At 34.8% G+C, this 72,089-nt stretch overlaps 1 protein-coding gene across 1 annotated transcript; it reads right to left on the bottom strand.

The window, feature by feature from the left end:
* Positions 1-16,806: 16,806 nt before the first annotated feature.
* LOC142224393 (uncharacterized) lies at positions 16,807-39,600 on the bottom strand. The gene is made up of 3 exons (XM_075294171.1): positions 39,395-39,600; positions 39,115-39,344; positions 16,807-26,518 (listed from the first exon to the last, which is right to left on the bottom strand). The coding sequence occupies exons 2-3, from the start codon at positions 39,323-39,325 to the stop codon at positions 17,001-17,003; spliced, it is 9,729 nt and encodes a 3,242-aa protein (XP_075150286.1). The 5' UTR covers positions 39,326-39,344; positions 39,395-39,600; the 3' UTR covers positions 16,807-17,000.
* Positions 39,601-72,089: the final 32,489 nt, after the last annotated feature.

Genomic DNA, 72,089 nt, shown 5'->3' with positions numbered 1-72,089 from the left:
GGATGACGTAAATTACATAGAAATTGCCTTCATACCACATTACTTTTCATTTTTATAAATTAACATATTATGTTACAACGTTGTTGTTACACAATATTTCACTCAATGGTTTTAATGAATCATGACCTCAATAACCTTTAAATTTTTAATAATAAACAACACCTTGGTGTGCCCAATCGCATTGTATTTGGCCTTCTAAATCTAAAAGGACTCAGAGTACAGTGATTTCAAAATTTTAATTGTCTACACTTAGAGTGCGGCATTAGCCAAAAACAATCATTTTATTTTCCAAATTAACACATAAATAAACAAATGCTTTTCACCTCTCACATGTTTGTTTAGCACACACACACACACATAATAACATCAACTACGGCTGCCACTACAAACAAACACAGAAGTTCCCAGTGATACGCTCACATATTCGAATTTACACAAGTCCACCCGGTGAAAGTAAACAGTACGAGTCTTTTTGTAAAGGCTCCTTCCTTTACAGCCCCAAGACTTCGGTAATAAAATAATTACCTTTAAAATAATTTTATTGTTTGCCGTTTGTTGTCGCCCGTGTTGGAATCCTGGGTTTGTTATCCTTGTTGTGTAGTTGTCGCGGTGGTGGAGATGATGGTGTTGTTGTTATTGTTGTGTAAATTTACCTTATTGTGTCCTTAATAAAATTATTATAATTGCTGTTTATTTTACATAAAAATTTATATAAGGGAAGAAGGCGCCAGCCTTACATCCTCCATAACCATAACCCATACCCTACAACGTTTATACTTCATCCCCATTTTCGCTTCATACCTTCGTCTTGGATTTTCGTTAATATATTTAAGATATTTTGAAACATAATAGTGTATATCGACACACAATATATACCCATACACATACACTGGGATATACACTGCGGTGCAAAATTATAGCCACACTTAATATTTTGCGGTTTTCCTATTTAGTAATGTGCTGCTGAATAATCCGATGATTATAAATTTTAGACAATACTAAAACAACGAAAATAAAATACGTTTTCTAAACAAGTATATACGGCCAAAGGATTGTATGAATGGGGTGTAATTCTCCCAGAACCATCTTATTTACGTCAGAATATCATACACGGTAGCTATGGCCACTTCGTACCATGATCGTATTCCTGAAGTTGCCATAGCTGCCGAGTGTGACATTTGGGAGAATGACACCCCAGAACAGATACCAGAGGAAAATAACTGATACACCGAAGGATGTAAGATTGGCGAGTGGAGGGGACTGGGCATATATGTGGAGAACCCAGACAACTATATTCTATTCCACTTAACGGAATGTAATAGCAGACATTACGGTTCGATTGCGAACTGTATTGTTTATTGTAATGCAAAAGCATGATCAACGATTATTCACAAAAAAAAGAAAAACATTTTCTGATTCAATCACGAAATTAATTGACCAAAATCACAAACAGTTTTAATTAGGCATAAAAAATACCTGATTAAAATTTATTTGATTTCATTAGCAAATTTCAATTAATTTTTAAATTGATTCAATTGATATTGTTTGTAAAACTCATTAATTTTTTTATTAAAAACATAACTATTTACAATTAATTTATTAATTTATTTTTATTCGACCTTTATCAACATATTATGAAATGATTAATCAGGTCTGGAGACCTCGAGCTTGATTAATCATTTCATTATATTTTCAATTACTTTCTTAGATTTTTTAGTTTGATTAAAAAATTATTGTTTGAAACAACTTTTTAATTAAAAACTTAAACATTTTCAATTACTGACTAAATTAACTTAATGCTTCCATTTTGATTAAAAAGTTAATAGTATCAATTAATTTATTAATTGAAAAATTTTTTCAATTTCAATTAACTTTTTAATTGGAAACATTTTGGTGATATTTGTTTCTGTCGGAACATGATGGAATATGCGGAAATGTAAAGGTAAATAGACAGTCGATAAAAGTTAGGAAACATACGACACATAGGTTGCTTAGAGAACGCAAAGTCAATAGAGTCAATGCGGGCTGAGTTAGATGAATGGACACGGGAGACACATAAAGCAATGTGAACTAACATAATGTAACTGCCGTAAAGGCGAAGAAAATACAGTGGGGTTCCCCAGACAAGAAAAAGACTCGGGCACCAAAAACTGAGAGCCCATTTGCGCCAAATAGGAGCAGAAGAGGATGGTTCATAAAGGGTGTATTTTGAGGACGATAAAATATTGGAACATTACATTTGACACTGCCGTGCCTTAACTAGGTAAAGAGTTAACAATATCGGTGAAAAAGCAATTCATGATACAGCTTGTTGCACCGAAAGGAAATGCACCGAAAGAATTCTCTTCGTTAATTTTACGAAGAATTCTTCATTAACTATTCTTCGTCAATTCTTCATTAAAAAAAAACGAAATTTTCATACATTTTCGTAAATTTTTCGAAGAACATTTTACGAATATACGAAACGTCTACGAAATATTCTACATTAATTTTTCTTCGTAAAAGTTTCGTACTTTTAATAAAACTTTCTTCAAATTCCATGATTTTTGTGAAGAAGTTTTTACAAATTTATGAATATATTACGAAACATTTTGCGTTAAAATTTCTTCATAAAAAGTATGAAACATTTTCTTTAAAATAAAGAAGAAGTTTCATTGAAGTTGTAAAATTTCCGTTCGCGACATAAAATTGCCTCTGATAATGTGGTTGAGTGTATTCCTTGTTACACTTGTTACTACAACCAAATTCACTTTCGACTATAAGTGCACTTTCGAACATTTTTGAAAAAAGTACGAAAATTGTTCATAAAAAGTACGAAACAATTTCATAAAATAAAATAAATTGTTTCGTAAAAATTATGAAGATTTTTCATAAAAAGTACGAAGATTCTTCATAAAAAGTACGAATTTTTTTTATACAAACTAAGAAAAATTTGGAAGAATTTTTCTTCGTAAAAAGTACGAAATATTTCGTACTTTAATAAAAAGTTTCTTTGTAAAACAATGAAAAATTTCGTACTTTTAACGAAATTTTTCGTTCTTTTTACGAAGAAAATTCTTTCGGTGTAGGGACTCATACTAGTAATCGTGGTGCAGTTTCTGACGTCGAATGACTGTAAGCTTTTTTAACACTTTATTTTCAGTCCAAAGAAAAATATTAAAACCCAAATCGTGAGCTATTTGGTTAGAAATTTAGTCATGATTTCTTTTCGTTTTTACCACATTCAAATTTTTTTTATATAAATTTCCGGATCGATTTATTCTTGGACACTTTCTCGACAATCCAAACCTTCTTCCGGAAAGGGAACCATTTTTCCAATTTTGATTTCTGCTAATTAAACACGTACGTGCCTTTCGTAATTAAAAGGTGAGTTTTAAGAGCTATATATGCAAAAAACAAAAAAAAATACTTAAAAACAAGTCTATACGACCGGACCGAATCCCACCACCATGAAGAAAAAAATATAACTGTTTCCTTAGAAAACACTTCGTCAGGTTATTTCAAAATACATATATAGAATTTCGGCTGGATTTGATGACAGATACTGTGCCAAGCAAACATATATACCAATACCTATAAATTTTGAATTTCAGGCACAATGGGGTGTCTCGAAGCCCAAGAAGTCAAATCGGGAAATCGGTCTATATAGGGAGTATATCAAAATCGATAGATATGCCCCATATTCTTTTTTATTTATTTGTATTTTTGTGAAAATAATTACAAAACTTAGCTCTACTTCGTCTCTGCGCCATTAGGCATTATGGAGACTGACTTAGTAATATATGTATCTAATAAATAATATCAAAGAATATAATTCATTTATAAAAATTCATTATATCAAACTGAGATATTTTATAATACATGTATATTATAAAATTATTTATGTATATTTATACTCGACTCCACGTTCTTCTTTTGTTAGAGTTTTTGAATTCCTTCCAAATTTTAAAGTTTTGTACCAAAAACAGTTTTTTTACAAAATTGTTATTTTTGCAATAAATAAATAATATCTTATCCAAAAGCTCAGTCCATTTCGTTTCTATCAAGCACTCTTTCTGACTGTTTAATAACCCACATTTCAAAGTTTCATTACAAATGTTTGTTTCTGTTAAATAATGTTATGTTTGCAAGGGCTGCAAACTATGCTATATAAATGTAACTTATAACGATAATTGTCTACTGATGACTGTAACAGCTACGTAGCCCAGTGGATAGTGTGTTGGCTTACAAACAATATAGTCCTCGGTTCGATTCTCTGTCCAGGCGAAAGGTAAAATTTTAAAAATTCATAAAATTGCATAATTTCTTCAACATTATTTGTATTACAGAAAAAGGTGCCAAGAACTAAAAAAAATCGTGGAAGTGAAAATTATGTGAGGGAATGGTCACAATCTTCTTTGGGGAAAATTCTTCCAAGCTCATAATATTTTTGGGCTCAAAATTCTTCCAAACATATAATATGTTCACATAAAACAAACATAAGGGTGGTTAACATTTCAAGGGCCGATGTTGATTTTGAATAAAACACAAACTATTTAGCAAATTATTGTAATTTTATTTTATTGTGATATATTGGTATTACTCAATTATGTATGGAACAAAATATCGGCCAAATGGACGCCGCGACCTCGGTGGCACACCTTCATCCGATGGTCCAAATTTTCGATGACGCTGATGCATAATGGAGGTTCTATGCCGTTAATGTGCCGAATTATCTCATCCTTTAGCTCTTGAATTGTTGCTAGCTTATCGACGTACACCTTTTCTTTCAAATAACCCCAAAGAAAAAAGTCCAACGGTGTCAAATCACATGATGTTGGCGGCCAATTGACATCGCCATTACATGAGATAACACGGCCATTGAATTTGTTGCGCAAAAGAGCCATTGTTTCGTTAGCTGTGTGGCAAGTGGCACCGTCCCGCTGAAACCACATATCGTCCACATCCATATCTTCCAATTCGGGCCATAAAAAGTTCGTTATCATCTCACGATAGCGAACACCATTCACAGTAACTGCCTAACGTGCCTCATTTTGGAAAAAATACGGCCCGATGATGCCGCACTGAAAAAAAGCGTACTCGGTTCCAAAGATTTTGTCTTTACTTTAAAAAATTTGGTATTGATTCCGAGCCAAAGAAGCGGAGAATACAAGTAAGGATACTTTTAAGACACAATTCTCTTTTAAATTTAGGTTTTGTGTACTTGCTTCTAGGAAGCAAATTTTAATTTTTCGCTTTCTCAGCTTTATTTCTTCATATGCTATCAAAGTCCTTTAAAAACGAGTTAACGGCAACTTTATTTTCCAAATTAGGACTCGACTTCCAGTAGAAATTATACTATGTATGAAGTAAAAAACTTCTTTAAAATAAAGTTTTGAAAAACACGTCCTATATTTGAACGATTTTTTGCTTTGTAGTCAAGATGCAAAAAGACAACAAATTTAAAGACAATTTCATTAAATTTAAAGAATTTTTCTGAATTATTAAAGTCAAGTTGACCTTAGCCTATAAATTTTTTCTTTCATGTTAAGATACCCATTTTTAAGTCAAATCACTTAAATATAAGGACAATACGACTTCATTGAAAAGTTTATCGACTTTTGGACAAGGAAAGTAACTTTATTTTAGAGAAATGCGTCTTCTATGCTAAGCAAAATTTGTATTCGTATTTTAAAGACATGAAATCTTTGACCTCACGACAATATTTTTTCAGTGTGCCAGCCCATAAACCGCACCAAACAGTCACTCTTTGTGGGTGCATTGGTTTTTCGACAATCACTCTTGGATTCTCATTCGCCCATATGAGGCAATTCTGTTTATTGACGAATCCACTGAGGTGAAAATGTGCTTCAACACTGAAGATGATTTTCTTCGAAAATTGATCATCCACTGTTGCCATTTCTTGGAACCATTTAATACGTAGTTGGATTGTGTATCTCTCCATGATTCAAATTGAGTAAGTCTGAAATAGAGAAATGTCAAATAAAATTCGGAAAAAACTTGGCGTTTAGGTGTGGTTCACATTCAACATCGGCCCTTACAATTTAACCACCCTTTATTAATGTTTCGGCAGTATCCAATAATATATGTGCTTCCTGCAAAATATGCTAGAGAAGTGCCTGGACGGAGAATCGGACCATGCGCTTTGTAAGCCAACACACTAACCACTGAGCTATGTACCTGTTATGGTCATCAATAGATAATTATCCATATAAGTCATATTTATATAGTATAGCTTGCGGCGCCCACGAACCCAATAAACAAAGTTTATTTAAAAGAAACAAACATTTAGTTTGGCACCGTGGAGCAGTGGTTGCTACGCCCGACTTGCATGCCAAGGGTCGTGGGTTCGATCCCTGCTTCGACCAAAGTTTTTTTGTTTTTTTTTACATATATTCCAGATATGTACGGAAGATTCCGAAAAAATGTTCAACATAACATTGTACTATATTCAATTTTGTACTATAAAATGTGTCTTATTAAAGACCTAAAGTCAGAAAAGAACAGTGTTTGATATAAACGAAATGGACTGTGTTGTTGTTTCAAAAATAACTTTTTTTATTGAAAAAATAAAAATTTTGTAACAAACGAATTTTTTTGGTGATAAAAGTTTTAAATTTTCGAAGCAATTCAAAAAACTCTAACATAAGAAAAACGTTTTCGGTACACGTTTTCCAAACGTTTTTTTTTCTTTGCGTGTATAATTATACACCAGCAAATTGGCTTATTGGTGTAACAGCACTTCGAAGATACATGGCTTATTACTTCTTAAAACTCTTTTATATGAATACAAGGAAATAAAGAGCTTTCGGCTATAATTTTGCACCGTTGTGTATACAGCAATCCCTTGATTTACATCGCCTCGGTTTACGTTGTTTCGATTTACGTCATAAAATTTTTTGTTCCACCCAACTTCGATTTACGTTGTCGATTTTGTTTTCCAAATTTATCGGAAATGTCCTCCATACCAACCAGTACCAGTACCAGCATCGAAACATTTATTTCTGAATTTCTTTTCGAAAATTCGTCAAATTCTTACTGATATTGCGCAATTGTCGAAGTGGCGATGTTTTTTATATGTATACAACGTAACGGGTTTTCATTTGTTTATGAACTTAATTTTTAAACCCATTTTTTTAAAATGAATTGTTATTTGTTTGTTTATATATTAGCTTTATGTTTATATTTCTTTATTTATTTTTTATGAATAAAAGACTGAATTACATTTATTTTTTAAGTTTTTTATTATGTACACGCACACCCATACATAACTAAATGGACTTAGGAGTAGGTATGAGCAATTTTTTTAGACATCTGTTGTTGCTTTTGGGCTTTTAAGGTTAGGTATTTTTATGCGAATAGATTAGTTTATTCCATTTTTTTCATCCAACGTTTCGCTGGGCGATTCCAGCTTCATCAGGGATGGTATCTTTATTGAATATTAAATCTTTAGTCAGGTTATTTTCTATTGCACTTTTAAAGTTTTCTTATTTGCTAACATATAACATGAGACAAACAAAAAACTTTAAACATTAGCTGAAAATAATCAGATTTAAAACTAAATATCACAGAGCTTTCCTATTATCTAGATAACAGTTGAATATCGACTCTTGTTGATACTAAACTTTTCCTTCTGATCATTTTTATAGGTTCTTTTGTGAGTAAGGATTCTATTTGCTATCTTTGTTCTAGCTAAGTCCTTTTCCCTATCATCGGTTAGAGTTTGCACCCATTGCTCAAGATCGGCTACACAGAAAAAAAAGTGTCTTGTAAATTTAAGGACCATTTTGACTTCCACATAGTTCAACAAATTTACTGTAATATAGTTCATTTTTCGTAACCACAACGAAAATTAACTTAGCTAAAGCAAAACTTATAAAAATTCTGTAAATGTTTTTTAGTTCACTAACTACGAAATGGGAAGGATTTTTCCTTAAATAAATTTCCAACACAGTAGTTAATGCATCGTTGATTCTATTATAAAAATACATGGGCAATATAAAAATCTTACTACGAAATATGGACAATTTACTAAGAAAAAATTTTGTATGGAAAAAAATTTTTGTAGTAAAAATTAACTTAACGACATTACCGATTCGTACGATGACTACCTACAGATTATTTCCCTTTTTATTATATGTTGGAGTGTTTTTACTCACATTGAACATTTTAGTTAAAATAGAATAAAAATTAGTTAATATAATCCTTGACAGGTTTATATAATTTTTATAGATTCCTCATAGATTTGGTATATATTTTACCTTAACTTATTGATAGAATTCCAACTAATCAATAAACGTGCTACTGGAAAATGTGAGTGCATCATGCGAGGGAGTTTTTAGAGACATTTTGTGTATATCTCGTATGATTGTTTGTGTTTGTTATTGCGTCATTTATGCTGTTGTTGGTTGTTTTGATTCTAGAGACAATGGAATGTTCCTTGTGTGTTGTTGGTATCTTTTGTGGTGAGAGTTGTTTTTTTGCAATAGCAAGATCAGAAAGGGATCGTGTGTGTGTTGAGTGGTTTTTCTTTACGGCAGGTATGTATCCCTTACGCAGTGTTGCCAACTCCCCAAGGCCAAAAAGCACCAAAAAAAATATTATAAATTCTAACATACCACCTTCCACCACAAAATCGAAAATTAAATGCATAATTTTATGCCCATTTTTACTGATATAGTTTTCACTTTAGCGCAAAACTCAAATTTAGTACTCACCATTATGAACCGCTATTCAAGTATACACCTTCATCAGTTTTAATGCTTTCGTCCAATTCATTTTGATCAGTGATGTTTTTCAACTTTCAAAATATTAATATATGGAAGGAGTCTATTGCTTATTTCAGTTGTGCGTGCTTATGTGGATTTAATACTAACGTTTTTAATGGCATCTTTACCAAATTCAAAAATTCGACACTCATCGCTCGACTTTCCTACAGAATACCCTAAATGACAATATTAATTAAAAAATAATAAATAACTTCATAACAATCAAATTCTATATTTGGCAATAAATTTGAGTTTCTTCGGCTCTTGAAAGTCTAATCAAAATTTTTGTATCTATTAAACTTAATACTGTTCAAAATAAAAAAGCACCAAAAGCACTAAATGAAAATGCCAGAAAGCACCAAGTTGGTGCTTTTTTTGAAAAGGTCCCAAAAAGGCAATTTGGTGCTTTTTAGAAATCAAAAGGCACTAAATTTGGTGCTAAAAGCACCAAATTGGCAACACTGCCCTTACGACTATTTGTGGCTTTGAGTTTTATTGTTGCATTCAGTTATGTTGATGCATTTATGAAGTGCACACGTGGATTTAATTTTGCAAAATTTACTAATGAAAATACATTTATTTCGAAACATTTTAGAAACTGAGAAGTGAATGATGTGATGTTAGAGGAATCAAAACCGCTTTTTATTGATAAAAAACAAATAACAGATTAAGGAACTGTATAATTCTGTTAATATGTTAGTTTAAAATTAGTGCGGATTTTAAATTGATTTACATAAAAAATATACAACATGAGTGGTAATAGGATGATTTATATTTATTCTACATCTGGATCACAGGTTGAGAATCATAAATTTTTTTGAATCTATATTTTTTATGTTACAGCAATTCCTACAGGTGAGTACTAAGTTCGAGTTTAGCCGCTAAAATTAAAAATAAATCACTAAGCAAAGTATAAAATTATACGTCTTCGATACAAATTTAAATATAACTTGATGGAGAATAGCCCAAATAAGTTTTTATAAAGATTATTTTTTATAATGGATTATTAAAGAAAACTTATCATGGAAATTGCAATTTTAGCCGCTAAACTCGAACTTAATATCCACCTTAAATAGTAAATGCTATACTGACAAGTGGAAATTATGTTTAATTTTATAATATTTTTTATTTCAAATATATTCTGAGAATAATTTCAATAACGTCCCATTTGTCCATGGATATTATTCCAATAATGTACCTACTGGATGGATTTTTCAATGTGGTAAGTTTTTCTATATACGGTATTTTGTCCGTTTTTAATAAAACCCAAATTTCAATTTATTAAAAATTATTTTTTTCACTTGCAGGTAGACAGGTCTCGTAATGGTAATGTTTTGAATATTCTTACTGTTTAATACTAATTAAGCTGATATCCTTATTGGCTCTAGGAAATACTCTTGAAAACCGTAAGTTAAAGATCAATATGAACGACAGAATTAATTAATTAATAATATTTTTCTTATATTTCGTATAACTTTGCAATTTCAGATGCTTATAAGCCAAATCCGCCCAACAAAAGTTAGCCAAAATCGATGAAATTGGACAATTCAATTGAATATAGCAACTTATGCCACATACAGTATGTCAAGAAAGTCTTTTGACATTGCCAAATATTTAAAATTCCAGAAATAATTGAAGTAAAAATCGAGTTGTTAATTCGTTTTGAGAAAAATAAAATATGTATACTTTGCAAAATACATAATAAAATATTTTTTAAAATTAAATTATATTTAATTTTGGAACAAAACATAAGTTTTATCCTATTGTCAAAACACTTTCTTGACATATTGTATATCTTTCATATGGATAGAAAACATGGAAATTTAAATTAATTAGTTTAGTCCTAATAACATAGAATATTACTCTTTTGAAGAAGCAATTTCTAACTACCGACAAGTAAATGCGTCCAACGTACTAATAAAAATATCTCCTTTATTGTATATCATAAGCCATAGTTTTGTGTAATATAATAATAATTTTTTGAACTAAAATACTGGTGGTTATAGAAAATTGACTTGTTTTGTACGAAAAATTTCTTAGTTGTATACAGGCTTGTTGTACCTTTGATTCCTCAATTTCTCTAATTTTGAAAATTATACCGACAAACAGTTTATTTCAAACCAATTTCTTAATACAGGTTTCCCAAAAAATTGTTAATTTTTCCGGATAGCAGGAATATTTTGAATGAGTTTAACTACATTCTTCCCACAGCATAGTAATAATGAACTAAAATACGATGTAATACATGAACTAATTTATAAGAAAATCATGAACTTATCTAGATGAAAAAAATCTTTGGCGCCAAATCATGGTTATTCTTACTATGGGTTAGTTCATTTTTCATAAAAAAATAGTAATCTTTTTTTTCGGTGTATTAAATTTATTGTTGAAAATTTACTCCCATTTATTGGTATGGCGAATTTTGGTTCCAGGGACAGTAGCCATTTACTTCCATCAGAAAAAGTGATGTTTGTATTGTTGATAAACCAAGTTGGATTAATTTTGAAGTTGTATTCTTCAAGTTTCTTCTCCTATAGTCCTTGTATCTTTGTGGAATGTGTCTGTTGTGAAGTGATATAATATGTCTATATATCTGTTAGTCTGAATTTTAATGAAATCTTCATATTCCTTGTCATTGAGTTTCGATCTCAACTGCTGTTTTTTATTGGTGATTCCTATTTTTATGGTCTTGATGATGGAGTTTGTCTCTTTTATTTCTAGGTTTAAAAGCTTACTGTGAAATTTATATTCAATTATATGAAATTCCTGTGTTATTTGTATAGTTTTAAAAAGTTGACTTGAAATTTTTGTTGAGTATGTGTGTGGGAGTTATTCCAATTTTTCTGCATTGAAGTAAAAATTTTTAATTTGGTTTACGTCGTTTCAATTAACGTCGTCAAATTCCGGAACCAATCACGACGTAAATCGAGGGATTACTGTATAGGTTTGTGTTTGTAGAGAATATCAATGAATGAATCTCATTTATAGACCTTCTCAACCTTACATATTCGTATATCCTTACTGTTGTTGTTCTTGTTCTATATTCTGATATTTGTACACTCCTGAATTGCATTTTGTCGTTTGTCATATTCTTTGTTAGACCGGAAATCAGTGTGGAAATTACAATCGGATATACTATTTATGTCAATTTCAAATGCTAAACATTTGAGTATTTGTGAATTTCAACAATAGCCTCAGTAATGATTCACATATCAATGAGAAAAGTACTATGGATTTCTAATTATAGACTATCGATGTACAACAATGATACAAAGCAAGTAATGAAATATGAAAATTGCACTCTATTGATAATTAATGCGATATTTTGTACGATTTATGATAGGTATAACGGAGTGTATGAATTGATACATTCAATATCATATCGCAATTTCAGACCATATAATATCGCAGCAAAAATGAACTTCCAAAAAAAAATTGTTTGGATCTCCAATTTGTGATCCGGAAGTAGTGCAAGCTTGGATCATTTCCAAATTAAAAAAAAAAAACTCCAAAATTTCTCCAATTTCAATTTTTATTTTTACGAGTAATTTTTGTTACATTTTTATTTTCTTATTATGTAATTGTTACAAATTGAAAAACTTCTTCGCTTCCTCCGGGGTTTGAACCTGTATCTGTTGGCACCATAACAACGCTTTAGCACACTCAGCAACAAACGCCATTGAACACGATTCATCAAAATGTCTATTCAAACTTTTATGAAATGAATCTACTATGACACTACGGCATGACATTTTACCTGAGATGTTCTTTTTCATTATGAATAAGAAAGTAAATAACGCTGGCTCAAATCTCGCCAAAGCATTTTTTTATCAAATATTTTTCTAAAAATTATTTTTTATGGTATACATAATTTTTATTTTGTTATTTTCGGCATATAGTTTTGTATAAATATATTTTTGCCATTAAAAAATCAACAAAAAATTAAAAATTCTAGTAATTTGCAAAATCTTCTCAACAGAACTTCCATGGAAGTAAAAAAAAATCAAACGGCGCCAGTTCATACACCAGCGGCGATGAAATTTCCCATACATTTTGGCCACAGATAAACTAACTCTGTAGAAAAAGAAACAACTTATAAAGTTGGGTTAGGTTAGGAGGCAGCCCGATGTATCAGACTCAGACTATTCAGTCCATTGTGATACCACATTGGTGAACTTCTCTCTTATCACTGAGTGCTGCCCGATTCCATGTTAAGTTCAATGACAAGGGACCTCCTTTTTATAGCCGAGTCCGAACGGCGTTCCACATTGCAGTGAAACCACTTAGAGAAGCTTTAAAACCCTCAGAAATGTCACCAGCATTACTGAGGTGGGATAATCCACCGTTACATACAAATGCACAAACTTATTATACCCTGTACCACAGTAGTGGTGAAGGGTATAAAAATCACCTTTATAATGTACAACGAGGCTTTTCACATTTTTTTCTGCTTCAACAGTTCTTCTGATCATACGGGATGAACCTTGTGGCAAGCAAAAAAAACGCAATCACATTTACTCCAGAACGTTGCTACAGTTGGGCATTCTAGGTGGGTAAAGTTTATTATGAAGATTTGTTTGATTGTGTTTTGCTAGCCAGAGTTCTTGCCCCACAGCAGCTTATATGGCCCCAGAGGTCAAAATTTCACTCCGATTTACTTGAAGTTTTGCACACAGATTAGGACTGACATTCTTGCTACACATGCCAAATTGGGTCAAAATCGGTTCAGATTTAGATATAACTCTCATATATATTCGCCCGACTTAGATTCATATGACCACGGAGACTAATGTTTCATTTCGAAAATTTTGAAGTTTTGCAGTGAGAGTTAAATTAAAATTTTAGCAATGTGTGTCAAATTTTATCAAAATCGGCTCAGAATTAGAGAAAGCCCCCATATATATGTTCTTCCGATTTTACCCAATATGGTCAAAGTACCCCCATGTTCCTTGTAAAATCGTCACTGTTAAGTTGAAAACACGCAAAAATGATTAAAATTTACCTATACTCTAATTCGTATATATCGACCTATAAATCATAAATGCAGATTTGCGAAATTTTATGCAATTTAAATATTTCCAATATTTTTGACTAACATTGTGGTCCTTGAGATTTCCAACTAGAATTCGGTACTAAAAAGTGGATTTAGAGCTAAATGTGAATGGGTCATAAGTTTAATTTAAGGATGTATTTTCTTTTAATTTTAGTTTTGTTCGGCTTGAAACAATAAAATAAAGAGAAACAAAAAATTGTGCTTTATCTAAGTACTTATTTGCAATATTTCGGTTAATGTCACTAACCATTTCCATTTCCTGGTCAACAATACACAAACAAACAGAACGTAATTTCTTTGAAATCAAAAGTGAATTAAAGTTTCAGTTTATATATTTTTAGACCCTAAACCATACTGTGCAATTGATTATTATAAGAACTCACTCTAAAACAAGTATATACGGCCGTAAGTTCGGCCAGGCCGAATCTTATGTACCCTCCACCATGGATTGCATAGAAACTTGTACTAAAGACTGTCATCCATAAATCGAATTACATAGGTTGAGGTAACACTTGCCGATGGCAAGATATCTTAAAACTTCTTAACACCGTGTTCTCAATTGTAAGTTAGTTCATACGGGGTATATATTAAACAAAAAAGGCCGATTAAATACTTAAATAATTCAGTTTGACAAAATTTTCTATAGAAATAAAATTTTGATAAAATTTTCTATAGAAATAAAATCTTAACAAAATTTTGTATAGCAATAAAATTTTGACCAAATTTTTTATAGAATAAAATTTTTACAAAATTTTCTATAGTAATACAATTTTTACAAAATTTTCTATAGAAAAAAATTTTGGTAGATTATTTTTGGGGATCGGCTACATATAACTATAGACCGATATGGACCAATTTTGGCATAGTTGTTAGCGGCCATATACTAGCGCAATGTATCAAATTTCACCACGTATCAAATTTCAACCAGTTTGGATGAATTTTGTCCTCCCATAGCTCCGGAGATCAAATCTGGGGATCGGTTTAAATGGGGGTTATATATAATTAAGACCGGTATGGACCAATTTTTGCATGGTTGTTAGAGACCATATACTAACATCACGTACCAAATTTTTCTCTTCCAAGGGGCTCCGGAGGTCAAATCTGGGGATCGGTTTATATGGGGGCTACATATAATTATGGACCGATATGGATCAATTCCTGCATGATTGGTAGAGACCATATACTAACACCATGTACCAAATTTCAGCCGGATCGGATGAAATTTGCTTCTCTTCGAGGCTCCACAAGCCAAATCGGGGGATCGGTTTATATGGGGGCTATATATAATTATGGACCGATGTTGATCAATTTTTGCATAGTTGTTAAAGACCATATACTTACACCATGTACCAAATTTCGGATGAAATTTGTTTCTCTTAGCGGCTCCGAAAGCCAAATCTGGGGATCGGTTTATATGGGGGCTATATATGATTATGGACCGATGTGGACCAATTTCTACATGTTTGTTAAAGACCATATACTAACAATATGAACTAAATTTCAGCCAATCGGATGAAATTTGCTTCTCTTAGAGGCTCCTCAAGCCAAATCGGGGGATCGGTTTATATGGGGGCTATAATAAGTATGGACCGATGTTGATCAATTTTTGCATAGTTGTTAGAGACCATATACATACACCATGTACCAAATTTCGGATGAAATTTGTTTCTCTTAGAGGCTCCGAAAGCCAAATCTGGGGATCGGTTAATATGGGGGCTATATATAATTATGGACCGATGTGAACCAATTTTTGCATGTTTATGATATACCATATAATAACATCATGTACCAAATTTCAACCGCAACGGATGAAGTTTGCTCGTCCAAGAGGCTCCGCAAGCCAAATCTGAGCGTCGGTTTATATGGGGGCTATATGTGAAAGTAGTCCGATATGGCCCATTTGCAATGCCATCTGACCTACATCAATAACAACTACTTGTGCCAAGTTTCAAGTCGATAGCTTGCTTCGTTCCGAAGTTAGCGTGACATCAACAGACGGACGGACGGATCGATCCAGAATTTCACCATGTCTTTAAAATACGAATGCAAAATTTTGCTTAGCATAGACGACGCCTTTCTCTAATATAAAGTTTTTTCCTTGTCCAAAAGTCGATAAACTTTTCAATGAGGTCGTATTGTCCTTATAAATAAGTGATTTCACTTAAAAATGGGTATCATAGTATGAAAGAAAAAATGTTTGGGCTAAAGTCAACTTGACTTTAATAATTCAGAAAAAATCTTTAAATTTAACGAAAATGTCTTTAAATTTGTTGTATTTTTGCATCTTGTCTACAAAGCAAAAAATCGTTCAAATATAGGACATGTTTTTCAACACTTTATTTTAAAGACGTTTTTTACTTGAAACATAGCATAATTTCTACTGGAAGTCGAGTCTTAATTTGGAAAATAAAGTTGTCGTTATCTCGTTTTTAAAGGACTTTGATAGCATATGAAGAAAAAAAGATGAAAAATCAAAAAATTAAAATTTGCTTCCTAGAAGCAAATACACAAAACCAAAATTTAAAAGAGAATTGTTTCTTAAATGTATCCTTATTTGTATTCTGCGCTTCTTTGGCTCGGAATCAATACCAAAATATTTAAAGTAAAGACAAAATCTTTGGAACCGGGCATGCTTTTTTTCAGTGTAACCATGTTCATTTGTCCGTCCGTCTATCTGTCTCTGAACACATTTTTGTGATCGCAGCTTTAGGCCAATCGTAGTTTTAGACCAATTGAACTCAAATTTGACAAGTATCTGTAACATTCTAACTATGCATTCTAAATTTAATTTAATTTTTCTGAACTTTTTTCCTTTTTTTAATTTTCCTATGGCTCTTAAAAATCACCCTTTGAGTGGAAGCATTTTCCACTACAAAATATGTATGCTTACCTTTAAAATATGCCATATTTTTTATTCTTATATTATGATGACTGTAACCATGTGTCTCCTTGTTGGGTCAAAATTATAATACAAACGGAAGAAAGTTTACATTATACATATACCGATATTGTTTTATTAATTAAAAGTTAATTATTGAAATATATATGTGAGTAAACTAATTAAAACTATTTTATTTCATAAATATTTTTTCTATTACTTTAAATTTTTATAATTCCTAAATTGCTTTTGTTTTAATATATTTCAGTGGTCCATTCGCATTACTAGCGGTTAGAGAATATTAACGTCTATGTTGAATTCTAGACATTCCTCTATGTGCTTCAACCGATTGGACTGCACTAAATCCTCCCGATGTCAATTTTCCATGAGGAGAAGTACTTCTGTGTGGAGTTCGAGTAGGTGCTGATTCCGCTTGTGTCATATTTGCCATTTGTCTCTCAAGAGCTTCAAATTCGTCCAGTGAATCATCGGCTAAAGCACAAGCAGCTCTAATAGATCTCGATAGTGCTTTCTTTGGCGAGATATTTTCGGTATATTTTTCAAATGCTTCAAATTCATCCAGGGAATCGTCTGGTAATACACACACCGAACTATATGGTTTTGATGTAATTTTTGATTGTTCCATCTTTTCCAAAGCTTGTAACTCCAAGGCTTCAAATTCATCTAGAGAATCTGTGCGTAATTCTATACCAGTAAGTGGAGAAAACTTATTCACCATTGTAGTTTCCACTTCAGTTCGAGGACACATTGCTATGTTCTGTGGTGATTGCAATTCTAATGGCATTGAAATATCTGAAATATTATCATCAGAGAGATGCGGGTATTGCTCATACAATTCAAAAGGCATGGAAATATCTCCCAACTCTTGCTCTGATAGATCCTCCAAAAATGGACATCTTGGAGAGGGAGGCATTAGTATTGGTGAATAGTCGTATTGTAGTTCATCTAATTGAGGGGTCTTGGGAGGGCTGTAAGGTATGTGGGATGTTTTAGGAGTATCCTTAGGTATTCTTGACCTGAGGGCTCGATAACGATCCTGAGGTGGAATTGGAGTTTTCAAAACCTGCTTGTCTTCTTGCGACTGCTTGACTTCACTTTTAGCTCTTTCTTTTAACTGGGGACGTTTTATGAATCCCTTAGTCGCTTCCAACTCTTCATCCGTTGGTTCTGTTTGTCCCACCTGAGCCCTCATAGCTTGTATTCTTTTCATTATTGTGGCATAATCCTGAGGTGGCTTAGGTGGATTCAATACATCGGCGGTGGTTTTAAGTCCTGCCATTCTTCGAGCTCTGGCCACGGCTAAAACATAATCATATGGCAATTGTGGCGGTTCTGCTGGATGTTCTTCTTCAACTTGAGGGGGTGGCGTTTCTTTGGGTTTCTTTGGGATTTTGATAGTTTTAGATGGCAGTGGTCTTCTTGTGGTGGCCAATTTATTATCTTTTCGCTTTGCTGTTTCTGGTACTCTCACAGCTTTTGTTTGTTTCTTCTTCATTTCTTTAGCTTCTTGCTTAGCTTTTATTTTTTGTATAAGTTGAGCCCTTTGTATCATGGCCACATAGTCCTTAGTATCTTTAGGATGAGGCGGGATTTGCACATTTGTACCTTGAGGCGTTTTAACTCGTAGGCCTGGATGTACACCTAATAAAGGCGGTGATGTATGTTCTTCCGGTTCTTCTCCAGAAGCTGGTGTTTTCAATCGATCAGGACTTGCTGCTTTGGGGGTGCGGCGCTCTGGACTTTTTGGCGAAGGTGGTAAATCGAAATATTGCGGTATGGAGACATTTGGTGATCGTATGGGAGACACTGCGCGTTTTGGAGTTTGAGGAAAATCAATGGCACTTATTTCAAATAAATCTTCATCGTCTATATCTTGTGGAAGACTTTGCATTGGTGGAGGTGGAGAAGGAGCAGCAGTTTGCAAGGGGGATGGAGCAGAAATCAGTTTCTCTGTTCTCATTTTTTCAAACACCTGTTCTCGTATTTTCTCAATTAGCCGAGAAGGAGTTGGTTGGGGCGTCCTTGGTGATGGTATCTCACTAGACTGAACTGTTGGCTTTTCTAAGTCACTCATATCTACTAAGCTTGGCTCTTCCAGACCTTCAATTTCTTCGAAAGCTGTTAAGTCTTTAAATCTATCCGAGTCAAATTTCCATGCTTCGGCCATTTGATGCCGTTGGGGGCTTTCCAGCATTATGGGAGTGTATGAAAAATCTGCAGTTTTTGAGCTATCTGGCATATTCTCATCCTCAACTACTGGAGCAGTACCAACGGTGGCTGCTGACTCTAGCAACCGTTTGTAACGTGTTTTCGGAGATTCAGTTGTAGTTTTAGGTGCCAAAGCTGCCTCCATACCAACTTTCATGGCATTTATATAAGCAGCAGCTGCTAAGGGTGGTCCCTCTTTTAGTTTCAATCCTTTAGCTTTCATTTCTTCAACTCTCGACATTATAGATCCATAGTCAAGTGGTTGGGGAGGATGAAGAGGAGGAGGTTGATCACTGACAGCTTCTTCTTGTTTAGTTGTAGCAGCCTCCTTGGCAGCTTCTTTTTCAGCTAATTTTGGATTAAATATAGGAGCAAGGTTTTTAAGGCCCGCTAATTCTCTGGCTCGAGCCACTTGTTCTATATATTCTGCAGGTAATGGTGGAGGCTCCTTTGGACATTCCAAAACCTTAGCTGCTGGTTCCAAAACTTTGCGCTTCTTTAAGACTAGCCTAGGTCTTTTTCCACCTCTTCGGCTAAGAGGTAAACGTTGGTTTTTCTTTTTAGCCTCCTCAGCAGCTGCGGCAGCAGCAGCTTCTGCCTCAGCTGCAGCTCTTTCAGCCTCTTGCTGTGCCATAAATTGTTGAATTTTTCTCGCCCTCCTTACCATTGCAGCATAATCGTTTGGATCTTTGGGATGAGGTGGTATTATAATGGGGCCTTCTGGCGAAGGAACACGACGTCTAAGGGGAGATACTGGAGGTAAAGGTGGAGTTGGAGGTGGTGGAGTTGCTACAAATACTTCAGGTAAGGACATGTCATGAGGAGACGCCTTATCTGGAGAACTTATTGGTGGCGATCGCGATGGTGGTGTTCTGGAGATGGGAGTGGCAGGAAGTGCTGGACAGGTCATTGCGTATAATTCCTCGTCAACGCTAATATCTTGTGGCAGTGGCAATTGCTTAGGAGGGGTCCTTAATTCAATCAATTGACCCATGGGTACATCTGGTTTGGGTTGCCTACTGCGCACTTCCTTTTGAATTCGTTCAATAATATCCCTGGGTCTAGGAGCTCCGGTTGGTGACACTGGTGTAACATCCAAGAAACTAGGCTCCTCAACATTTTCCAAAGCCATCGACTCATCATTAGAATCCAAATGCTGAACTTGCTTATTTTCCTCAGTGTGGGTGGTAACGTTCCCCATTGAATCCGTGGTTGTGGTAACGCGTTTAGTCACAATTTCCAGATCGCCATTTATTATTTCAGATTTTTCGGTGACTTCTTCCCTAATGGTACTATCGCCACTTTTCTTCATATGGGTAGAAGTTTTAATAGAACGTTTTTTCGTGTCAGGAGACTTTGGGCTTACTGCGAATGATATTGGGGTATAGTGCACATCTGGAGTTTTTATGGGACTAGGGATCTGAGGTGTTTTTGGTGTAGCTTGTCTTTGAGCCAGTAGTTGCTTATATCTTTCTTCAGGCTTCATGGGAGGAGGTGTATCCAAAAGTTGTTGCTCTAAATTGGCGATCATTTGACTCATATCTAAGGCTTTACCGATTTCTGATGGATGAATCGGGGACTGTGGTTGTATACCTTCCATATTTTCCAATCTTTCAAATTCAGCCAATTCTTTGAGATAACTTTCATCGGCATCAGAAGTGGCCCTTGGGGAAAGTGATAAACGTTGGGGATAAGCTGAATCGGCAAACTGTGTTCTTGGTATTGGTGACTCTGGTCGATATGCCTCTTTCAGGTGTTGCAGAAATGCCATTTGTTCAGTGGTTGGTTTGAAACGGCGGCTTCTACCTCGTTTCGATTTCAGTTTTTCCAGACGAATCTTCAGTTTTTCATGTTCGGGTAATGCATCATAAGCTGCTGCTTCAGCTTCTTCGGCAGCCTTCTTTTGGGCTATTTTAGCAGCTATAGCTGGATTTAATAAAGCGGTTCTATTTTTATATCCAGCCAATAGACGTGCTCTAGCAACTGCAGCTACATACTCGGCGGGAAGTGGAGGCGGTTCCAGAGGACATTCTACGTCTTCGTGTTTTTCGTTTTGGTCCTTTGGTTCAGGTGGTACTTTTTTCTTCATCACCAATTTTTTCCGCAATTTTGTTTGTTTTGGTGGTGGTTTCACCCATTTCGATATCGGTACACGTTCTTTACCTCTGACTTGTACAGTGGCGGATGTGACTGGGGCAGAAGAACCTGCAACAGCCATTTCAGCTTCTTTTTTCTGTAGCAAAAGTTTTTGTATAGCTTGAGCTCTTTTCACCATTGCCCTATAATCTTTGGGATCTTTGGGATGTGGTGGTATAACTATGGGACGTTCCGACGAAGGTACTTTGGGGAGTTGGGAATGAATTTCTTCAGGCATTTTCGGTGGACTAGCTGCTTGTGACGTCTTAGCAGGACTTTGTTGACGTTTTGGTGTAGCATGAGGACTTGGTAGTGGTTTTTCTTCCCAGATAGATGGTAATGAAACACGTGGTGTTTGAGGTTTAATCGATGGAGATTTTTGTGGTGTACGAGCAAACGGTGGTGCTGTAACTTCCCACAATTCTTCCTCTGGAATATCCTCAGGAAACTTAAGAATTTGTGGTGATTGAATAATGCTATGATCTGGTATCACTTCCCTTAATCGCTTATGAACCTGTATTTTGATTCTTTCTATCAACTCAGAGGGTTGTGGGGGAGGTGACATAGGTTTATCAAAAGATATATCCGCAAATTCTGGTACATCCTCATATTCTAAATCTTCTAAAGGCATATCTTCTAGTTCGGCAAATTGCTTGACACGTTTGACTTTTTGGTGGGGAGTATGAAGGTCGACCAATACATCATCATCTCGAGCGATGGTAGAAATAGGTGTAGTTTTGGGAACTGCTTTAGTATAGGGTTTGCCACTAGGACTCGATAAAATGATGGGACTGTAAGCAGGTGATTGCGTTGTGTTGTCCATAGCGTATATGTCAGCTTCTTTACGAGGACTGGATCTGCGTTGAGCTTCTTTAATTTTTCTCAAACGTTCATTAATACTTTCAGGGGTTGAAGGCATTAAGCTTTCTATGGGTTTAGCTTTGAGGTCTTGTGGACTTCTTTTGACCATTTCAAATTCTGCTATCAATTTCTTGTGAAATTCTTCTTTGTCCTCGTCCGGTTGGGCCGAAGCGATTTCTTGTAGAAGATTTCTCCCTCTCCGTCCGGGTGCAGTAGCTCGAGGAGTTTCATAGCCTTTTTCTTCGATTTCCATTTGTTTTTCTAGATATTCAAATTCGTCCAGAGATGACCTTGCTTCTCTACTATGTTTAATTTGATCCATTTGTCTTTCTAAATCTTCAAATTCTTCCAAGGAAGATCTGGTAGGAAAAACAGGTTTCCGTTTTGTCATTTCTTCTTCATCCATTAAAGCTTTTTCAAGGTCTTCAAATTCATCCAATGATGTCCTTACAGGTCCTATATCCTGCATTTCATCTGGCATCAATTGTTTCTCCAGATCTTCAAACTCTTCTAAAGAGGTTCTAGCAGGACATACAATAGCTGATTTTTTCTCTTCTGTCATGATTTGCGCGTCAAGAGCTTCAAATTTATCTAGAGAAGATCTTGGTTGACAAACTGCTGGTGACTTTCCTTGAGCTGCGGCTATTTTCTGTTCAATGGCTTCAAATTCCTGCAATGATTTATTGATCTGTTCCGGAGACAATTTTTCCTTGGGCTTTTGTGGACAAACGGGAGTTAGCTTTCTCTCTTCTTCAACTGTTGGTATGGTTGAGCGTATTGCCTCAATTACACCCAAAACATCAGCTGATACCTGAATTGGTTGTTTCTTGACCAAACCTCTTAACTTTTCCATTCTCTTCATTATTTTTTCATAGGGTGGTAGTTGTTCAAATGCAGCCCTTTCAGCTTCCTCTGCAGCCTTTTGTGCTGCTATTTTTGCAGCAAGTTCTGGATTCAAAAGTGCCGTTGTATTTTTATAACCTGCCAGGGCTCTTGCCCTAGCAACGGCTGCTGCATATTCTGGAGGAATTGGTGGTGGTTCTGCGGGACATTCCTCGGGTGCGATTTGTACAGGTTTTGAAGGTTTCTTCTTCAGTTTTTGGATCTTTTTTCTTTGCTCCCTTAGAACTAAACTTGGACGTTTGGACAATGCTACTCTTTTGTCTTTTTCCAGTTTTACAGCGACTGACTTAGGTGGGGCAAGGGCTGCTGCTTCGGCTTCTCTTTGTTTTCTTAGTTTTTCGATAGCTTGAGCCCTCTTTACCATTGCTACATAATCTTTAGGATCTTTTGGATGAGGTGGAATTACTATAGGTTTTGGACACGAATCGGATTCTGCTATTTTTGTAGGAGCTACTTCCTCAATAGGTTCCACCGGTTTCAGTGGACTTTTTGGACGTTCTGGAGAGGGATGAGGTGGTGGCGTTAATGGGGCTGTTTCTCCAAAACAATAGGGAAGAGAAACATTTGGAGATCTTTCTTGGATCGATCGCGATAAAGGCGTCCTCACTTGAGGCGATAAAGGCATTTCAGGCATGTCAACACCAGAAAGTTCTTCTTCCGGCAAATCTTCCGGAAATCGAAGGAAAATTGGACTTTTCGGCACGGTAGGTTCTTGGGGTAAAATCTGTTGCATCTTCTGTTGAACTTGGTGACGTATTTTATCAATCAGTTCTGCAGGAGTTGGTATGGAGCTATCCTTTGGTTGTGGTGATACATCAGATATATCCATGAAATCGGGTTCTTCAATACCTTCAATATCCTCATCTAATATTGCCAGCTCTCTTTGACCAGAATCAGTTCCCTTCTCTTCAACATGATACTCGACAACATTACCAAATTCATCTGTTGTGGTTGTTATTTTTTTAGCACTCGTATGGACTTCTCCATTTTCTTGTATTTGAGAAAGTTTTGTACTCTCCTCATGGATGGTCTCTTGTAGACCCACTTCATTATAAGTTGTGGTAACAGTTTCCTTTCGTACTTCTTTAGTTCTCGAAGGGGTTTTTGGACTTTCCAAAGTAATTGGTGTATATTGAGGAGACTTTGGAGTCCTAGGACTTTCCGTTAATATAGGAGTCCTAGGGCATTCTTGACCTTCTGCTTGCCTTCTTTCGGCCAATTCTTTAAGATATTTTAGTCGTAATTTACCTTCGTGTGGTCTTAGAGGAGAAAAGTCTATAAGATCGTCTTGAACGTTGATTTCTTCGGCTATTGGAGTCATAGGTTTGTATTGGTCCATTGGTCTCCGATAACTTTTCGTGAAAACTGTATCGCTTCTCTTACCCCCACTTGGTAGGGAAACTCGTTTAGTTTTTGGCTGATATGGCACCGAAGGCTTTGGAAGATTTTCCCGTATAGCCTCTAATGTGCCTAGAGTTTCAATGGATGGACGAACACATATTGGTCGACCCGTTTTACTTTGAATTCTTGCCATTCGTTTACGCATTCTCTCCACGGGTGGTAGAGCCTCTTCAGCTGCCAATTCAGCCTCCTTCTGGGCTTTTAAAGCTGCTATTTTAGCCGCTAGTTCTGGATTAAGAAGAGCTGTTCGATTTTTATAACCCGCCAGAGCTCTGGCCCTGGCAACAGCAGCCACATAACTAGGAGAGTATTCACCAGGTGGATATACTTTCTGAACAGGTTCGGCTTTCGATTTGGTTTTAGCCACAACCTTTTTGGGAACTCTTTTTGGTATGGTTGACTTTACTTCAGCTTTTTTTCGCACTCTGTATTCTGCAGCAACTGGAGTGGCCTCAGCCTTAGCTGCTTCTAATTCCCTAGCTTTAAGTTTTTGAATAAGTTGTGCCCTCTTCACCATTGCCCGGTAATCTTTAGGGTCTTTTGGATGTGGGGGTATTACTATAGGACTAAGCGCCCCTGAAACTTTTCCTAAATCCTGATGTGGAATGGGTTTTTCAGATGGTTTAGGTGAAGGCAATTGTTTTGGCTTCTCTGGAGCAGTAGTTTCAAATAAATTGGGCAATGACGAATCAAGGTCAAAAGAACGTTCATCGTCAATAGCTTCATTTTCTTCCCTGGGTGACCCACTGAAAATATTTTTAAATTTATCAACAACAGCACTTACAACTGATGTCAAGAAACCAGGTGTTTTATCCTGATCTTCATCATCTCCAGGGGCTATGGCTTCATCGGATAACTCAATGGGATAGTCGGGTTCCAATGCTTCAGGCAATGAAATCGATAAATCATCTAATTCGGGTGATGTAATATCTTCCAAGTCATATTCCTGAAGGGACTCTGGTTGGTCCCAGTCTTCGGAAGGCATTGATATATCGCCGATATCTACATATAGGTTCATTTCATCGAAGTTTATGTCATCCAAATTTATATCGGCCATTTCCCAATCTCGTGTTGTTTGTTTAAGTTGAGATGGAGGTGTGGGACAAACTGCTTGTGGTGGAGTTCGAGATAGATTCCTCTCTACTTCCTTTCCGATTTGCGGAGGAGTAGGAGTTCTAGCTCCAGGAATAAACATTTCTTCTTGCCTTTTCATCGTATCATAATAGCGTACAGAGGGCGATAATTCCATAGCTTCATATGCTAGAGCTCTTTGCGGTGATCTCTCCAGTAGTTGATCCTCTAAATTTTTAATACGATCGAAGATCTCATTTTCTCGTATAGAGAGTGGAGTACATTGTTGAGAGGGCTGTGCATCGTAAAGTTGTTCGAGAACTTCGAATTCTTCCAATTGATCCTGGTCATCCACACTTATAGATGGTTTTTTAAGTTCTCCCACATCAGTGGCATACGTTTTAGCTCGAATACCAGCGGCACGCTTTATAATATCCTCATATGTAGGTGTTCTAGTAGCCGTTGGAGGTACTATCTGTGGCACAGGAGATTTGGGGCAGGCTTTGGGTGGTTCTGGTCGAGGTTTGGCTTCCTGTGGAAGTTGTGGAAGAAGCTTTGGGTTTCTGGTTTTTATACCAGCAACTTTTCTGGCATGTAAAATGGCAGCAGCATAATCTGGAGGAATATAATCCGGAGGATGTTCTACTGCTGTTGTTGATCCTTTCTTCTTAGGTTTTTCCATCGGTGGAGCTTTCCTCTTCACTTGTGTGGTTTGTGTAGCAGGAACTTTCCTAGCTGTTTTCATTTTTTGATCCCCCAACTTCGCCTTTTCCGTGGGCTTAGTTTTAACCTTCTTCTCTTTTTGCTGTTCTGCTTCCTGCATTGCTTTCAGCCGTTGAATAGCTCGAGCTCTTCGAATCATGGCAGCATAATCCTTTGGATCCTTGGGATGTGGGGGAATTATATTTGGATCATCTGGCAATGGCTCTATTTTTTTTGGAGTCAAGGGCTTTTGTTTGTATCCATCTTCATTTGGCTTACGCTTTTCTTCAACAGCAGCTGCTGTTCCCACAGGTGATTTTTGCATTTGTGGGACCTGTGGACTTCCATAGGCGCACATTACTTCCTCGAATGAATCATGCTCATAGAATGAAGGTTCAACATAATCTTCAAGAATATCCTCTGAAAAATCGTTAATTTCGAAAGCTCTAACATTATGGGCTGTCTGCGGTCGCTCTTGTAAGTCCTCCTCGTGGGGATCCACAATATGAGAAGTCTCTGGATACAGGACGGTAATAGCATAAACTCAAATTTATTCACAATGAATGTAAATTAGAAATGGAGTAAATCGATTAAATTGAACCCTGCACTACCAGTATACGAGTATCAATATATATATATATACAAATTTCTCAGATTTGTTTAATCTGACATGAAAACTTTTTTATAAAAAAATTTAAATTAGAATTGTTTACAACCAATTTGATTGAAATATTGACCGCCTTCAAGCTAATTATACATTATACATTTTTATGGACCATCCCAATGGTGGATATTAAGAATTTTAAGTATATTTGATGAAACAGGCATCGATTCAAATTGTACGATTCCAGAATTTAAATTTGCAATTTCGCTCGGAGGCTATGTCTGATTCTTGATTTATTCCAAACATTTGTTTATGAATCTTAGTTTTTAGGTCAAAATATTGAGGAAAATCTTATGCAAATTAGGTCTTTCTATTATCTAACTTCTATTATTAATTACCGAACTTCTGTAGAATTGTGCAAGGTCCGGTTAAAATACTCGCAAGAGGGAGACTACATCAAAATAAAACCAATGACAATCACGCTGAAAAACTTGCCCGGTTCCAAAGATTTTGTCTTTACACAAATTTTTGTAGTATTGAAGTAAGGATACAAGACCGAATTCTCTTTTAAATTTGAGTTTTGTGTACTTCACTTTATTTTATTTTATTTTACTTTATTTTGACCTCATGTCCACTACCTTGGTCATTACACTAAAAAAAAGCATGCCCGTATCCAAAGATTTTATCTTATTAACCCTAGAAAGCTTAACCTACTGAAAGTCACGGATAAGCTAAACATACGTCTGTGGGACGTATCATACTTTGTCATCATGTGGACAAAATTTGTGGATTTTTGTTTTAAATTTATGTTCTTACACGGATCCTATATACAAACCCTTTCATTTAAATATGTTTTTGGCCAAACTTTTATTTATTGTGTAACAAAAACATCACATTTTCGGTACACTGAAAAAAATATTTACGTGATATTAAAGATTACGCAACCTTAATTTTAGGATGCGAAAATTACAAAATATTAAGTACAAATTTCTTTAAAATAATGAAATTTTAATTAAAATAAAGTTTATAATCTTCAAAAATTCTTTTCAACTAATTTACGACACAAATTTTGTAAATTGGCGTCCCTTCGTTAAAGTCGCATGTCTTTGAACTAAGGCTAATTTTCCTTAAAGTAAAGAAACACATTTTTGATTTAATGAAATTGTCCCTAAATTAACTGAAATATTAAATCTTTAGATTTATGATAAAAACGCTTCAAATATAGGCTAAGATTTATTTTGAAGATTTAGCGTCTTTGGTTTAAAGTTGTTTTGGAATTATGAAAACATTTTTTACTTTGACGTATCCGTTATAATTTGGATTTTTAAACTGGCATTTGTTTGTACGTGAGTACCTGTATAAAAAAAACCGCGAAAAGAGAATGAAAATTTGACAAATGAGATCTGTATGCTAATTTTATTGGTTCCATATCTAAACCCAGATAAGTCGCTAAAAAATTTCTTTATTTTAAAGAAGCCGAATCTTTGGCTCGGAATCAATACCAAAATCCTTAAGAGAAGGTCAAAATCTTTGGATCCAAGTAAACTTTTTTTGAGTGCGGTAATTAGAGAGCCAGAATTGAAATATAGGAGTCGATTTATATGGGGCTATATACAATTATGAACCGATATGGACCAATTTTTGTGTAATTGGGGATAGATTTATCTGGGGCTATATATAACTATAGACCAATATGGACCAAGTCTGGGGCTATATATAACTATAGACCAATATGGACCAAGTCTGGCAAATTTCAACCGAATCGGATGAATTTTTGCACTTCCAATAGGCTCCAGAGGACAAATCTGGAGATCGATTTATATGGGGCCTACATATAATTATGAACCGATATGGACTAATTTTTGCATGGTTGTTAGTGTCCACATATTTACACAAATTACAAACTCTTAACTGAATCGGATAAAATTTGCTCCTGTAAGGGGCTCCGGAGGTCAAATCTGGGGATCGGTTTATATGGGGGCTATATATATTTATGGACCACTATAGACCAATTTTTGCATGCTTGTTAAAGACCCTATACTAACACCACATACCAAATTTCAACCGGGTCGGGTGAATTTTGCTCCTCCAAGAGGCTCCGCAAGCCAAATCTGGGGGCCGGTTTATATGGGGGCTATACGTAAAAGTGGTCCGATATGACCCATTTGCAATACCATCCGACCTACATCAATAACAACTACTTATGCCAAGTTTCAAGTCGATAGCTTGTTTCGTTCGGAAATTAGCGTGATTTCAAAAGACGGACGGACATGCGTAGATCGACTCAGAATTTCATCACGACCCAGAATATATATACTTTATGGGGTCTTAGCAAAAGTCCATATCGATTCGTAATTATTTGTAGACTTACCTACACATAGCTGTTTGGTCTAATATATACCACGTATGGACTAACTAACAATTTAGAAAACGATTTAAGATACCACAACCCAAGTAATTCGATTCTGGATGACAGTCTTTACGGCCATATATACTTGTTCCTAATAACCTTTTTATGATTTTTAATGCATTCTAATGCTTGTCTGAAGCATTTGGCCTCAAATATTTTCAAAAATTCCCAATCTTTTGGATTTACCTTTTTTCGACAAATTTCAAGTTATTTGTACCAAATATTAATTCCAATACGAAACAAAAAAAGTAAAAATTACCCATTAAAAATATTAAAAAGGCAAGTTATAAAATTAATTTAAAAAACTTTCTGTGTAGTTAAAATAAAGAACATCGTTGGTAAGACATTTTTGGAAGCACCTTTAAAGTTTTGCCTTTAGAAGAACCAAAACAAAAAACAATTGGAAGTTTGGAAGTTCTTCCAAAGGCACAACTATAAAATCACTTCCAGAAGATGCACTCCCAATGATGTTTTTTATTTGAACTACCCAAGAAGTTCTTTTAATTCAATTTTTTAACTTGGTTTTTTTCATACTTTTAATGGGTAATTTTAACTTTTTTGTTTCAAATAGGTTAAAAACAGAGTAAGAATTCATAAAATGGTAAAGGGTGATTCTTTTGAGGTTAGGATTTTCATGCATTAGTATTTGACAGATCACGTGGGATTTCAGACATGGTGTCAAAGAGAAAGATGCTCAGTATGCTTTGACATTTCATCATGAATAGACTTACTAACGAGCCACAACGTCGAATTTTCAGTGAATGGGCCCTAGAAAAGTTGGCAGAAAATCCGCTTTTTTATCGACAAATTTTGTTCAGCGATGAGGCTCATTTCTGGTTGAATGGCTACGTAAATAAGCAAAATTGCCGCATTTGGAGTGAAGAGCAACCAGAAGCCGTTCAAGAACTGCCCATGCATCCCGAAAAATGCACTGTTTGGTGTGGTTTGTACGCTGGTGGAATCATTGGACCGTATTTTTTCAAAGATGCTGTTGGACGCAACGTTACGGTGAATGGCGATCGCTATCGTTCGATGCTAACAAACTTTTTGTTGCCAAAAATGGAAGAACTGAACTTGGTTGACATGTGGTTTCAACAAGATGGCGCTACATGCCACACAGCTCGCGATTCTATGGCCATTTTGAGGGAAAACTTCGGAGAACAATTCATCTCAAGAAATGGACCGGTAAGTTGGCCACCAAGATCATGCGATTTGACGCCTTTAGACTATTTTTTGTGGGGCTACGTCAAGTCTAAAGTCTACAGAAATAAGCCAGCAACTATTCCAGCTTTGGAAGACAACATTTCCGAAGAAATTCGGGCTATTCCGGCCGAAATGCTCGAAAAAGTTGCCCAAAATTGGACTTTCCGAATGGACCACCTAAGACGCAGCCGCGGTCAACATTTAAATGAAATTATCTTCAAAAAGTAAATGTCATGGACCAATCTAACGTTTCAAATAAAGAACCGATGAGATTTTGCAAATTTTATGCGTTTGAAAAAAAAAAAAAGTTATCAAGCTCTTAACAAATCACCCTTTACAAATCATTTAAATTTTGTCGAAAAAAAAATGCTAAATCCAATCTGTGAATTTTTTAAAATAATTGAGGACAAACGTTTCCGACAAGCGTTAGAATCCATTAAAATTATAAAAATTATTTATTTGACAAAATATCACAGAATTTGTTAATTTACATCCAAAACATAGAATTCGGATCACACCTAAAGAAGTGATGCAAATTCAGTGACAAGCCCATGTTAAATTCATCGCTTCTGAGTCAAATTTGCACCACTTCCGGATCCAAAAAGAACATTTTCATTATTTTTTTAGCGACGCCTTTTTTTGCTGGGTAGAGTATACCCTTATGGTAATATGAATGAAAATATATGGGGAATATATGTATATCAGAATATCAACCGATACACACCGTTTTTAACACATCTCTTTGTAGACCCAAAAGAACTATTGCTATGCTATACAGAAATCAACTCGGGAGTTCGTTATATATGTGGGCTATACCAAAACATGAGCCGATATATGCTAAATTTTATTCCTTTTATCATTTTCTTTGAACACACATGTCCAAATTGGTTCATATCGGACCGTAATTATATATAGCCTCCATATAAACCGATCCCCAGATTTAGCTTGCAGAACCTCTTAGAGGCGCAAATTTCATCCGATCGGACTGAAATTTGGTACATGGTGTTAGTATATGGTCTTTAACAACCATGCAAAAATTGGTCCGCATCGGTCCATAATTATATATAACCCCCATATAAACCGATCCCCAGATTTGGCTTGCCTCTAAGAGAAAAAAATTTCATCCGATCCGCCGGAAATTTGGTACATGGTGTTAGTATATGGTCTCTAACATCTATGCAAAAATTGGTCCACAGCGGTCAATAACTATATATAGCCCCCATATAAACCTATTTCCCGATTTGGCTTGCGGAGCCTCTAAGAGAAGCAAATTTCATCCGATCCGGCTGAAATTTGGTACATGGTGTTAGTATATGGTCTTTAACAACCATGCAAAAATTGGTCCGCATCGGTCCATAATTATATATAGCCCTATATAAACCGATCCCCAGATTTGGCTTGCGGAGCCTCTAAGAGAAGAAAATTTCATCCGATCCGGCTGAAATTTGGTACATGGTGTTAGAATATGGTCTCTAACATCTATGCAAAAATTGGTCCACATCGGTGCATAATTATATATAGCCCCCATATAAACCGATCCCCAGATTTAACCTCCAGAGCCCCTTGGAAGAGCAAAATTCTTCCGATTCGGTTGAAATTTGGTACGTGATGTTAGTATATGGTATCCAACAACCATGCAGGAATTGGTTCATATCAGTCTATAATTATGTATAACCCCCATATAAACCGATCCCCAGATTTGACCTCCGGTGCCTTTTGGAGAAGCAAAATTCATCCGATCTGGTTGAAATTTGGTACGTGGTGGTAGTATATGATATTTAACAACCATGCGAAAAGTGGTCCATATCAGTCCATAATCATATATAGCCCTCATATAAACCGATCCCCAGATTTGGTTTTGGAGCCTCTTGGAGGAGAAAATTTCATCCGAGTCAGTTGAAATTTGGTACATTGTGCTAGTAATATATGGCCGTTAACAACCATGCCTAACTAGGTCCATATGGGTCTATAGTTATATATAGCCCTCAGATAAATAGATCCCCAATCACACAAAAATTGGTCTATATCAAGTTCATAATTGTATATAGCCCACATATAAGCGACCCCCATATTTCAATTCTGGCTCTCTACGTACCGTGCAAAAGTCCATATCGATCCGTAATTATTTGTAGACTTACCTACACATACCTTTTTTGTCTAATATATACCACATAATTACTCACAAGTAATTCGATTGAGGATGACAGTCCTTCGTAGAAGTTTCTACTCCATCCATGGTGGAGGGTACATAAGATTCGGCTTGGCCGAACTTACGGCCATATATACTTGTTTAAAATTAATTTTAAATTGTAAAAACAACGGCACAGGAACACCACGACATTGAACAAATATTTAAAATAATTTCAAAAATAATTACAAAACTAAATTAAAATATCACAGATGTTTTTCTTTATGCCTACGATCATAGAATATTGGACGTAAAAAGTTTCTATTATCACCGAATTCCATAATCGTATTGCCCGGACACGAAATTAACGCTGCATAATTAAAGAGCGGTACTGAGGCAGCTGCAATGAATGAGTCCTATTTGAACATCCAAGCTCAAAATTCGAGGCCATATATGGTGGATTACCGTGCTTAATCCTCTAATGCCCCAATTTTTTTTTTTTTTGCCAGCTGATTAAATTTTCAATGTTAACGACACGAAAGCAAGAAAACTAAACAAGAAAAATGTATACGGTAAAATTCAGTATATGCTGCAAAGCCTCTTGAACAGTCTTAACTAAGTTTTCTTTTTATTTTACCCATTTTTGGTCTCTTAAGAAGTGTTTTAATAAAAGCTTCCTTATTAAATGTAGACCGCCTAAAGGCGGGCTTGGGCATTAGAGGGTTAATGACTTTATACAACAATAAAATTAAACTTAGATCAACCGTATTCCCAAAACTACACCCCAGAAACTGCAATACATAAGAATTGACGTGGTCGTTGTAACTCAAATCATAAACAAAGCAAACAATCCTATTAAATAGTATTCGGAGGCGATCAAGCGTACCCAAAGGGGCACCCGAGTAAATCACAATTCCGTATAATATATGTGGAAATAATAGAGACTTTCCCACAACTTTCCTGACCTCATGTGGAAGTGAGACCCCTGTGGCATATAACATTCGTAAGAGATAGGCTCATCTCGAAGCTATCCTAGATATGTACCGCCAGAATGTTAATTCTACTATCTGTTCAAAATTTCAAGTAGATCGAAATGAAACTTTGGTCTCAGAGTGGAAATTTGTTCTCCGGCGGTCATATGAGTGTAACTCTGGCGGATGATTTGTATCGGAGCTATATCTAAACTTAAACGACGTCCAACACGCAACAAAATTGTTTCTGATTCAATCACTACATTAATTGATCCAATTAAATTTTTTATTGAAATGTCTTCAATCACGAAAATGATAGTATCAACCACAGTTTCAATTGGATATTAAAAAAAATACTTGGATGAAAAAATTAATTGATTTCATTAGAAAATTCCAATTAATTTTTTATTGATGCAATTAAAAATTTAATTGATGTTGATTGCAAAACTCACTTAATTCGTTCATTAAAGTAACTATTTTTTATAACATGCTTAACTGACTTTGTGTTTTTAGTTTTATTAAAAAATTAACTGTTTGAAATACATTTTTAGTTAAAAATTAAAAAAAATCCATCACTTCTTTTTAAGTGACTTAGTCTTCCGAGTTTGATTAAAAAGTTAATTGTATCAATTTTTAGTTAAAAATTTTTAAATTTTCTATCATTGACTTATGGCGATTTCGATTGAGAGCAATATTCTGAAAATTGATTGCAAAATATGATGGGCACTGTTTCTATCTGGATTAAAATGTCAAATGTATCAATTAATTTATTAATTGAAAAAAATCTTCAATTGGAAATGTTGTGGTGATATTTTTTTCTGTAAGGTTAAAGGAAAGATGTAAGGAAAAATGCAATAAATAATTCGATAAAACCAATATAGATTTGGACTAGATTTATCTCCTACGATTTTTGAAAATTATAAATTTTACTAGAACCCTAACAGATTCAGCTCAACGATTATAGTTTGATGGAAAAAGGATCTCGAATTTCCAGGGACCGTAACGGTTATAAGTGCTATCAAAAAAGTTATTTTTTAATCGTTATTTTGTGAGTAAAAAATAAAAACTCGATTGAAACTGTTAAAAATAGAGTTTTATTTATCCGTCATAAAAAAAAACTCTTATGAGTTTTATTTTTTCCTTCAAAAAATAATGCTCCTTTTTGGAGTTTTATTTTTTTCTTCGGAAAATAAAACTCTTTTCAAGAGTTTTATTTTTTCCGTCTTAAATGCAACTCATTTTTTATTTAAGACGATCTACTTCCAAGGCCGTGCTATGTTCGCCAAATTTATTCGACGAGGATGTTGAAAGCTTTCTCAAGGAACCTTTTTCAAAAAATCTCCGTGTTATGAGAACAATCAGTCATGTGTGCTGCTCCTTCACTGCAACTGTTTGTGAAGGATTACTTTGATACAATTGGTAGATTTATTAAAGCGCGTTCGAGACTTAGACTTTTATGCATCTTTGTTGTATACAAGATATATATATATACACCCTCTAAAAAAATCGCCTCTTTAACATATGTTCCAAACATATTTTGCAGGAAGCACATATATTATTGGATACTGCCGAAACATTAACATATTTGTTTTATGTGAACATATTATATGTTTGGAAGCATTTTGAGCCCAAAAATATTATATGCTTGGAAGAATTTTCCCAAAGACGATTGTGCTCATTCCCTAACATACTCGTAATTCTCACTTCAACGAAATATTTTAGTTCTTGGCACCTTTTTCTGTAATACAAATAATGTTGAAGAAATTATTCACTTTTATAAATTATTTAAATTTTACCTTTCGCCTGCACGGAGAATCGAACCGAGGACCATACAGTTTGTAAGCCAACACACTATCCACTGGGCTACGTAGCTGTTATAGTCACCAGCATGCAAAGGGGCGTGGGTTCAATCCCTGCTCCGACCGAACACCATTGGTTTTTTTTTTTTAATTTACGCATTTATATTTATACTATATTAAATTTTTATAATGAAACTTCGAAATGTGGGTTATTAAAGATTTATAGTCAGTAACAGTGCTTGATATAAACGAAATTGACTGATTTTTGGATAACATATTATTTTTTTATTGCAAAATAACAATTTTGTAACAAAAACCTGTTTTTGGTACAAAACTTTAAAATTTGGAAGGAATTCAAAAACTCTAACAAAAGAAGAAGAACGTCGAGTAAAAACATACATAAATAATTTTATAATTAATATAAACATAAATTTATTTAGGCGTGAACAGTTTTTTACTGGCATTTAACACCATCGCTCTAAAATGCCTTTTATTTTTCTATAATAATTCATTTTAAAGAAAATAATCTTTTTAAATTGTTTTAGCTGCAAAACTCGAACTTAATGCCCGCTTTTATATTTGAAGGTGTCCGTCAACTCCTCGTGGACTACTTATTAATAAAGAGGAACTAAACTTTGTTTTTATACATTTTACTGTGTAATTTTTCACTATTTCCTCCTTATTTCATTTTACTGTCCCAACTCTAAAAAGAGTATAGTGCCCTTTCGTTATTTTTATGAAGACCCCTGATTTCTTTTAACGAACCAAAAAAAATTGTGCCCATAATGCCAAAATGATAAACAAAACACATGTCCACACATACATAAAATGCTGCTCTCACGGCGAAAACACATGCTGTTTTTTTTTAATGTCTATTCTCTTGGTTCCGAATGTCTATTCTCTTTATTCAAATTAAATAATATTTAGACTTAAGCATATCAAATTTTTGGCGTTATCATAAACCAGTTTTCCGAAACAACATACAAGCGGTTTCATAGAAATTGTTCTCTTTTGATTCTTTCGCTGTGTTATGTTGATATCTTTTGTCAACTCTCCCGGTTTCCATCTCTATTTCTTTCTCTATACTCTCTCTCTCTGTCGCTTTGAATAAAATATCACAACATATGTATGTTTAGTCGAAATTTGTAAATTTATACATGTTTGCATTCACACATATGATTTTTATGAAACATTCATGTCCCAAACATAATATATTCTAACATATTAACATAGATGTCCCAAACTTTTAGTGTTAGTTTAGGAACATTGCATGTTTGCACTTAAATATATTGTGTTTTAAAATTGTGCCCGAAACACATTTTGTTTATATCGGAACATATGAAAAACATATTTTTCTAAGAGTGTATATAATTCCCATCTTTAGTAAGTTAAATTAAAATTTATTTTAGGAACATGACAGGGAACAAATTTGCACAATTACTACGGATACTGGTCGGAATTTGATTGAAATGGTAAAATTATTCGACGAGGATGATGAAAGCGAGTCTGATAACACTGTCTCAAGGGACCTTTTTCAAAAAATCTCCGTGTTCTCAGTACTATTAGTGAAAAAGAGTTTTATTTTCCGAAGCAAAAAATAAAACTCCAAAAAAGAGTATTATTTTCTGAAGAAAAAAATAAAACTCCAAAAAAGAGTATTATTTTCTGAAGGAAAAAAGAAAACTCCTAAACAGAGTTTTATTTATTACCTTTTATTTTTACGTTGAAAAATATCCGTTAACTTTGGAGTTGGGAGCGTTTTTTTAATATCACCATAGATTCTGAAAGAGCTTTCCGAGATGAATCTTATGGTATATGACAGTATAGGTCTCCGTTGACTCTAACATGAAGAGTTTAAATTTTCTGGATAACAGTTATTTACGGTCCCTGCGAATTTCTCTTTGTACGAACATGAAAAAAGAAAAAAACTGTATAATTACGATTTTCCAAAAACCCTTTGGATTTCCTTTCCGGAAACGAGGTTAAGTTATTTCTTTTAGGCAAGATGGGCGACTGGCACTATATACGAAGATTTATGGGTCTTTCATTTGTTCAAAATTTCGTTTCAGAGAAAAGGATTATTTGTCGTTTTGTACCCATCTCGTGTCGTACACGTTACAATATTCTAATAAGAATATGGCCTAACTACGCCCAAAGAAAATGTCATTAAAATTGAGCCAACGAAAGACTGTCATCCACAATCGAATTACTTGGGTTGTGGTATCTTAAAACTTCTTAACATCGTTTTCTAAATTGTGAGTTAGTCCATACGTGGTATATATTGGACAAAAAAGTTATGTATAGGTAAGTCTACAAATAATTACGAATCGATATGGACTTTTTGCACGATGCGTAGAGAGCCAGAATTGAAATATGGGGGTCGCTTATATGGGGGCTATATACAATTATGAACTTGATATGGACCAATTGGTGTGTGATTGGGGATCGATTTATCTGAGGGCTATATATAACTATAGACCGATATGGACCTAATTAGGCATGGTTGTTCACGGCCATATACTACCACAATGTACCAAATTTCAACTGACTCGGATGAAATTTGCTCCTCCAAGAGGCTCCAAAACCAAATCTTGGGATCGGTTTATATGGGGGCTATATATGATTATGGACTTATATGGACCACTTTTGGCATGGTTGTTAAAAATCATGTACTACCACCACGTACCAAATTTCAACTAAATCGGATGAATTTTGCTCTTCCATGGGGCTCCGGAGGTCAAGACTGGGGATCGGTTTATATGGGGCATATATATAATTATGGACCGATTTCGACCAATTTCTGCATGGGTGTTTGAGGCCATATATTAACACCACGTACCAAATTTCAACTGAATCAGATGAATTTTGGTCTCCGAAGGTCAAATCTGGTGATCAGTTTATATGGGGGCTGTATATATTTATGAACCGATGTGGACCAATTTTTGCATGGTTGTTAGAGACCATATACTAACACTATGTACCAAATTTCAGCCAGATCGGATGAAATTTGCATCTCTTAGAGGCTCCCCAAGCCAAATCGGGGGATCGGGGCACGGTTTATATGGGGGCTATATATAATTATTGACCGATGTGGACAAATTTCTGCATGGCTGTTAGAGACTATATACTAACACCATGTACCAAATTTTAGTCGGATCGGATGAAATTTGCTGCTCTTAGAGGATCCGCAATCCAAATTTGGGGGTCCGTTTATATGGGGGCTATACGTAAAAGTGGACCAATATCGCCCATTTGCAATACATCAATAACAACTACTTGTGCAAAGTTTCACGTCGATAGCCTGTTTCGTTTGGAAGTTAGCGTGATTTGCAGACGGACGGACGGACGCACGGACATGCTCAGATCGACTCAGAATTTCACCACGACCCAGAATATATATACTTTATGGAATCTTAGAGCAATATTTCGATGTGTTACAAACAGAATGATAAAGTTAATATACCCCCATGGTGGAGGGTATAAAAAGGTTGCTATTAAAAACAAAGCATATTTCAATTGAAATTCAATTTCAATTGAATCATTGACCCAATTTCGTTATTGTGAAGAAATTTTTTCTACACACAGAGAAGAAATAACATATGATACATCAAAGGTGTTTCAATAGCATGTTACATTTGGACAAGGAACATATAACATGTTTGTCACAGCCATGTTATTTTCTCGGAAATTATATAGATTTCGGAAATCATGTTCCATGTTTCCCCTCCAAAATTAACATCCTCTTGAAAAAAGTTCGAGGTGATCATATTCATTATCTGGGTGTATTTTGGTCATATCTAATTGCTTCGAATTTTTGACATAAGATCTGTGTACTTAGCGGACGGTCATAGTAGAATTACGTACTTTGATGAACTACTCTTCAATTCTAATATGCTTCCATGTAGGAGTTGAAATGACATCGACTAGTATCTTATTTCACAGTAGTAGTGCAGGGTATGTAAATTCTTGAGAATCACTAAAGACTAATTAAACTTACGTTTGTATTCATCCTGATCATATAAATTGATATCGTCAATGTCATACATTGACATATTGCCCAGATGAGTTGAAACATTCCGTAAAACCTCCGGACTTTCCGGTAAGTGGCGAGGACTTATATCGCAAGCTCTTTGCCTTGGCGATCTGTTTGGTGACCTGTCGGGTAAATAACCCCTGGGGTCTTGTTTTTTGCATCGATCTCTATCCATAGATTGACCTCTTGCGACACTGCAAAATGTTTGGTAAATATTAAAGCATTTTCTAAGTCCACTACTTACCTTTTGTGGATTCCGATTTAAGAATTATTTTATATGCAATACTAAATGACCACGATAAATATAAAATACAAACAAGGTATTTGCAAGATAAGGAATTTATATTAGCGAAAGTACAACAGAGATTTTTCCCACTACAAATTTTGATTTGCTTTATATTATAAAATTGTTTTTTTTTTCTAATATTTTTTCATAGTTTTCGTTTTCAATTTGACTTTCAGAAAATTATAATTTTTGTTTGAAAATTCCATGCATTCTAGATAATTTAAAAATGTCATAAAATTTTAATTTTATAAAACAATTTTACTTGTTTAATTGTAGAATATCAAACGATTTCGCTAGCATTTTATTCCTCTGTTTGTTATGATACTCTCATAATTTAGTCAACATTCCAGCAAAAAAAAAAAAGTAGTTTGAATCCCCATCTAGAAGTAATGCAAATTTGGGTCATTTCCAATGAATTTTACATGGGCTTGTCATAGGATGGAAGTACTTCGTTTTCCAATCATTTATTTGCATTGCTTTAGAAGTTGTGCTTGGAGGTTCATTTGAATGAAGAAATTTAACAAACCAACAAAAAGCTTCGACAATTTCTCTTTTTATTTTTATCAGCATTTTTTATTGCACTTTATTATTGTAATTATCTAATTTTTACAATTTGAAAACTTTTTCGGTCCAACCATGGGTTGAACCTGAATATGTTTACACAATAAAATAACGCCATAGAAGACTCTGCCACAAATACCATTGAACACGCAACTTCAATTCAAGGGTTTGTAGTATGATCGTAATATGACACCAAGGCATAACATTCTAACTACTTCTAGGGATGTTCTTTAATAGTACCCAACAAAAATGTCGCCAAAAAAGTAGTGAAAATGTTGTTTTGGATTTTTGAAAATTAGCGCAGAAGCGATGAATTTAACATGGGCTTGTCATAGGATGGATGTCCGCCATTTCAAGAGCCGATGCTCGGAATTTGAATCATTTCTTAAGGTGTGATCCAAATTCAGTGTTTTGGATGTGAATTAAAAATGTTTGTGATGATTTGCCAAATTAATATTCATCTCTCACCATGCCAGATCTATGTTACACTAAACACTATGAAAACTTGCATTAGCCAGCAAATAAATATACGTTTAGTCATATGGATTATTGGCGTTTTCTTTTCAATAGCTTCTTAATCAATCATTTTGTCAATCTTTCATGCCCAATTAACTGGTATTAACCCTCTAATGCCCAAGCCCGCCTTTAGGCAACAAAATGGGCAAAATAAAAAGAAAACTTATTTAAAACTATTCCAGAGGCTTTGCAGCATATGCTGTATTTTACGGTATACATTTTTCTTGCTTAGTTCTCTTGCTTTTGTGTCGTTAACATTGAAAATTTAATAAGCTGACAAAAAAATTGGGGCACTAGAGGGTTAAATTGTAATAATAATATGTAAAGCAATTAATTGGACGAATAACCAGCCTGCATTTGTATCAGGCTGACGTAAATAAAAATTTCTAAAATTTTTTATGATTTGTAATGTATTCTAGCGCTTGTTTGAAACTCTTGGCCTAAAATATTTTCAAAAATTCGCAATTTTTCTGCAATGTATCTAGAAGTTTTTTCGACAAAATTTAAATAGTTTGTACCATTAAAATTAGAAAAAAAAAAACGCAATATAAAACAAGTGTATACGTACGCAAGGCCGCATCTTATGTACACTCCACCATGGATTGCGTAGAAACTTCTACTAAAGATTGTGAACACTTACCGATGGCCAGTTATCTTAAAACCTCTTACCACTGTCTTCTATATATAATTGTAGACGGATATATACCAATTTTGGTATTGAATGGTTGTTAGAAACCATATACTAACACCACATATCAAATTTCAGCCGGATTAGACAAATTTTGCTCCTCCTAGAGGCTCCGAAGGTCAAATCTGGTGATCGGTTTATATGGACGCTATACATAACTATGGACCGATGTGGACTAATTTTTGCATGGTTGTTAAAGATCATATACTAACACCACGTACCAAATATCAACCGGATCGGATAAATTTTGCTCCTCCAAGAGGCCCCAGAGGTCAAATCTGGGGATTGGTTTATATGGGCGCTATATATAGTTATGGACCGATATGGACCAATTTTTGCATGGTTGTTAAAAGCCATATAGTTACTTCACGTACCAAATTTCAACCGGATCGGATGAATCAAAGAGGCTCCGCAAGGCTAAACTAGGCGTCGGCATATACGTAAAAGTGGTCCGATATGGCCCATTTGCAATCACATCCGACCTGCATGAATAAAAACTACTTGTGCCAAGTTTCAAGTCGATAGCTTGTTTCGTTCGGAAGTTAGCGTGATTTCAACAAGCGGACCGATAAGCTTAGATCGACTCAGAATTTCACGCTCACGCACACTCACGAAAAGGAAATTTGTACTCACGCACACTTACGCACGAAAATGTCGTGACTCACGAAAAATACCGTGACTCACGAAAAATATCATGACTCACGAAAAATGTCGTGACTCACGAACAATTTTTTGAGTAATTTACCTTAGTGACGTGTCTGAAAACATGAGCATTATTAAAATCGAGAGCGTTATTACACTTTTAACATCCCAGGTGTCACTAAAATTGTAAATGAATTTAACTCTTCAGCGTTTTATGTTGGTGAGGGGGATTACTTTCGTGAGCGTAAATCTTTACTCACGCACACTCACGAAGATAATATTTTCGTGACTCACGCTCACGCACGACATTTTGGTTTGTTAATCACGCTCACGCACACTCACGCCGTTGCCATGAGGGTGACTCACGACTCACGCGTGAGTCACGGCAATTTCGGGTCACCTGCACACCTCTAGTGGAGGGTATAAAAAATTGAATTACAAAAACTTCCTGTATAGTTAAAACAAGTATATACGGCCGTAAGTTCGGCCAGGTCGAATCTTGTGTACGCTCCACCATGGATTGCGTAGAAACTTCTACGAAAGACTGTCATCCACAATCAAATTACTTGGGTTGTGGTATCTTAAAACTTCTTTAACTTTTCTAAATTGTGAGTTAGTCCACACGTGGTATATATTAGACAAAACAGTTATGTATAGGTAAGTCTACAAATAATTACGAATCGACATGGACTTTTGCACGGTACGTAGAGAGCCAGAATTGAAATATGGGGGTCGCTTATATGGGGGCTATATAGAATTATGAACTTGATATGGACCAATTTTTGGGTGATTGGGGATCGATTTATCTGAGGGCTATATATAACTACCTGGACCTAGTTAGGCATGGTTGTTAACGGCCATATAATAGCACAATGTACCAAATTTCAACTGACTCGGATGAAATTTGCTCCTCCAAGAGGCTCCAAAACCAAATCTCGGGTTCGGTTTATATGGGGGCTATATATGATTATGGACTGATATGGACCACTTTTGGCATGGTTGTTAAATTTCATATACTACCACCAGGGATCCGGAGCGGAGCGTGGAGCGGAGCGTGGAGCGGAGCGTGGAGCGGAGCGGAGCAAGCCCTTTTTTTGCAAGAGCGGGAGCGGTATTTCTAAAATCCGGTGCGGAGCGGGAGCGGAGCGGAGCGGTTTGCAAATGAAAAATCGCTCCGCTCCGAATAAAATATGACTTGAATGATATGTGTAACTTTGAAAGTACACTGTGTAGATAATTTCAAATATAGCTAGTACTTAGTGTAGTGTGAGTAAAGGTTTAAAATGTACGATATGTATTTTTGTACGTACGTACATTGGGGAGAACACAACGTGTTTTTTTAGTAATTGTTTTCAAAAACGGCAAATGTCAAAATATATCTCTAGTATGTGTTGTAAAAGTAACAACAGTACTTTCGATCAATTTCACCCCGTATTACTACAAAGATGTTTGTAATGAACGCCAAATAAATACAATTAAACGATCTTATTTATATTTAATTTTTTAGTTTTCTACACTGAAAAAATATTGTCGTGAAGTCAAAGATTTCATGTCCTTAGAATAAGAATGCAAATTTTGCTTAGCATGGAAGACGCATTTCTCTAAAATAAAGTTTTTTCCTTGTCCAAATGTCAATAAACTTTTGAATGAAGTTGTAATGTCCTTATAACTAAGTGATTTTACTTAAAAATGTGTATCATAACATGAAAGATAAAATTTTTGAGGTAAGGTCAACGTGACTTTAATAATTAAGAAAAATTCTTTAAAATTAATAAAATTGTCTTTAAATTTGTTTGCTTTTTGAATCTTGCCTACAAACCAAAAAATCTTTAAAAAAATAAGACATGTTTTTCAACACTTTATTTTAAAGACGCTTTTTACTTGAAACATAGCATAATTTCTACTTGAAGTCGAGTCTTAATATGGAAAATAAAATTGTCGTTAATTCGTTTTTAAAGGATTTTGATAATAACTGACGAAAAAAATCTAAAAAAATGATAAATTAACATTTGCTTCCTAGAAGCAAGTACATAACCCCCAAATTTAAAAGAGAATTGTGTCTTTAAAGTATCCTTACTTGTATTCTCCGCTTCTTTGGCTCGGAATTAATACCCAAACTGTTAAAGTAAAGACAAAATCTTTGGAACCGGGCATGTTTTTTTTTTTCAGTGTAAGGACATTCATATTTGCTTTACTATTGTACTATATCCTAGCATTCTCTTATTTCTGATATTAGTTCTCGAAAATTTAATTAAAATTATGGATAGTTTCACTTTTGGTTAAAAATGTGCGCATATACATTTATTTTAACTTCTTCTCACATTGAAAACTAATGACTTGATTTGTATTATTGCATGTTATCTACTTTTTTTGAGAACGAACATTTCTTAAAAACGCTGTTCGAAAATGTATTTTTACAATAAAGGGGAAAAAAGCGAAATTAGATAACACTAGATCTGAGTAAGAATATTCGTAGGTATACCACGGACTGATTTCGATGGAGGTTGTTGCAAACATAAACATAAACACACACATTACAAATATAACAAAACCTCGTTCGGAGAGTAGTTACTTCTACTCTGTGTATAGACTTTCAATTCCAATCAGAGTTGCCGTTTTGGTCCGATCGGACCAAAATTTGTCCAAAAGATTTCTAATTTTTAAATTTGGTCCGATGGTCGGACCAAACAGAATTTGGTCCATTTTGGGTCATTTTCATAAATTTGGTTTCTATCACATATTAAATAGTAGATGAGGCACCGCAAAGAATATTGTCGGGAGGCCAAATATTTCACATGCTTAAAATACGAATACGAATTTTGCTTAGAATAGAAGACGTATTTCTCTGAAATAAAGTTTTTTCCTTGTCTAAAAATCTCTAAACTTTTCAATGAAGTCTGTTTGTCCTTATAGCTAAGTGATACGACATAAAAATGTGTATCCTAACATGAATGAAAATTTCGTTTTAATGAAGAATTGAATTTGGAAGAAATCGGATCAAATTTAGAAATAGCTCCCATATATATGTATTGCCCGATTTCGACAAATGGGGTCACGTTGCGCTTTTTTTTCAATCGTCACCAAATTTGACAGAAGGTAATCTTTTCCATTGCCCTGCAAGTCTGCAAAATTTCATCCAAATCGGTTCAGATTTAGATATAGCTCTCATATATATGTATCGCCTGATTTTCCCAGATTTAGCTATAGCTCCCATATATATGTACCGCCCGATTTTTCTAAATTTGGCCATAAAACCCTTATTTATCAACCGATCTTACTCAAAGTTTACTAAATGTAATCTTCTATAGCACTAACTATATGTGCGAAATATCATCGAAATCGGTTCAGATTTAGATATCACTCTCATATATATGTATAGACCGGTTTTCCCAAATTTGGCCATAGAACCCTTATTTACTAACCGACCTTACTCAAAGTCCACTATAGTACTAACGGTATGTGCAAAATTTCATCGAAATCGGTTCAGATGTAGATATAGCTCCCATGTATGTATCGCCCGATTTTGAAAAATTCGCCCCTAATAACCTTATTTTTGACCGTAGAGGCCTCATTTCTTAACTGATCTTTCTCAAATTTTGCACAAGGTAACCTTTTGTGGTATTAATTAAACCCGCAAAATATTATGAAAATTGGTTCAGATTATATAATTATATAATATACTATAATTTTCTCGAAGAGGAGCGGAGCGTGGAGCGGAGCGTTTTTCTTTTCTCCGGAGCGGGAGCGGAGAGGAGCGAAAAAAATGGACCGCTCCGGATCCCTGACTACCACCACGTACCAAATTTCAACCAGATCGCATGAATTTTGCTTCTCCAAAAGGCATCGGAGGTCAAATCTGGGGATCGGTTTATATGGGGGCTATATATAATTATGGACTGATATGAACCAATTCCTGCATGGTTGGTGGATACCATATACTAACATCACGTACCAAATTTCAACCGAATCGGATGAATTTTGCTCTTTCAAGGGGCTCCGGAGTTCAAATCTGGGGATTGGTTTATATGAAGGCTATATATAATTATGGACCGATTTCGACCAACTTGTGCATGGGTATTTGAGGCCATATATTAACACCATGTACCAAATTTCAACTGAATCAGATGAATTTGGGTCTTCCAAGAGGCTCCGGAGATCAAATCTGGTGATCGGTTTATATGGGGGCTATATATAATTATGGACCGATGTGGGCCAATTTTTGCATGGTCATTAGAGACTATATACTAACACCATGTATCAAATTTCAGCCGGATCGGAAGAAATTTGCTTCTCTTAGAGGCTCTGAAAACCAAATCGGGGGATCGGTTTATATGGGGGCTATATATAATTATGGAGCGATGTGGACGATTTTTTGCATGCTTGTTCGAGACCATATACTAACACCGTGTATCAAATTTCAGCCGGATCGGATGAAATTGGCTTCTCTTAGAGTCCCCGCAAGCCAAATTTGGGGGTTCGTTTATATGGGGGCTATACGTAAAAGTGGACCGATATGGCCCATTGGCAATACCGTCCGACCTACATCAATAACAACTACTTGTGCCAAGTTTTAAGTCGATAGTTGGTTTCGTTCGGAAGTTAGCGTGATTTCAACAGACGGACGGACGGACATGCTCAGATCGACTCAGAAGTTCACCACGACCCAGAATATATTATATACTTTATGGGGTCTTAGATCAATATTTCGATGTGTTACAAACGGAATGACATCCTATGGTGTAGGGTATAAAAATTGAATTACAAAAACTTCCTGCGTAGTTAAAATAAAGAACATCTATTTAATGATATTTTTGAAAGTGCTTCTAGAGTTTTGCCTTTAGAACAACTTCCATTTTTTTGCTGGATATGAATGAAAAAACAAGTACATACGGCCGTAAGTTCGGCCAGGCCGAAGCTTATGTACCCTCCATCATGGATTGCGTAGAAACTTCTTCTAAACACTGCCATCCGATGGCAAGGTATCGTAAAACCTCCTAACACCATCTTCTAAATTGTATGTAAGTCCATACGTGGTATATATTAAATCAAAAAAGATCGATCCAATACGTATATAATTCAGTTTGACAAAGTAGACATAAAATTTTGACAAAATTTTCTACAGAAATAAAATTTTAACAAAATTTTCTATAGAAATAAAATTTTCACAAAATTTTCTATAGACATAAAAATTTTGACAAAATTTGCTATAGAAAGAAAATTTTGACAAAAATTTCTACGGAAATAAAATTTTAACAAAATTTTCTATAGAAATAAACTTTTGACAAAATATTCTATAGAAATAAAATCTTGGTAGATTATTTTTGGCCCGAGTGGCAACCATGATTATGAACCGAATAAAATTTGAACAAAATTTTCTATAGAAATAAAATTTTGACAAAATTTTCTATAGAAATAAAATTTTGACAATGAATTTTGACAACATTTTCTATATAAATAAAATTTTGGTAGATTAATTTTGGCTCTAGTGGCAACCATGGTTATGAACCGATATGGACCAATTTTTGAGTGATTGGACCAATTGTTGTATGGTTGTTAGCGACCATATACTAACACCACGTTCCTAATTTGAACCGGATCGGATGAATTTTGCTTCTCCAAGAGGCTCCGGAGGTCAAATCTGGAGAACGTTTTATATGGGGGCTATATATAATTATGGGCCGATATGGACCAATTCTGGCACGGTTGTTAAAGATCATATACTAACACCATGTTCCAAATTACAACCGGATTGGATGAAATTTGCTTCTCTTGGAGAATTCGCAAGCCAAATCTGGGGATCGGTTTATATGGGGGCTATACATAATTATGAACCGATGTGGACCAATTTTTGCATGGTTGTTAGAGACCATATACCAATATCATGTACCAAATTTCAGGCGGATCGGATGAAATTTGCTTCTCTTTGAGGCTCCGCAACCCAAATCTGGGGATCGGTTTATATGGGCGCTATATATAATTATGGACCGATGTGGACAAATTTTTGCACGGTTGTTAGAGACCATATACCAATACCATGTACCAAATTTCAGCCGGATCGGATGCAATTTGCTTCTCTTTGAGGCTCCGCAAGCCAAATCTGGGGATCGGTTTATATGGGGGCTATATATAATTATGGACCGATATGGACCAATTCTGGCACGGTTGTTAAAGATCATATACTAACACCATGTTCCAAATTACAACCGGATTGGATGAAATTTGCTTCTCTTGGAGAATTCGCAAGCCAAATCTGGGGATCGGTTTATATGGGGGCTATACATAATTATGAACCGATGTGGACCAATTTTTGCATGGTTGTTAGAGACCATATACCAATATCATGTACCAAATTTCAGCCATATCGGATGAAATTTGCTTCTCTTTTAGGCTCCGCAAGCCAAATCTGGGGATCGGTTTATATGGGGGCTATATATAATTATGGGCCGATGTGAACCAATTTTTACATGGTTGTTAGAGACCATATACCAATACCATATACCAAATTTCAGCCGGATCGGATGAAATATGCTTCTGTTAGAAGCTCCACAAGCCAAATCTGAGAGTCCCTTTATATAGGGGCTATACGTAAAAGTGGACCGATATGGCCCATTTTCAATACCATCCGACCTACATCGATAACAACTACTTGTGCCAAGTTTCAAGTCGATAGCTTGTTTCGTTCGGAAGTTAGCGTGATTTCAACAGACGGACGGACGGACGGACGGACATGCTTAGATCGACTCAGAATTTCACCACGACCCAGAATATATATACTTTATGGGGTCTTAGAGTAATATTTCGATGTGTTACAAACGGAATGACAAAGTTAATATACCCCCATCCTATGATGGAGGGTATAATAAGGAACACAGATTCAAATCTCAACAGCGGTAATTTTTTTGTCACATAGTTTTTCAAAAATTGTTTTTTATGTTTACATGTTTTTTTTTATTTGCAGCGTATATTTGTGTAGAAATATATTATTTCCATTTGAACTCAATAAAAAGCCAATGTTAAATTAATCGCTTCTGCGCCAATTTTGTATCCAAAAAGAACATTTGCACTAATTTTATGGCGACTTTTGTTTTTTTTGCTCGGTCCTATATAAACCGACCTTCCACGATTTAACTTCAGAAACATGATGTGTGGAACAAATTTCATCTGATCCGGTTGAAATTTTTAGAATTTTGCTTCCAAATTTAGTTGATACAACAAAAACTAACATTTGGTAATGAGAACTCTATATTGATTACAAAGATATTGTGTTAAAAACCAAACAACTAACCGATAAATATTGCACACATGAAAAAAAATCGTGGGCCTCCTCAATACATTTGTTGTCCCATGTAAATTCCACCCAATTATTTCTCCGGGTGCAATGTGTTAATTAAATTTTAAATTCCTTATTGAAATTGCTTTTCTTTATTTAATTTGTTTCATTACATGCATTTGAAATTTATTTCATTTCTTTCATGTCATATCCATTCTGTTTCTCTCTTAGTTATGGCATAGTAATCGGTCTTTCCAATGCTTTAACAAATTTAAATGGCTACTTTATTTAATTTGTTATATAACCAAGGCTTCATGTGTATTTGATTTATTTCTTCAATATCTATTCAAATCCCACCCCCAACCCTCGGGCCCGATATACCTTCAATTCAATTTGCAGTGATTTTCAGGAATATCAAACAAACAAACAATCAAACAAACCAACGAGCGAACGAAGGAACGAATGGGCGAATTGAAAAGTGTTAAAAAAGTTTGTCTTGCAACACCTTTATTTGAATTTGCATTTTATCAATAAATTACACCTCGGCAATCACAATCATCCATAGTCGAAAGCCAGAAAGAAACTTGCAATGTCGCACCTTGTAAGCCAAGTGAAAAGTAAAGTTTTGTGTCACAAAACTTTCAAGGTATCGCTATGCAACGACAGCATCAACCAATGCCACTACTGCCGTTTCTCTCCTGATGCCAGAGGCAACTGAAATGTTTGCATAGAAATCAAATAAATGCGCCTTAGAGCATTCGGATGGAATGATAAAATCAATTTCTAACGACTCAGGATGCCAAGGACAAAAATCAAACGCAAGCATTCTTGGTTTATTAGGCAAATAAAAATTTAATTGAAAAATTAAGCTAGGTGGAGTAATGCAAATAACATTGCTGCCTGGTGATACAGCGCATGAGTTTAAAAATTTATACAGATATTTAGAGTAGGGGATTTACACTACTCAAGTGATATTTAATATCAAAGGGTCATCTTTGGCAGACAAGGATACAAGGATTTGAAATCCATTTCCTGTTTTGAGCCTCATCCAGAGGAAATGATAAATTACTTATTTATATTCTAGCCACGGCTAGGCATAGACCGCAAATCTCCTTGAGGAGGCAAACAAAAGAAAATTATGATGTATTATGGAATGCGAGGAGAAGTTTAACAATTTTGGAAACTTTCAGCTCTACTCGGTATAATCAAATTTTCTTTAATAAAACTTTTTCTTATAAGTACATTGTTATGATGATTGTGTTTTATGAGAATAGCATACAAATTTGGAAATTGTTCTGAAGCCTCAACGTTGAAAGCACTTCCTAAAATGTTCTCCCACAGATGTCCATAATTATACCCTTCACCACCTTTGTGGTACAGGGCATTTGTATGGAACGCCCAGAAGGCACAATCATACACCCATCTTTTAGTATACTGATCGTCTTAGAATTAAATTCCGAGTTGATTAAGCGATGTCCGTCCGTCTGTCTGTTCATGTATTTTTGTGCGCAAAGTACAGCTCGCATTAGCCCGAGGGCATTAGCCGACTTAAAGTTAAAGTCTATAAATTTCTGAACAAATTTTGTTCAGGTCGGGACAGATTTAAATATATCTATATAGGAACAGAAACCTTTACATATAGCACCCAAAACATTGGACGGATGTGATATGGTATCGAAAATGTGGATCTACAATGTTTTGCAGGATATAATATAGTTGCCCCCGCCCGACTTTAGACTTTTATACCCCACGCCACACTTGTTATACCCCGCGCCACACTGTGGAATATGTTTGCAACACCCAGAAGAAGACGAGATAGACACATGGTGTCTTTGGCAATATTGTTCAGGGTCGGCCCCTGAGTCAATCTAGCCATTCCCGTCTGTCTGTGAACACATTTTTGTAATCAATGTCTAGGTCGCAATTTAAGTCCTATCGACTTCAAATTTGGCTCAAGTATGTATTTTGGGTCACAATAGAACCCTAGAAATTTTGGAAGAAATCGGTTAAGTATTAAATATAGCTCCCATATATATCTTTCGCCCGATATCTACTAATAGGGCCGCAAAACCCAGAATTTCAGCCAGATTTACTTTACATTTTGCACAAGAAGTGCAATTGCTAGTGCCGTAAAGTGTGCCGAATTTGGTTGAAATCGGTTCAGATTTAGATATAGCTCCCATATATATCTTTCGCCCGATATGCACTTATAAGACCCCATAAGCCAGAGTTTTGCCCTAATTTGGTTTAAATTTTGCACAGGGAGTATAAATAATATTGTAACTACCCAGCAAAAAAATTTGGAAGTTCTTCCAAAGGCACAACTTTAAAAGCACTTCCAGAAGATGCACTCCCAATGATGTTCTTTATTTTAACTACCCAGGAAGTTCTTTTAATTCAATTTTTTACAACTTGGTTTTTTCATACTTTTAATGGGAAATTTTAACTTTTTTGTTTCAAAGAGGTTAAAAACAGAGTAATAATTCATAAATGGTACAAATCATTTCAATTTTGTCGAAAAAAATACTAAATCCAATCTGAAAAAATTTTGAATTTTTGAAAATATTTGAGGTCTAACGTTTCCGACAAGCGTTAGAATCCATTAAAAATTATAAAAAATTATAAAAATTATTTTTTTGACAAAATATCACAGAATTTTTTAATTTACATCCAAAATATTGTATTCGGATCACACCTAGAGAAGTGATGCAAATTCAGTGCAACGGCTGTTGAAATGGAGGACTTCCGTCCTATGACAAGCCCATGTTAAATTCATTGCTTCTGCGTCAATTTTGCACCACTTCCGGATCCAAAAAGAACATTTTCATTAATTTTTTGGCGACGCTTTTTTTGCTGGGTATTGACCGATAAATCATAAATACACTTTTGCAAAGTTGCCTAAAAATTGCTTCAGATTTAAATGTTTTCCCTATTTATACCCTTCACCACTACTGTGGTACAGGGTATAATAAGTTTGTGCATTTGTATGTAACGCCAAGAAATAGTAGTAATAAACCCATCTTTTAGTATACCGATGGGCTTAGAATTAAATTCTGAATCGATTTAACGATGTCCGTCTGTCTGTCTGTCTGTATATGTAATTTTGTGTACAAAATACAGCTCGCAATTTAAGTCCGATCGTCCTCAAATTTGGCATAGGGCCGTTTCTGAACTTATATGGCCGATCTGAACTTATATGGCCACAAAAGCCAGAGTTTTGCCGTGATTTGAGCATGACCACTATTTCTTGATGTTACATACAAATGCACAAACTTATTATACCCTGTACCACAGTAGTGGTGAAGGGTATAAATATAATAAATAACAAATAAAATGTATAAAATATTTGTTATTTTAAATTAGTGAGAAAAAATTATGTTCGTGATGGTGTAACATATAAAGAAAGAAAACAGAATAACAACCCCTTCATTCGTCTTCATTTTGGAATCTTCAATTAACAGGTAACATTCAGTGATGCTAACCTTTTGGGAAAAAATTTGTTTATGATTTTTTTATATTTGTAGGTATCGAAATTGTAAAAGGAGGACAAAATCGTTACACAGCAACTTATTAAAAGCGAAAGGCACAAGAAGAAGAAAAAATGCGTTTTACAGTTGATGACATTACATGGAAATTTGAAATACTGGAATAATAAACTAATATTTCAACGCCAGTCGATGCTGTTGATTCTTAATAAATATATTTAATGTATTAATAAAAAATATTTAAAAACGAAGGTAAGCACTTGTAAGTTTGAAGTAAAAAGGTTTACCACAAATAAGTAAGATTTGTCCCAATGAATGAAAAAAGTTCAATAAAATCATTCCATATATGAATTCAATACAGTTAATTTTTTCATTCTGTAGTATAAGGGTACATAAATATAGGAAAATGTTAACTAATATATGGAATGCATTCTACCTAATTTCATCGAAAATCACATCGTTCAAAAAAATAAAAAAGTCTTTGGCGCTATACGAAGTTCAACTTTCTTCACAATGAGTTAATGTTAACTTAAAGAAGGGGTCACTTTTGTGGTCACTGGGTGCGGGCTCAAAAGCCAGAGTTTTGCACTGAATTGCTTCAAATTTTGCACAAAGAGTACGCTTAATAGTATCGTTGAGTTTGCTAAATTTGGTTGAAATTGATTCAGATTTATATATAGCTAGTATATATATATCTTTCGCCCGATTTACCTCATATGACCACGGAGGACAAAGTTATACTCCGATTTACGTGAAATTTTGTAGAGATAACAGAATTATTTTTCTAACTAAGCATGCCAAATTTGATCAAAATCGATTCAGATTTAGATATATATCTACGCCAGAGTTCGGCAAATATGGTAGAATGCTTCATATTTTAGACCCATTTTCAATGGGATTTCCCTTCAATTGACTCGGTATTTAATATAATATTTAAGTGTGTCAATTTTGATATACGAGAATTTGGTTCAGATTTACATAAAGCCTCCATATAGTTGTTCTTCCGGTTTATGCAAATATGACCAAAATACCCACATTTTACACAAAATTCTGTGATGATTTCCCCATATCTTAGTCATACCCTACGCGCTGTAATGCCAGACTTTCCACAGCACGGTTGAGTTTTAAATAAGGTTCCGACCTGTGGAAATATCGCCCGACTTGGCCAAATTATATATCACAACCCACAATTGACCACATATCAACCAATATCATTTTAAAATGGCCACTGCTAAGTAGCAAAACTTGTAAGAACTACTGAAATTTTCCTATATCTCGAATACATTTGTATCGTCTGATAAATCATAGATGTTATTTTGTACAATTCCATTAAAATTGCATGTATATTGGAAATTTTTATATATAATAGCCAGCACATTTGACGGATTTGATATGGTGAAAATGTGGCTCTACAGAGTGGTGTAGAGTATAATATAGTCGGCACCGCCCGACTTTAGACTTTCCTTACTTGTTTTTTACTAACATTGTGCTCCACCCCAGGGCTGTAGCCGACTTAAATTTTAAGTCTGTAGATTTTGTAGAAGTCTAACAATTTTTATACCCTCCACCATAGGATGGGGGTATATTAACTTTGTCATTCCGTTTGTAAAACATCGAAATATTGCTCTACGACCCCATAAAGTATATATATTCTGGGTCGTGGTGAAATTCTGAGTCGATCTGAGCATGTCCGTCCGTCCGTCTGTTGAAATCACGCTAAATTCCGAACGAAACAAGCTATCGACTTGAAACTTGCCACAAGTAGTTGTTATTGCTGTAGGTCGGATGGTATTGCAACTTTTACGTATAGCCCCCATATAAACGGACCCCAAATTTGGCTTGCGGGGACTCTAAGAGAAGCAAATTTCATCCGATACAGTTGAAAGTTGGTACATGGTGTCAGCATATGATCTCTAACAATCATGCAAAAATTGGACCACATCGGTCCATAATTATATATAGCCCCCATATAAACCGATCCCCCGATTTGGTTTGCGGAGCCTCTAAGAGAAGCAAATTTCATCCGATTCGGCTGAAATTTGGTACATGGTCTCTAATGATCATGCAAAAAATGGTCCACATCGGTCCATAATTATATATAGCCCCATATAAACCGATCACCAGATTTGACCTCCGGATCAACTTGGAAGACCAAAATTCATCTGATTCAGTTGAAATTTGGTACATTGTATTAATATACGGCCTCAAACACCCATGCAAAAATTGGTCGAAACCGGTCCATAATTATATATAGCCCCCATATAAACCGATCCCCAGATTTGACCTCCGGAGCCCCTTGGAAGAGCAAAATTCATCCGATCTGGTTGAAATTTGGTACGTGATGGTAGTATATGATATTTAACAGCCATACCAAAAGTGGTCCATATCAGTCCATAATCAATAGCCCCCATATAAACCGTGATTTGGTTTTGGAGCCTCTTGAAGGAGCAAATTTCATCCGAGTCAGTAGAAATTTGGTATATTGTGCTAGTATGTGGCCGTTAACAACCATGCGTAACTAGGTCCATATCGGTCTATAGTTATATACAGCCCTCAGATAAATCGATTCTCAATCACACAAAAATTGGTCAATATCAAGTTCATAATTGTATATAGCCCCCATATAAGCGACCCCCCATATTTCAATTTTGGCTCTCTACAACGTATGGACTAACTCACAATTTAGAAAACGATGTTAAGAAGTTTTAAGATACCAAAACCCAAGTAATTCGATTATGGATGACAGTCTTTAGTATAAGTTTCTATGCAATCCATGGTTGAGGGTACATAAGATTCGGCCTGGCCGAACTTACGGCCATATATACTTATTTTATCTAGATCGGGCAAATTTAAATATATGTGTATCGGAACATAAGCCTTTATATAGCACCCAACACATTTGACGGATTTGATATGGTATCGAAAATGTGGATCTACAAAGTGGTACATGATTAATGTAGTTTATGTGTTTGAGTTTAGAAATATTAGCTATTATTTATCATGAAAATGTTATCGGATTTAAACTACGAGATAGTTCAAAGTATTAAGCAGGAAATTCGAGTTCAAAATTGCAAAAATGTCTTTAGTGTCGTACGAAGTTCAGCTTGCATTATTAGTAAAATTACAATTTGTGGACTATTTTTGGGGACACAAATTTAGTTAATCTTTATGCTTCATTTATATATCATTTTTCCAGTTATTTGGTTCATTTAACTAACATACACAAAAACAAATTTAAAGTCAAGAGCATTTTCTCAAAACATAATAATTTCATGTACTAAGTAGAATTAAATTGGCTCTAGTGTCATACGAGTATGTATCGACAAATTCAAAAAAAATTATTAATCATAGTTATTTTTTTCACTTGTAAAAGAAATTTTTGAAGTTTAAAGGAAGACATTCGAGTTCAAAATTGTAAAAACGTCTTTAGTATCATTCGAAGTTCAGGGCGCATTGTTTGTAAAATTACAAATTTTATTAAATTCTGAATTATTTTTGGCCACACGAATTCAGTAAATCTTTATGCTTCATTCCCAGCAAAAACTCCTATTACCAGGTATGAGTACAAGTATGCCTGCGCCAAATTGGTAACAACTTCCTCGTACATATATCAGAAGTAATACTTTTACACGGGAATGACATTGGAGGAAAGTACTTCCGTGCAAGCATACCAGCAGTCGAAAAATAAGTACTTCTTCGCAAGCATACCAGCTCTCCAAAAATAATATCTTTACCACAAAGATACCCAAAAAGAGCGAACTCATCCCTGTTGTTTTGTAATCCAACACACAACACCATGCTCCACGACATGGATCTATTCAACGATGTTATTATACCCACCACGATAGAATGGTGACGGGGGTATAATAAGTTTGTCATTCCGTTTGTAACACATCGAAATGTCGATTTCCTAGTCGGAAATATATATATTCTTGATCAGGGAGAAATTCTAAGATGATATAGCCATGTCCGTCTGTCTGTCTGGCTGTCTGTCTGTATGTTGTAATCACGCTACAGTCTTCATTAATAAAGCCATCGTGCTGAAATTTCGTACAAACTCGTCTTTTGTCTGCAGGCAGGTCAAGTTCGAAGATGGGCTATATCGGTCCAAGTTTTTATATAGTCCCCATATAAACCAACCTCCCGATTTGGGGTCTTGGGCTTATAAAAACATTAGTTTCTATGCAATTTGCCTGAAATTGGAAAACTAGAGGTATTTTAGGACCACAAAGAGGTGTGTCAAAAATGGTGAGTATCGGTCCATGTTTTGGTATAGCCCCCATATAGACCGATCTCCCGATTATATTTCTAGGACTTCTAGAATTGGTAGTTTCTATCCAATTCGCCTGAAATTGAAAATCTAGAGGTATTTTAGCACCATAAGAGGTGTGCTAAAAATGGTAGTTTTTATCCAATTTGCCTGAAATTGGAAATCTAGAGGTATTTTAGAACAACAAAGAGGTGTGCCGAAAATGGTGAGTATAGGTCCATGTTTTGGTATAGCCCCCATATAGACCGATCTCCAGTTTTTACTTCTTGGGCGTCTAAAATCTGTAGTTTTTATCCAATTTGCCTGAAATTAGAAATCTAGAGGTATTTTAAAACCCTAAAGAGGTGTGCTGAAAATGATGAGTATCGGACCATGGTTTTATATAGCCTCCATATAGACCGATCTCCAGATTTTATTCTTGGGCTTATGAAAACCGTAGTTTTTATCCAACTTGCCTCCAATTGGAAATCTAGAGGTATTTTAGGACCATAAAAAGGTATGCCGAAAATGGTGAGTATAGGTCCATGTTTTGATATAGCCATCAGATAGAACGATATCTCGGTATTACTTTTTGGGCTAGAAACCGTAATTGTTGTCCACTTTGCCTGAAATCGAAAATCTGGAGGTTTTTAGGAATATAAATAGGTGTGCAAGAAATGATTTTATTTTTTAGGTTTCTAGAATCCGTAGTTTTTATCTAATTTGCCTGAAATGAGAAATCTAGAGGTATTTTAGGACCTTAAATATGAGAGCCGAAAATGGCGTGTATTGGTCCATGTTTTGGTTTATCTCCCAATTAGACCGATCTCCCGATTTTACTTCTTAGGCTTTTAGAAACCATAGTTTTTATTAAATTTACATGAAATTTTAAATCTAGAAGTATTTTAGGAACATAAAGAGATGTGCCGAAAATGGTGAATATAGGTCCATGTGCACTGATAATGAAAATTGCTTGAAACTGAATTATAGTTTCCAGATTTTACTTCTGGTAATCATTTAAATAATGGGGGTAAAAATCTACAGATATTAGATTTTAAATCAAGGCCTTATTTCATCGTTTTCTTGCACACTTGCACACGATGTTTATGATTCCTCTAAAACTCAAACAAATGTGGTTCTTATAAATCCAGAATCTGATCTAGTCTTCATAGGTAAAATCTTTGAATTTATCTTCGGGAAGTGTACTGGTTGAACTGATCTGCTTGTCATCAAATCCCCCTGAAATTTTCACAGGAAACTATAATATTTGATTCATGGTGGTGGGTATTTAAGATTCGGCTCGGCCGAACTTACGGCCGTATATACTTGTTTTGTAATATAAATTATGTACTATACAACTTTAGAAAGCAAAGGTATATTTTATTGGCAATTTGTTTCTGAAATGTAATTTGGCATTACTTATCGCTACTATATGATTTTGATTACCGGTATTAATAGAAAGAATCACCTTTTGCGTACACAAGTAAGTTATTATTTTGAAATCCCAGGTAATACAGCAAGTAGTAACTTTTTGATTGCCAGTATTACTGAAAGAATCACTAGTGCTTACCCAGATTTGCTGGGTTTATATATAATTTTTCCAATTCTTTCGTTCATTCAACTAACATACATTAAAAATTATTAAAGTCAAGAGCATTTTCTCAAAACATAATATGTTCACAAACTAAAGTAGAATTAAATTGTCTTTAGTGTCACATATAGATCACTTTTTTGAGTGTACACTGTTTACTTTTAATATGTAAAGAAAGTCTCTTCGAATAGGAAGAATAGAAAACTTGGTGTCTGTTAAACATATGTTTAGTGTAAATTATTATCCATTTACCAAAATGTTAAAAGTTCCAACTTCTGGGTTTTTCATAGGCAATACATTGGCTGACCCTTTCAATATAATGTCCCTTAAAAATGTTTGTTTGTTTTTCATTTTGTTGTGTCCCAAATATACAAACAATGCAATTTTTTTTTTAATCCCAAATGATATATTTTTCACCTACGAACAATTTTCATTGGCCTCAATGGCAAAACAAATCTTCCATGTGACCCACAAATTGGCTGCAATTAAACTTGGTTTAGATATAAAAAACCAGCAAAAAAAACTGTTTGGTCAAAATAAAATCTCCATATAGAAAATAAAACATTTTCGTTGGTATTTTCACTGAATTTCCAACATTTGTTGGCCTCTCCTCCCTGCTTAAGGCCATGGCTGGAGTTGATGTTTAACAACTTTACGCAGCTAATCTGTGAACTGGTCTGTCGGTATTGAGCTCTAATACTGTACCCTTTTTTATGGCAACCGATAAAGGATATAAACTACCAGTTCTGAAAAACATTCACATATGACAGTTTATTAGCCTCATTTATCATAGATGAGACACAAAATAAAAACAACAAATAAACGACCTACACTCGAGGACACGATTTGCTTCTCTCCGGCGCTACCACTGTGTGAAGGATTAAAACCTTTCACAACCCTTCTACTCTAGGATGAATAAATTGTTTATATGTTTGTATATGTGAATGTTTTGGGGGAGGGGAATTTCTATTTTCAAAGGATTGTCATTTTTCCTTGCTATCCGAAATTCCTGAGATTTGGGACCTAAAACATGTTTATGGGAATTCCTTATGGTCTGTTATTAACAAGCATAAATACCAAAATCGCAACCAAAAGGTTGATATGTATATGTGTACGAGTGTTATGGTGTTTTTTATTGCCCCCTCCTATATATGAAATCTGTCTGGATGTTCGGTCACTGAAATAGCCAAGGGACTATTTGAGAGTGTATTAAACCAAAATCTAAATCAAGAGCGGAAGCAAGCAATAAAATGCCAACTCAGATTATAAAGCCATAAATGGGATTCTCGAAAATTGAGTGTAAAATGGCTACTTCTTTCTATAAAGATAATGGTAAGAGAAAAAATAAAATTAATAAAATAAACGAAATATCTTGGAAATTGATTATTTTGTTTCTGTGGAATTAAGGAAGGCTTCGAAATAAGTTTTATCAGTATAGACAATCTGCCCCTAAGCGATTTTTGGTCACTATAAAGTGTACTAATATTTTAAAATATTTTAAAGAAATTCTTAAGGATTTTCCATTTAATCTTGCCGCCAGATTCAATAAAGCCTACACGCAGAGAAGGAATATGATAACCTCAAACATGTTTCAAGAGCAAAATGTTATTTTTGTATGGTGACCATGTAACATGTTTGTCACTAAAATGTTGTTTTCTCCTCAAATATAACCTGCTTGCCGAAACCAGATACATGATTTCCGAGAAAATAACATGGTTGCGAAAACCATGTTACATGGTCACCACCCAAAAATAACATTTTGCTCTTAAAACATGTTTGAGGTGATCATATTCCTTCTCTGGGTGTAGAGAAAATCAAAAGTCGATATTCGAATTTGTAATTAATTATTCACAGAGAAAAGTCTAGTACTTTATGGAAACTTACCAGCCAAAAACTTGTTGAATTTTTCAGCAGCTTTGTAAAGGAGGAAGTTTTTGCAAATTGCTACAATTTTCAAATTTTTATTGAGTTTAAACGAAAGAATATACATATTTCTACAAAAACAAAACCGCCGAAAATAACAAAATAACAACCATGTACAACATAAAAACAATATTTTGAATTGTAGCTACGTGAGAAGATGATGCACAGTGGTGGTGAAAAATGGTTCAATTTGGGAGTATTAATTTTCGTATGTAATCTCCAAAGGAAATTACATATAAGAACCAAATTGAATCATCTCACCCTCTACACTAAAGACTATGCACGCACAGAAAAAACATGTTTGGGCATGGTTGCCGCATCCATTTAATGCTTATTTAGAGTATGTAATTGTCGCGAAAACCATGTATTTTGTCTTTGTAAAAATAACTTTCGAACGGAGAAAAATATATATTGGCAATGGTTCTCAAATGCCGCAAACATGTTCTATTATTTAAATGATAGAATTTGAGACCATTACATGGTCGGGAAAATCATGTACCTAACCATTCAATTTGTTTACTTTTTTGCAAAGAAAAAAGTATTTTTATAGGTTACGTATAGACATGTCTAGAACCATTACATGGGCATAAAGACCATGTACATTGTTTTCGTCACCATTTAATTTTTTAATTTTGTTGCAGCGAAAAGGATTTTATAAAAACATTGAGCAGGCACACACGATTTTCATTTTGCGCGTCAGTCGTGTGTTGATTATTTCTTGGAATGGACGGAGAATACGAAATTAGTGTGTTTTGTGTTAGTTTATTTATTCAGAAGTGGCACGTGGTTTTATGTGAACACAAAAAAGGAAAGTGTAATTGAAAAAATGTACCTGTTTTTTTGTTCTGCATTTTGGTATATGGTATAATTTATTTTTATTTCCAGTTATATGATGTCTGCGTTGGTACATTTGATGGGCACGAAGTAAATATGGAATGATTACTTATTGTTGAAATTGAAACAAAATATAGTGTGTAAAAATATATGATGTTTGCTTGCACGACTTTATAAATACAAATAAACAATGAATTCGTGTATAAATAAATAAAAACAAATAAATAAAGTTAATTTTGTGTTTTCTTTTCTCAAGTGGCGTCCTTTTTTCGACGACGAAAAAAGTTTTTTTCATAAAGATCAAAACATTTTAGGTTGTGACCATGTTCTCTTAACTGGAAGAAAAACATTTTTGACGAATACCATAACATTTTAGATCGTGACCATTGGAAACAAAATTCTTTTTATCAATATAGTAATATTTTAGATGAGGACAATTTTATTTTTCTTAGTACCATGTTCATTGAGCCAACATGATTGCGGGTGAAAATGTTACATGGTTGCCGCAAAAATAGCTTCTATCATATTAACAGGTTGGCTGATAAGTCTCCGGTCTAACAAAGAAAAACACATTTTTTTTTTTGTCAAAATTCGTTTTTATTATTCAACATAGTTCCCTTCAAGAGCGATACAATGATTATAACGACCTTCCAACTTTTTGATACCATTTGGGTAGTACTCCTTTGGTTTTGGCTCAAAATAGGCATTCATTCAGCCAAATTTTTTCCCTGCGAGCATCCTTTTGAGGTCTGCGAACAAGAAAAAGTCGCTGGGGGCCAGATCTGGAATATACGGTGGGTGGGGAAGCAATTCGAAGCCCAATTCATGAATTTTTGCCATCGTTCTCAATGACTTGGTGGAACAACACTTTTTTCTTCCACGATTTCGACCTTCAAACGCTCTAATAACACCATATAATAGTCACTGTTGATGTTTTTTTCCTTCTCAACATTATTGGTAAAAATTATTCCATGCGCATCCCAAAAAAGTATATACAGCAGAAAGTTCGGCCGGGCCGAATCTTAAATACCCACCACCATGAACCAAATATTAGGGTTTCCTTTGAAATTTCAGGAGGGCTTGAGGACTTGAGGACACTTCCCCAAGATAAATTTAAAGATTTCACCTATGAGGACTATATCAGATTCTGAATTTATGAGAACCATTTTTGTTTGAGTTTTAGAGGAATCATTAACATCTCTTGTAAGTGTGTAAGAAAATTGTAAAATAACGTCTTGATTTGAAATCTGAAATCTGTAGATTCACCCGGGAAGTAAAATCTGGAAATTTTACATTGAGTTTCAAGTAATTTTCATGATCAGTGCGCCTTCTATACCCTCAAGAAGTGAAGCCGGTCTATATGGAGGCATTACCAAAAGGACCGATAAAAACTTAATCCGATACACGTTTTTGTGAGCCTAAAATATGACAATATTTACAATTTCAGGCAAATCGGATAAAAACTACGGTTTCTAGAAACCCAAGGAGTTAAATCGGGAGATCGTTCTTATGGGGGCTATACTAAAATATGGACCGATACTCACCGTTTTCGGCACACCACTTTATGGCCCGAAAATACCTCTAGATTTCCAATTTCAGCAAATTGGATAAAAACTTCGAATTCTATAAGCCCAAGAAGTAAAATCGGGATATCGGTCTATATAGGGGCTATACCAAAACATGGACCGATACTCACCATTTGTGGCACACCTCTTTATGGTGCCAAAATACATATAAATTTCCAAGGCAAATTGTATATAAACTACGGATTCTATAAACCCAAGATGTAAAATCGGGAGATCGGTCTATATGGGGGCTATACCAAAACATGGAACGATACGGACCATTTTCGGCACGCCTTTTGATGGTCCTCAAGTACCTCTAGATTTAAAATTTCAGGCAAATTGGATAAAAACTACGATTTCTATAAGCCCAAGACCCCAAATCAGGAGGTCGATTTATATGGGGACCATACCAAAACATGGACCGATGCTCACCATTTTTGGCACACCTCTTTACGGTTCTAAAGTACCTCTCGATTTCCAATTTCAGGTAAATAGGATAAAAACTGCGGTTTCTATAAGCCCCAGAAGTAAAATCGGGAGATCGGTCTATATGGGGGCTATACCAAAACGTGGACCGATACTCACCATTTTTGGCACACCTCTTTACGGTCATAAAATACCTTTAGATTTAAAATTTCAGGCAAATTGGATAAAAACTACGATTTCTATAAGCCCAAGACCCCAAATCGGGAGGTTGATTTATATGGGAACCATACCAAAACATGGACCGATGCTCACCATTTTTGGGACACCTCTTTACGGTTCTAAAGTACCTCTCGATTTCCAATTTCAGGTAAATAGGATAAAAACTGCGGTTTCTATAAGCCCCAGAAGTAAAATCGGAAGATCGGTCTATATGGGGGCTATACCAAAATATGGACCGATACTCACAATTTTTGGCACACGCATTTGTGGTTCTCCAATACCTCTAGCTTTCCAATATCAGGTAAATTGAATAAAAACTGCGGTTTCTATAAGCCCAAGAAGTAAAATTGGGAGATCGGTCTATATGGGGGCTATACCAAAACATGGACCGATACTCACCATTTTTGGCACACCTCTTTATGGTCATAAAATACCTCTATATTTAAAATTTCAGGCAAATTGGATAAAAACTACGATTTCTATAAGGTCAAGACCCCAAATCGGGAGGTCGATTTATATGGGGACTATATCACAACCTGGACCGATATAGCCCATCTTCGAACTTGACCTGCCTGCAGACAAAAGACGAGTTTGTGCAAAATTTCATCACGATTGCGTGATTACAACAGACAGACAGACAGACAGACGGACAGACGGACATCGTTATATCGTCTTAGAATTTCTCCCTGATCAAGAATATATATACTTTATATAGTCGGAAATCGATATTTCGATGTGTTACAAACGGAATGACAAACTTATTATACCCCCGTCACCATTCTATGGTGGTGGGTATAAAAACAGAGGCCATTACTTTGCCAGCATACTTTCCACGCTTCGGAGACGGTTCACCGGTCGCTGTCCACTCAGCCGACTGTCGATTGGACTCAGGAGTGTAGTGATGGAGCCATGTTTCATCCATTGTCACATATCGACGGAAAAACTCGGGTGTATTACGAGTTAACAGCTGCAAACACCACTCAGAATCATCAACACGTTGTTGTTTTTGGTCAAATGTGAGCTCGCGCGGCACCCATTTTGCACAGAGCTTCCGCATATCCAAATATTGATGAATGATATGACCAACTCGTTCCTTTGATATCTTTAAGGTCTCTGCTATCTCGATCAACTTCATTTTGCGGTCATTCAAAATCATTTTGTGGATTTTTTTGATGTTTTCACGCTTAATTTCATACCAATCAATTATTGTTGATTTCCCTGGGGCAGAGTCCGGAAACTTATTATCAAGCTAATTTTTTCCTTCCGCCGTATTTTTTCTCTTTAGAAAACAGTATTTTATCAAAACACGAAATTCTTTTTTTTTTTCACAATAATAAAATTGCTTCACAAAAGACGCTCTATCTCACAAACTAATTGACTTACAGACGTCAAATTTTGACACGAATCATTTGAAGGTTGGTACTATACAAAAATAATAAATATCATAAAAAATAAAAAATATCAGCCAACCTGTTATTTTGCTCTTCGAATATGATTGCGACAATCACGTTTCTTCTCTTCGTGTGGAAACTTGAACTAGCCAGCAAAGAAACATTTCTCTAGTTAAGCTTCTGAAATTGGTATCTGTTGCTTTCTTTTCATCTCCAAGTCCAATAAGTTTTTATTAAGATTGTAATAATATGTAATTTAACTAAACTTAATTCCAAAGAGAGAAGTTCACCACTGTGGTATCACAATGGACTGAATAGTCTAAGTGAGCCTGAAATATCAGACTGCCAATCTTATTCCAAACGCCGATATCACAAAAATATGTAAATATTTTACGACGCATTTGGAGTTCAAAATTGGAATTTGCGATAAAATGTACAAATTTTTAGAAATTCCAAATTATTTTGTGGGAAACACGAATTTAGTAAATCTTTATACTTCATATGTGTGTATTTTTTCCGTTGTGGTAGCTAGAGAGTTCTGGGAAGTGCCCAGCAGCATCAAACAAATTTTTCAATCGAAAATTTCAATGCGTTAGGATGGCTAAGAATTTTTTTTATTCTCCCTCTTTACTGCATAATATACGTAAGTATTAATAAAGTGTAGAAATCTTTCTCATATTGGGGAACATTTAATTAAAACATAATGATTCCATTAACTTGAATATAGTTAAATTGGATTAAGTATTGTTGACATTTGACAGCCTATTCCCCTTTGGAATGAACCAGAAAATGATTTTGTAGGATGCACAGTGGTTTCAAAACGTTTTTTTCTTAATAATTCTGCAACTTTTTAACGGATACAGATATCAACAAATTTGTTATTTCTGTGACAGCTAACTTTGCAAGAGTGTGCGTCCTTAGTTGGTCCACGGGTTGAACTGTAGGCGATGAAAGTTGGTCACTTGGGGGATATGAAATATTGTTTAAACTGTCAATAATGAACCGATTTCGACGATTTTTTTCTATGTTGGATAGAACTTAAAAACCCGTGAGCGTGCGAATATCTTTTGTAGTATGCGAGGTGTACTAAAAAAACTGAACCCTATATTTCACTAAATCCAATTTTATTTTAAGTAATGGAACTATTATGTTTTGACAAGGTTTTTTTTTACTTTTTTATCACTTTAGTTAAATGAACTAAAAAAAGGGGGGGGAAACATTATACACAAATGAAGTAAAATTTACTAAATTGGTGTTTTCCACAAAATAGTTCAGAATTTCATAAAATGTTTAAATTTGACTAATAATGCGCCCATCTTGAACTTCGTATAGCACTAAACACATGTTTTCAATTTTGAACTCCAATTTTTCCCTTCATACTACAAAATTTTCTTTTACCAGTGAAAAAGCATACTCGTATATATGTGTAATGAATTTTCTTGAACTTGTTCAAAAATATTTACTTATTTTTGAACAAGTATATACGGCCGCAAGTTCGGCCAGGCCGAATCTTATGTACCCACCACCATGGATGGCGTAGAAACTTCTACGAAAGACTATCATCCACAATCGAATTACTTGGGTTGTGGTATCTTAAAACTTCTTAACATCGTTTTCTAAATTGTGATTTAGTCCATACATGGTATATATTAGACAAAAAAGTTATGTATAGTTAAGTCTACAAATAATTACGAATCGATATAGAATTGAAATATGGGGGTCGCTTATATGGGGGCTATATACAATTATGAACTCGATATGGACCAATTTTTGTGTGATTGGGGATCGATTTATCTGAGGGCCATATATAACTATAGACCGATATGGGCCTAGTTAGGCATGGTTGTTAACGACCATATACTAGCACAATGTACCAAATTTCAACTCACTCGGATGAAATTTGCTCCTCCCAGAGGTTCCAAAACCAAATCTCGGGATCGGTTTATATGGGGCTATGTACGATTATGGACTGAAATGGACCACTTTTGGCACGGTTGTTAAATATCATATACTACCACCACGTACCAAATTTCAAGCAGATCGGATGAATTTTGCTTCTCCAAAAGGCACCGGAGGTCAAATCTGGGGATCGGTTTATATGGGAGCTATATATAATTATGGACTGATAGGAACCAATTCCTGCATGGTTGGTGGATACCATATACTAACATCACGTACCAAATTCCAACCGAAAGGGAAGAATTTTGCTCTTCCAAGGGGCTCTGGAGGTCAAATCTGGGGATCGGTTTATATGGGGCCTATATATAATTATGGACCGATATCGACCAATTTTTACATGGGAGTTTGAGGCCATATATTAACATCACGTACCAAATTTCAACTGAATCAGATGAATTTTGGTCTTCCAAGAGGTTCCGGAGGTCAAATCTGGTGATCGGTTTATATAGGGGCTATATATAATTATGGACCGATGTGGACCAATTTTTGCATGGTTGTTAGAGACCATATACTAACACCATGTACCAAATTTCAGTCGGATCGGATGAAATTTGCTTCTCTTAGAGGCCTCGCAAGCCAAATTTTGGGGTCCGTTTATATGGGGGCTATACGTAAAAGTGGACGGATATGGCCCATTTGCAATACCATCCGACCTACATCAATAACAACTACTTGTTAGCGTGATTTCAACAGACGGACGGACATGCTCAGATCGACTCAGAATTTCACTACGACCCAGAATATATATACTTTATTGGGTCTTAGGGCAATATTTCGATGTGTTACAAACGGAATGACAAAGTTAATATACCCCCCATCCTATGGTGGTGGGTATGAAAATCGGCGTGACATCGTTTGTAATGCGTTTTAGTTAAAATTTCTCAAATTAACCAAAATTTTCCTTCCTGGTGGGGTCACTGATTTTTTTTTTTTTTTTGTTTTTAGTGTATAAGCCTCACAATTTACTTTTTCACAAAATTTGAACAAAGTGAGGTCTGTATTTGATACTTAGAAGGTACGTTTTTGGACAGATACTTGTTTTATTTTCTTAACTACATTCCCTACAAAATTCTACAAAAAAGTTTACTTTAGCTTAAAAGTTGTAGACTTCACACACTGAAAAAAAGGCATGCCCGGTTCCAAAGATTTTGTATTTACTTTAAAAATTTTGGTATTGATTCCGAGCCAAAGAAGCGGAGAATACAAGTAAGGATACTTTTAAGACACAATTCTCTTTTAAATTTGGGCTTTGTGTACTTGCTTCTAGGAAGCAAATTTAAATTTTTCGCTTTTTAAGCTTCTTTTCATCATATGCTATCAAAGTGCTTTAAAAACGAGTTAACGACAACTTTATTTTTTAAATTAAGACTCGATTTCCAGTAGAAATTGTGCTATGTTTCAAGTAAAAAACGTCTTTAAAATAAAGTGTTTAAAAACATGTCCTATATTTGAACGATTTTTTGCTTTGTAGTCAAGATGCAAAAAGCCAGCAAATTTAAAGGCAATTTCATTAAATTTAAAGAATTTTTCTGAATTATTAAAGTCAAGTTGACATTAGACCAAACATTTTTTCTTTCATGTTATGATACCCATTTTTAATTGAAATCACTTAATTATAAGGACAATACGACTTCATTGAAAAGTTTACCGACTTTTGGTCAAGGAAAAAATCTTTATATTAGATAAATGCGTCTTCTATGCTAAGCAATTGTATTTTAAAGACGTGAAATCTTTGACCTCACGACAATATTTTTTTCAGTGCAATATGGAATTTAAAAAAACATACAGAACTTTTGATGAATTATTCGGAAAAGGCATCTACATTATTTCTGTAGTAAAATTTTTTTCTAGACATCTTCCAATTTTTTTCTTATAGAACATCATCAAATAGAATATCAAATAAGGATACGTTCATTTATTGGTCATTTTGGTCAATTATTATATGATTTGTTCTCATCCCAAAATCGGTAATTTTTAAAAAAGAAAAAATTATGTTTTAAAAAATTCTTGTTTCGAAAAGCACCGATTCCAAAAAGCCGATCTCTTTTCAAACAGCCTCATTTTTCCATTAAATAACTGTGAAAGGTTTTAACATCCTACAGATGCAAGTTACAAAAATAACACCTTTTTAACATATGTCCCCACTGTGGTGATTTTTGATATGAATTTAGAAAATTATATATTGAGTAATATTTCTTAAAAAAAGAAAATTCCTTGCAATCATGATATTATAATTAGTTCAAAAGTAATAAAGGCTCCAATTTATAGTTTTAATTCACAAAAAATTAAAAAAAATGTTGCTTACCCCAAAAAAAATTAACTTTTTGTATTTTTTTTTCGATTATATAAAAAGAAAGTTCTCTCAAATACCTTTTAAATGTTATACTATGTTTCCAACGATATATTCTTTGCTTACCAAAATGCGCCAAAAAATTGCACTAAACCTCATTAACTCGGTGTGGTCAATCTAATTAGATTTCGACCAAATTTTTCACACATGATAATACACGCAGACAAGGAATATGATCACCTCAACCATGTTTCGAGAGCAAAATGTTATTTTTGGACGGAGAACATGTAACATGTTTGCGGCAACCATGTTATATTCTCAAAAAGCCTATGTCCGACTTCGGCAATAATGTATATGTTTGCCGGGAAAACAACATTTTTGCGACAAAAAAGCTCCATGGTCACCGTCCAAAAATAACATTTTGCTCTCAAAACATGGTTGAGGTGATCATATTCCTTCTCTGCGTGTACTATCAAATATACTCATTGTGCAAAATTCGTTCTCCGAGAGAAAATTTGGTCCCCGGCGGCCATATTATATAGGAGCTACATCTAAATCTGAACCGATGTCCAGCAAATTGTACACCTCGAGCAAAATTAAAATTTTCGAAGTGAAACTGTGGCTTTTGGAGCCATATTAGATACTGGCAAAATGAGGTGTTACTTCACTTGTATGGCTTCAGAAGCCACATCGTCGCTTATCGATAATGCGGCTTCGGTTTTCCAGACAATGCACACGCACACAAAAAACATGTCTAGACATGGTTGCCGCATCCATTTAATGCTTATTTAGAGTATGTAATTGTCGCGAAAACCATGTATTTTGTCTTTGTAAAAATAATTTTCGAGCGGAGAAAAATATATGTTGGCAATAAGCATTTAAATGGTTCTCAAATGCCGCAAACATGTTCAATTATTTAAATGATAGAATTTGAGACCATTATATGGTCAGGAAAATCATGTACCTGACCATTCATTTTTTTTTACTTTTTTTGCAGAGAAAAAAGTATTTTTATAGTTTACGTATAGACATGTCTACAACAATTACATGGTCATAAAGACCATGTACATTGTTTTCGTGACCATTTAATTTTTTAATATTTTTGCAGCGACAAGAATTTTATAAAAACATTGAGCAGGTACACACGATTTTCATTTTGCGCGTCAGTCGTGTGTTGATTGTTTCTTGGAATGGACGGAGAATACGGAATTATTGTGTTTTGTGTTAATTTATTTATTCAAAAGGAAAGTGTAGTTGAAAAAAATGTACCTGGTTTTTGTTCTGCATTTTGATATATGGTATAATTTATTTTTATTTGCAGTTACATGATGTCTGCGTTTGTACATTTGATGGGCACGAAGTAAATATGGAATGATTACTTATTGTTGAAATTGAACCAAACTAGAGTGTGTAAAAATATGTGATGTTTGCTTGCACGACATTATAAATACAAATAAGCAATGAATTAGTTTATAAATAAATAAAAACAAATAAATAAAGTTGATTTTGTGTTTTCTTTTCTCAAGTGGCTTCCTTTTTTCGACGACGAAAATAGTTTTTTCATAAAAATCAAAACATTTTAGGTTGTGACCATGTTCTTTTAACTAGAAGAAAAACATTTTTGACGAATAACATAACATTTTAGATCGCGACCATTGTCTTTTAATGGAAACAAAATTCTTTTTATCAATATAATAACATTTTAGATGAGGACAATTGTATTTTTCTTAGAACCATGTTCACTGAGCCAACATGGTTGCAGGTTAAAATGTCACATGGTCGCCGCAAAAATAGCTCCTATCATATTATTTTGCTCTTCGAATATGATTGTGACAATCATGTTTCTTCTCTGCGTGCAGTATAATGAGCTACGGCGTACATGATAAAGTGCAAGATGTCAGGTGGGCATCTTCCGAAAGTGCCAAAGGCCAGCCGGTTCGATTTAATAAGCGACCTACAAGCAATTAATCATCTAAACGGAAGTGACAGTGACACGGCAACGATTTGGAAGACAATTTCAGTGCAGCATTGCAACATACTTGATGGAAGACCTGCGAGCGACGACGAGAAACGGTAACCTAGAGAGAGCAGATCGGATATGACATTTCTATGTACCTGAACAGTTACAGCCAGAGATGGTCTGTCGTAAACTGTAAGGTGTTTGACATACATTTACGACGTATTTTACTATACGTCAAAAAGTCGATAACCTTCATAAAATACTTAGTTTTTGACAATATAAGTATTTGTACAGTATACGTTTTTTAGAAGCATTAATGTCTTACTTTTTTATTTTCGAATGTTTATTTCTTATAAAAATGGTAAGAAAATGCTACTTTCGCCCAGCACCGAGTATTGATTTTACATACTCATCCAACCAGTTGGATTTCACATACTAATATTAAAATTTAGGTTATTTAAAAATTTGTTGTAGGTTAGTCTGATTTTTGCCACAGCAACTTGAAAACGCTTTGCATTCAAACGTTTTTCATATGCCTGTAAATTATGCAAATTTCGTTTGAGTAAAAATTTAAAAATACATTATTATTAAAAACAAAATCTAAAATACCTCAATATGACGTTTCCACGCCTTATGATATTAAAAATAGTTTTTGAAAACAAATACATATAAGAACCCCGTAAATATTTTTGATATATAACGTTTTCGCGTTTACAACTTTGTGACAGTATAAAACCCAAAATATTGCGAAGGTGCGGACATTCGCCTCCCAACACTAAACATCTCTTTGCGTGTTCTTCGAACCTAGCAGACCTGACACCTACTTAACTCTGAACTCATCCTGTTGAGGCGGCTCGCTTTCTTGAACTGAATGTAATGATATATTCCCACTGGTTCGTTTTCCTCATTCGTTTTTTGCACCACTCATTGCACCGTTCACAACCAGTTGAGATGTTTTAGTTTGACAGTTGCCATAGATAATCGAAATTCCCATTTATTCTAATTTCATATATAACCATCGCTTGTTCAAATAAATACCGCGACCGCAAAAGTAAAAAATTTGTTCTTTCATAGAAAAAACTAG

The sequence above is a fragment of the Haematobia irritans genome, chromosome 2, assembly GCF_050003625.1.
Source record: "Haematobia irritans isolate KBUSLIRL chromosome 2, ASM5000362v1, whole genome shotgun sequence".
NCBI lineage: Eukaryota > Metazoa > Arthropoda > Insecta > Diptera > Muscidae > Haematobia > Haematobia irritans.
Note: the sequence above shows the minus strand (reverse complement) of the source record. Positions and strands in the feature narration are given on the sequence as shown.

Bases quoted from the DNA above. Each gene is read 5' to 3' on its own strand.
- LOC142224393 (XM_075294171.1), bottom strand. From the start codon at position 39,325: ATGGATAGAGATCGATGCAAAAAACAAGACCCCAGGGGTTATTTACCC. The intron at 26,519-39,114 runs GTAAGTTTAATT...TCCTGTATCCAG, and splicing joins TGATCAGGATGAATACAAAC to AGACTTCTCATATTGTGGAT.